The sequence below is a fragment of the Astyanax mexicanus genome, chromosome 1, assembly GCF_023375975.1.
Source record: "Astyanax mexicanus isolate ESR-SI-001 chromosome 1, AstMex3_surface, whole genome shotgun sequence".
Classification (NCBI taxonomy): Eukaryota; Metazoa; Chordata; class Actinopteri; order Characiformes; family Acestrorhamphidae; genus Astyanax; species Astyanax mexicanus.
Window position 1 is genome coordinate 40,264,010 of NC_064408.1, and position 54,803 is coordinate 40,318,812.

General features: G+C 42.1%; 9 protein-coding genes across 9 annotated transcripts; 1 reads left to right on the plus strand and 8 right to left on the minus strand.

The window, feature by feature from the left end:
• Positions 1-8,628: 8,628 nt before the first annotated feature.
• On the minus strand, positions 8,629-9,657 carry LOC103029983 (trace amine-associated receptor 1-like). The gene has a single exon (XM_049478652.1). The coding sequence runs from the start codon at positions 9,649-9,651 to the stop codon at positions 8,629-8,631; it is 1,023 nt and encodes a 340-aa protein (XP_049334609.1). The 5' UTR covers positions 9,652-9,657.
• Positions 9,658-13,961: 4,304 nt separating this feature from the next.
• LOC111196293 (trace amine-associated receptor 1-like) lies at positions 13,962-15,269 on the minus strand. The gene has a single exon (XM_022685492.2). The coding sequence runs from the start codon at positions 15,262-15,264 to the stop codon at positions 14,242-14,244; it is 1,023 nt and encodes a 340-aa protein (XP_022541213.2). The 5' UTR covers positions 15,265-15,269; the 3' UTR covers positions 13,962-14,241.
• Positions 15,270-16,736: 1,467 nt separating this feature from the next.
• Positions 16,737-19,033, minus strand: LOC103034967 (trace amine-associated receptor 1-like). The gene has a single exon (XM_007259841.4). The coding sequence runs from the start codon at positions 18,965-18,967 to the stop codon at positions 17,915-17,917; it is 1,053 nt and encodes a 350-aa protein (XP_007259903.2). The 5' UTR covers positions 18,968-19,033; the 3' UTR covers positions 16,737-17,914.
• Positions 19,034-24,334: 5,301 nt separating this feature from the next.
• LOC103030618 (trace amine-associated receptor 1-like) lies at positions 24,335-26,282 on the minus strand. The gene has a single exon (XM_049478657.1). It carries the CDS (start codon positions 26,168-26,170, stop codon positions 25,340-25,342), a length of 831 nt encoding a protein of 276 aa, XP_049334614.1. The 5' UTR covers positions 26,171-26,282; the 3' UTR covers positions 24,335-25,339.
• Positions 26,283-28,862: 2,580 nt separating this feature from the next.
• LOC125801699 (trace amine-associated receptor 1-like) lies at positions 28,863-29,827 on the minus strand. Its single transcript, XM_049478611.1, has 2 exons — positions 29,489-29,827; positions 28,863-29,416 (listed from the first exon to the last, which is right to left on the minus strand). Exons 1-2 carry the CDS (start codon positions 29,802-29,804, stop codon positions 28,863-28,865), a joined length of 870 nt encoding a protein of 289 aa, XP_049334568.1. The 5' UTR covers positions 29,805-29,827.
• Positions 29,828-32,290: 2,463 nt separating this feature from the next.
• On the minus strand, positions 32,291-33,442 carry LOC111196295 (trace amine-associated receptor 1-like). The gene has a single exon (XM_022685501.2). It carries the CDS (start codon positions 33,311-33,313, stop codon positions 32,291-32,293), a length of 1,023 nt encoding a protein of 340 aa, XP_022541222.2. The 5' UTR covers positions 33,314-33,442.
• A 5,054-nt stretch (positions 33,443-38,496) lies between these two features.
• Positions 38,497-40,050, plus strand: LOC125802291 (chromobox protein homolog 5-like). Its single transcript, XM_049480110.1, has 2 exons — positions 38,497-39,289; positions 39,418-40,050. The coding sequence occupies exons 1-2, from the start codon at positions 39,167-39,169 to the stop codon at positions 40,048-40,050; spliced, it is 756 nt and encodes a 251-aa protein (XP_049336067.1). The 5' UTR covers positions 38,497-39,166.
• A 3,414-nt stretch (positions 40,051-43,464) lies between these two features.
• Positions 43,465-44,732, minus strand: LOC103038524 (trace amine-associated receptor 1-like). The gene has a single exon (XM_022667894.2). The coding sequence runs from the start codon at positions 44,724-44,726 to the stop codon at positions 43,701-43,703; it is 1,026 nt and encodes a 341-aa protein (XP_022523615.2). The 5' UTR covers positions 44,727-44,732; the 3' UTR covers positions 43,465-43,700.
• Positions 44,733-50,800: 6,068 nt separating this feature from the next.
• Positions 50,801-52,587, minus strand: LOC111191847 (trace amine-associated receptor 1-like). Its single transcript, XM_049480542.1, has 3 exons — positions 52,535-52,587; positions 51,511-51,854; positions 50,801-51,438 (listed from the first exon to the last, which is right to left on the minus strand). The coding sequence occupies exons 1-3, from the start codon at positions 52,585-52,587 to the stop codon at positions 50,801-50,803; spliced, it is 1,035 nt and encodes a 344-aa protein (XP_049336499.1).
• Positions 52,588-54,803: the final 2,216 nt, after the last annotated feature.

Sequence of the window (54,803 nt, forward strand, 5' to 3'; positions counted from 1 at the left end):
GTAAAAAACAAATCCTCAAATATGCCTTTGATGATCAAAGATGGGCAGAGGATGTGCAAAAATTATTGAAATGTGTGAAAACAATGTTTCACAAAGAATGGACAGGAATTGATCTTTTCTGCAGTGCATAACATTAAATGTTTTCAAGATTTAGGAATTTCAGTGTGCAAAGGACAATAGTGCAAGCCTAAGCTTGTATTTAACGTTGTTAACATTGCTGTTTTTTCTTCTCTCCCCTGTCTGTTTTTCACCTCCCTATTTCTTCACATGGTTCTGAACCACAGTGTGGGCCCCCAGCTTGGGACTAGTAAACTCACGTTCAAACTCACGCCCAGTAATGTGCAGCCCACACTGCTGGAGAATGTAGGCTTCTGGACCAGGATGCCTACTATTGACCAGTCCAAAAAAAATATATATACAATTTCCCTTTTTTGCGTAACCCTCTTTGAAAAACCACACATTCTCTCTGTTTGCCCCAGGAATCTGCCAGGTCACCCTGGGAGAGGTTATTATAGAGGCATTTCTCATCATCATCAGTCCTTTTCTGACCAGCAAGGCCCAGCTTGCCTATTATTCCCTGCCACCAGGGGGCCAAATGATTACAACACTCTGAAGGCAGAAATTCTGGCATGCGTAGACTTCAGACTGGCAGTGGTCTCTGAGTTCCATCGCTGGACATACTGGCCTCTGCAACCCCCGCACTTAGTGTCAAATTAGGATCAAAAAGAGAGTCAGTCCCTTGCATCCTGGTTATGCTTATGAGGGTAATTTCAAAATAGTAGGGAAAAGAAAGGCCAAAGCAGTCAGTCATTGTTGTCTTACAATCCTCTGAGTTTTCTTCCCCACAGGTCTTGTAAGACAACAATAATTGACCACTTTGGCCTTTCCTACTGGGCAGTCTGGCTTAATGTCCTTTTTGAGCACACACTACACGCCACGTATGATCTGTCTCCTAATGCTAATGCGAAGTAGTACAGCGACTCTTCGCGCTCCTAGTGAACAACCTGTTTTGAGCTCTTTTTATGTTGGTTCTGAACCCAACTTCACGCGCCCCACGCGTGTGAGTTAAAGCAGAACCGATCTTTTGAGGATTAAGGACAGTTTGGTCAGCAAAACAGCAACTATGGACAATAATATCCAAGCTACGCTGGGCAGACTAAAGCTCCTCTCCGATCCGGAGTGGGGGAGCAGATCGCTGCAGACAAAGGGCAGGAGATGGCGGTGCGAGCAGCATCAGAAGAGAGGGAAACGCGCCAGTGTGCTAGCCAGGCTAAAAGCTAATGCTAACCGACCCCCAATTCCGTTGCCTTTTCTGTCCTTTTGAGGATTAAGGACAGTTTGGTCAGCAAAACAGCAACTATGGACAATAATATCCGAGCTACGCTGGGCAGACTACAGCTCCTCCGCGCTCCGGCGTGGGGGAGCACATCGCTGCAGACAAAGGGCAGGAGACGGCGGTACGAGCCGCGTCAGAAGAGAGGGAAATGCGCTGGTGTGCTAGCCAGGCTAAAGGCTAATGCTAACCGACCCCCGATTCCGTCGCTTTTTCTGGCTAACGTCCGCTCTCTGGATAACACGCTAGACCTGATGCGGCTGAGGATGAGTTGTGCCTCTACATAAACAGAGGTTGGTTCACAAACTGCATGTTGGTAAACAGCCACTGCTCTGAGGCATCAGAACAGCTGAATGTGAAGTGTCGCCCTCACTATCTGCCTCGTGAGTTTTCGGCGGTGTTTGTGATTGCTGTTTACATAGCACCGGATGCTAATGCCAAAAATGCGCTGAAGGAGCTTCATGACAACATCAGCTCGCTTCAGAACAAGTATCTGGACGCGTTCTATGTGGTAGCCAGGGATTTTAACCACGTAGTACTGAAGAACACGCTGCCGAGGTTTTTAGGACACTTTTCCTCCCAGGATCCACAGAGCATGTGGAGGGGCATCAAGTGCATCACGAACTACAAATCTAACGTTGCTCAAAGCTCAAAAGACCCATCCCTGCCTGAGGCTCTCAACAATTCTACGCCAGCTTCGAGAATCCTGACACCCCCCCAGTACCAGACTCCCACTTTCACCAGGAGAGGAGCCCCTCTGTGTGACACCAGCAGAAGTAAGGAGGATGCTGAGGAGGATCAACCCCTGGAAAGCTGCTGGCCTGGACAACATCCCCAGAAAGGTGATAAGAGACTGCGCAGATCAACTCTTGGACTTCCTTACGGATATCTTTAATGCTTCCCTCATCCAGGTAGCTGTCCCCACTTGCCTGAAGACTGCCACCATCATCCCAGTCCCCAAGAGCTCTGCAGTGACAGGTCTGAATGACTACCGGCCAGTAGTCCTCACTCCGATAGTCACAAAGTGCTTTGACTGGTTTAGACCCACATCAAAGCCACCATCAACGTCACTGTGGATTCACACCTGGAGCAGAAGAATTCCTATGTCCTTATGCTCTTTGTGGACTTCACGTCTGCTTTCAACACCATGATTCCTCAGACACTGATAACCAAACTCCCCTTACTTGGACTGAGCTCTTCCCTGTGCAACTGGGTCCTAGACTTCCTCAACAACAGGCCGCAGTCTGTGAGGATTCACAACTTTCCTCCTCCACTATAATCCTCAGTACTGGCTCCCCTCAGGGCTGTGTGTTGAGCTGCTCACATATGACTGCTCACCTCTCCAACCAGGCTGTCATACTGTGAAGTTTGCGGACGACACGGCAGTGGTTGGATGCATCACAAATAGAGATGACTCCAGCTTCAGGCAGGAGGTGAAAAACCTGGAGGGTTGGTGCAGATAGAACAACCTCTGCATCAATGTAAAGAAGACGAAGGAGATGATTGTGGATGTCAGAAGGGGCCAGCATGCCCACCTCCCCTGCGGAACATCAAGTACAAAACAGCTTCATTCCAGAAGCTGTAGGACTCTTAAACTCCACCTAACAACACACTGCACTGACACACAAGGACAAACACTGTTTACAAACACTGTCACTTTAAACCGCACTGATACACTTTATCTTGTACCACTATAATTCCATATCATGCTACTATAGCACACTTGGACTCTGGACTACATGTTGCTGCATTTTTTTTTTGGGGGGGGGGGGGGTATTTATCTTTACCTTTTTTTTATATCTTTTTTAACAACAGCTCTTGGGTGTAAACTGGATCGTGAGATTCCAATTTCGTTCCACCTCATGTACCACATGTGATGGGAATGACAATAAAATCTCCTTGAATCCTTGAATCCTAATGTGTGGCAAGACCTTGACTTTAAATTTACTCGGGCAATTGTTTCTGATATCTTACCTAGCTCTCACCACAGGACCAATTGCACCTTTGTATCACTCAGACTTACTTATGGGTTCATCTTCAGGGTGGACTTATAACGAAAACCCCTTGAGCCTTGGTATGCCACTTTGAAGGATTCCACCAGCAGTGCTGCTCTCTGTCCAGTTTGGGGGCTCCCTGAACCTTACTCTGACCTTAGTGGTAGTGGTATAACTCACGTGGGGTATTACTAGGCATCATTTAGGAGTTTCAGAACCTCATTCAATTTTTTTTTGAAAAATTGAATGATGAAAGCATGGCATCTTTTGCCTTGCCATAGTTCATTGACTCTCCCATGTCCAAAGCTACATATACACTCTCTGGCCACTTTATTAGGTACACCTTGCTAGTACCAGGTTGGATGCTCTCCTGTATACCTTGGTTGTAACAAGTGCTTATTTGAGTTACTGTTGCCATTCTATCAGTTCGAACCAGTCTGGCCATTCTCCTCTGACCTCTGGCATCTACAAGGCATTTGTTCCCACAGAACTGGTGCTCACTGGATATTTTCTCTGCACGGACCGGGCAGTGACCAAAAACATATGTAAGGGGGGGCAGGCTGCCTAAACAGCCACGGCTGGAGCAAGATAACAAGCACACCATGGCAAGCCAATAGCCATTCGAGCAGAGCTCCACAAAAGAGCTGCTGCCACCATTCTTTGGCGGTCTGCCTGAAGACGAAGGAACTAACTGTGTGTTTCTATCTTATTCCTTTAAACCTCTCTCTATGTTCTCGTAGGCTACTGAGAGACAGTGTGGGCCACCGGCCGTTGAGAGCAGAGGGATGCTGCCGCTGAAGCTGAGCCCATTCTGTTCAACCTTATTACCATGGACCAGACTGACTAAGAGTAGACACAAAAAAATATATATCTTTTTTCTTGTTTTCCCCTCTCACCACTATTGCTGCCGCACTAACCCGCTCTCTCTCTGGTTTCACCATCCCAGAACCATGGACCAGGTTATCCAGCATCAGCTAGCACAGGTAACACAGGAGCTCGCTCATGGACTGTGCAAACTGACCACAAACCTGGTGGCCACTTGTCAAGCATCCTTAGCCTGGGCGCAGCTGGGAGCCCAACACCATGAAACACTGTCCACACGAGAACCGGCCCCCGAAGCCTTCCCCAAGCCCTTTAGAGGAGCCTCTGCCGACGGAAACAGAACCACCTCCCTGCCGGTCCTCCACCACGAAGGCATGGCTCGTGGGGTGCGGACTCCACAAGAAACCCCAAGGTCCCTTCCACAACGCTTCCGGCTCGATAGTCATGACATCCCTGCTGTGCTCGATTCGGGGAACACCATGACCTTGGCCCCTATCACCAACAGGCGCTGAAGGAGGGGAGCTTCGGCTGAGAACAATGGGAGAATGAGTGGCTACACCACGCATGGGAAAATATACAGGAGATAGACAGAGAACCCTGAGGAGCTACTCTGCCCACCTCACTGTTCTTCATGCAAAAGAATCGTCTCCTGTATCGCGAGGTCGAGGTGAATGGCGAAAGGGTCAAGCAGCTACTCCCGTCCCGCAGTCAGATCGACGTGGTCATGCACCTAGCTCACCAACACCAGCTGCGAGGGCATCTGGCGGCTGAGAATATTTTGGCCCAAATACAATAGCGGTTATACTGGCTGTTGATCCACGCTGAGGTGAAGAACTTCTGCAGGAGATGCTCGACCTGCCAACTGACCAGCCCATACAAACCACCACCTGCGCCGTTCATCTCTCTGCCCATCATCTAAACCTCGTCCCAGCGCCTGGGCATGGACATCATAGGGCCGGTGCCAAAGTCCTCCCAGGGCCATGAATACACCTCGTCACTACGCCACCAGGTTCCCCAATGTGGTCCCGCTGCAAAAAGCCACATCCAAGGTGCTCTTTGCTGTACAGGAGGTGCTCCAGGCGGGACAGCCTGGAAGCCTGGAAAACTCAATCCTCGCCATTCAGGTCAGTGATCAAGTATGTACAGTCCATGCATAAAAAGGTTAACAATGTGCTTCCTCTCGTCAAAGAGCAATGGAGGAGGCCCAGCAGTGTGTGTATAACCGCCCCACCCAGCTGAGGGAATTCCAAGTGGGTGACCGCGTTGATCCCTGATCAATGATGCTGTTCCCCACCACCGCATGTAAGTTCCTCGCGAGCTGGCAGGGACCCTACACTGTGGCGAAGAAGATAAGTTCTGTCAACTACCGCGTGGAGCAGCCAGGTAGACGAAAAACGCAACAGGTATATCACATAAATTTGCTAAAAAAATGGGATGTTGAGCCACCCCCCCTCTCTGCTTTTGCCCAGGTGCTCGAGTCCTGAGCCAGCCAAGAGGTCTCAACAGGGGGAGGAGCGCAACCCCTTGCAGTGCCAAGAACTCTGCGAGTGTGTGGATTGGCACCAGGTAGTCTTCTCCGACCTCCCCGGGCGAACCCAAGTGGTACACCATCGAGGAAGGCAGTGGAGGATGAGGTCAACAAGATGCTCCACCTAGGGGTGATAGAACCCTTCACCAGTCCCTGGTCCAGCCCCATAGTCCTGGTCCCAAAGCCAGATGGATTGCGACGGTTCTAATGACTTCTGCCACAAAAAAGTGTTTTCTCGACTCCTATCCCAATGCCGAGGATGGATGACCTGATAGACCACCTAGGAAAAGCGTGCTTCATCTCCACCCTCGATCTCACCAAGGGATATTGGCAAGTCCCCCTCGCTCTCCAAGATCGCAAAAAATTTGCCATGCCCTCTGGCTTATGGCAGTATATGGTGCTACCATTTGGACTCCACGGGGCACCAGCGATGTTCCAGCTGCTGATGGACATAATTCTCCGCCCCCACCAGTCATATGCCGCCACTTACCTGGATGACATCATCGTACACTCAGAGATGTGGGCGGAGCATATCCTCCACCTAGACTGAGTCCTCACCGCCATCCACCAGGCCAGATTGATGGCAAACCCCAAAAAGTGAAATCTGGGGCTCACCGAGGTGGCTTACCTGGGTTTCCGCATTGGGCGAGGGACACTATGGCCCAAGAAAAAAAAGGTCCGCGCAATGATGCACTGGCATGGAATCCTGAAGCCCAGGCCACGGTTACCACGCTAAAAAACAGACTGACCTCTGAACCAGTGCTGAAAAACCAGACTTTGACAAACCATTAATTCTGCACACAGAGGCATCCAAGACAGGACTGGAAGTAGTGCTTGTGCAGTACTTTGATAAGGAAGAGCACCCCATTCTTTACCTCATCTGAAAACTCCCGGCCGAGACCCGTTATGAAACCTGGAACGAGAGGCCCTGGCGATCAAGTGGGCTGTCGAGGAGCTCCAATTTATCCTCACTGGTAGGACATTGACTTTAGTTACTGACCACGCACCTTTACTGTGGATTTCAAAACACAGAGACTCTAACGGATATGTCACACGCTGGTTTCTGTCCCTCCAAGTATTCTCATTCCAGGTGCGGCATCGGCCTGGCTCAGCCCACGGAGATGCGGATACCCTGTCCTGAAGGCCCCTGCGGAGCACTGGTTCAGAGTCTGCATGCTGGTGCCAGCTGAGGGGGGGGGGGGCACTTTGGTAGAGGCCAGACTGGGGAAAAGCCACTGTTGCTGACACCATCCCGCAGTTCCGCTTCCCACACTGCTGTGATCTGTCAGCAAGCACAACAAGCACACTGTGGTAAGTCAATCGCCTTCCGAGCGGAGCCCCACTAAAGAGCCGCCGCTGCTATTCCTCACCGGGCTGCCCGAGACGAAGGAACAGTGACCAAAAGCAGTGCTGCGAGTGTTTTTACACTTCTCTGTACAAAGACAATAAATACCCCCTTTCGGCACAGTTTCTGTTTAACCTTCGTGTACTCCATGGTCCTTTCTGGCCAGGGCGGCCCAGAGGCCAATCTCTGTAAGCCCTAGAGATCCCAGTAAATCAGCTTTCTGAAATACTCATACCAGCCCGTCTGGCACCAACAACCATGCCACGTTCATAGTTAATTAAATCACATTTCTTCCCCATTCTGATGTTTGAAAGGTAAAAAAATATATCCAAGCTGAATCAGAAATAAATATATTCAGATCTATCCACCTAGAACAATGAAAGGCACAAATAATAGCAATATCATTGATTAAATTTAACTGAAGAACTATCCCATGCACAATGGGAAAACGGCAATATCATTAGAAGGAACCTTCTGCTAAATTTGACTTACTCTGACCTCAGAACCTTCAACAAAGGACCATTAACCCCTTAAACTCCAAGCCAATTACCAGGATTAGCTTACAGACCCCTTCCCACCTCTCTCTCCGCAGAACGAGCCATCTGATTGGCCGTGCATTTGTATATTGTCCCTGCTCTCATTAGCATATGTCCGGCTTACAGGCTGTGAAAACTTGGGTTACTCCGTGGTCGAATTGCACCCAGCCTAATATCCAGAAGTTGCCTTTTGAAAATAGATGCATGAATACTGCTAACATTGTTGCAGAGCTTGAAGAAGTGGGAGGGCAGCGTGCAGTGTCTGGTCCATACGGCACATATTACATCCACTCTGCAGAGTTCCAGTGGTTTAGACATTAGTGACTGTGTGTTGAATTATTTTTAGGGCACAGCAAATTTTCAGAGTTATACAAGCTTTACACTGACTGCTTTATGTACAACATCTCCAGTGTTGTTTCATGAAAAGATTTAATAAAATATTTTTTAAAAATTGAGGGGTGAACTAATTTTTTGTGATATTATAGGATTCCAGAGATTTGATTCTAAAGTGTGTGAACAGTTCTTTTAGGGACTAGATGTATTCAAGCCAGGCACAGAGACATACATCATTGATTCCAATAACTCCTCATCTTTCATAATTGAATGAGGCACTGATATTTTTCAGAACTTCTCTGCATTATGGTATCTTGAATTTATATTTTTGGTCACCTGTACTTGTTGTGTTGCCAGTGGTAGCTGTTATCCAGGTGATGTAACTTTTCAGATATTTTTCTTCCTGACAGTTGCTTTTTATTTACATTCCAAAACAACTGTTGAAGCAACAACAATCAGAAATGCAACACATTTTAATGCCCCACAAAATAACTAAAATATGTGAATTAATATTGGATTTACAAATGTCAAAATACCCAGCACAAATGGAACTAACTAATAAGTTAATGATGATCTGTTGGATAAGTTACATAAATAAAATAAATAATTGTGAAAGAAACTTGCACAAGCAGTTAACTATTTTGTGAGAATTGAATTATTAGCTGATATATATAGCTAATAAAATGTTCATATGTTACAAATGTCTGATTTAGACATTATTTTCATGGGGATAGTTTTCAATGTGAAAACAGATGAATTCTTGAAGACCCTGGCTGAAAAACCTGACCTGACAAAATAATTCTGAATGCTTTTCTAAACCACTTGTAGAAGAAAGCATAAACAATAGGGTTGCAGGTTGAATTCATAAGTCCAATCCATGCAAATGCATCATACAGTACTGGAGGAACTGAGTATGCAATAAAAGGATTTATAACATTGCAGATAAAAAACGGTGTCCAAAGTGACAGAAATACACCCAAAATTACGGCCAAAGTTTTAGTGGCTTTTCTCTCTTCTTTACTTATTTTTTGCACACTGTTTTTAGATTTTGAGTCCTGAATAGATTTTGCTTGCTTTTGAGCAACACGGAATATCTTCAAATATATACTGAGCATCACAATGCCTGGGAAATAAAAGGAAAGCAAAGAGGAAGAAGTGCTTGAGGTTTTGCTTTGAAATAACACACAGCCTCCTTCGCATTCAATATTTTCATAGTAAAAGTCTTCAACCCCCAGAAGGTTGATCTCCAGAAATATTATTACAAAGCCAACTGAAATTGAGACACTCCAGCAGATTAAAATCATTATTAATGTGACAAAAGAGGTGATTGTACTCTGATACATCAGAGGTTTACACACAGCGTAATATCTCTCAATTGATATGAAAGACAAATTAATAATAGAAGCCGTGGCCAACATGATCACAACACTGGCGTGTATTTTACAGAATGCAGTGCCCAAATACCAGCAAGTTTCCACAGTACGTAACATGCAGGGAGGCATCACAAATCCACCCAGCAGCAGATCAGTTACAGCCAGAGACAGAACCAGGAAGTTAGTTGGCATGTGCAGCTGCTTGAAATGAAAAATAGTTATGATGACAAACAAGTTTCCCAATACTGTTAAAATCACCACTAAGCTGAAGAACAAGTAAAGGGCCACCTTCAAAAGTACAGGATAAATATGCTTTGGACAAGATGTGTTTGAAAACTCATAGCAAAGAGGAGTGATATCCATTATCTGATCTTGACTTGAGTTCATTCTGAAGTCCAGTTGAACCAGTGTTTCCTCCTTCAGCAGGAATGTCCTCCAGTGTTTCCTCCTTCAGCAGGAATGAAAGACGAGAATCAAGAAGTTCCCTGCCAGTGAACATCTGTTCCTGCTCGGTGACTTTAATACACAGATTGGGTCAGATCACATCTCCTGGCCCCGATGTATCGGCCACTTTGGTGTTGGCAAACTCAATGAGAACAGGCAAAGACTTGAGCTATGCTCCCTTCATGATCTCTGCATCACAAACACGTTCTATCCCACAAAGCCCAACCACAGAATGTCCTGGCGACACCCCAGATCGCATCACTGGCACCAACTGGATCTCGTCATCACCAGAAGAACATCACTGAACTGTGTCCTCTCTACATTCATTTATCACAGTGCTGACTGCGACACTGATCACTACTTGGTCGCCAGCAAGGTGCGTCTTAAGCCCAAGCGGATCTATCGATCAAAGCAAAAAGGACAATCCAGAATCAACACGGCTAAGACATTAGTCCCTGAACTGCGAGAACATTTTGCAAGCGCCATCCAAGAGGCCCTTAGCAGCTGCCCAACAAGCAGGACCTAAGAGAGATGGAACCATATCCGTGACGCCACTTACAAGTCAGCTGTGGAGTCGTTTGGCAAGAGGGAAAAGAAAAACCCCGACTGGTTTGAAGCCGAAATTGCGGAACTCGAGCCAGTCATCTCGTTCAAAAGAGCTGCTCTACTTGACTACAAACAAGACCCCGGTGAGAGGACACTTGCTGCCCTTAGAAGGGCCAGAAGTGAGGCCCAGCGAATTGCTTGACAGTGCGCTAACAACTACTGGCAGAACTTGTGTCAAAGCCTTCAACTGTCCGCCAACTATGAAAATATTAGAGCCATGTATGAGGGTATGAAGTAGCCCTTTGGCCCTAGTGCCATCAAGATCGCCCCATTAAAATCCACCTCTGGCGATATCATTATCACCGAGTCCATTGTTACAGACACAGCAGTAGAAAATACAAGCCCCCTGCCCACCATGGAAGAGATTGACATTCCACCCGCTGCTGAGGAGCTCAGCAAGGCCATCGACTCACTTGTCAGTGGCAAAGCTCCGGAAAAAAAAGATGGCGTCCCTGCTGAGGTCAGTAAAGCAGGCAAACAGTCCAGCCTCCTTGATCACCTCCACAAACTTTTGCTACAGTGTTGGTAGGAAGGAACCGTGCCTCAGGGTATGCGGGATGGCAATATCACACTATACAAAAAACAAAGATGATGTATTGACTGCAACAATTATCGTGGAATATCCCTCCTAAGCACTGAGGAGGGTATCTACATCCACACCAGAAGCAACGGCAGCCTGTTCAATCTTGCACGCCTCTGCGCGAAGACAAAAGTGCGGAAAGTTCTCATTTGTGAGATGTTGTTTGCCTTGACGGTGCACACCGAGGCTGACCTTCAAGAGCTCATCAACGTTTCTCTGATGCTTGCAAAAAGTTCTGTCTTGCGATCAGCACCAGAAAGACGAAAGTTCTAGGTCAAGATGTCAGCTTGTCACCCAGGATCTCCATTGGTAACTGCACTCTCAACGTGGTGGAGGACTTCATCTACCTTGGCTCCACCATTCCCAGCAGTCTTAACCTAGATACTGAGCTGAATTCCAGAATCGGCAAGGCCTCATCTGAAATGGCCCGCCTGTCCAAGAGAGTGTGGGACAACTCCATACTTACCATCAAGACAAAGATTACTGTATACCATGCCTGTGTGCTGACCATCCTGTTGTATGGTAGCAAGTGCTGGACTTGTACTGCTGCCAATAGGGCAGACTTAATAAATTTCACTTCTGCTGCCTTAGAAGAATCTTAGGCATCTCCTGGCAGGACCACATTTCCAACAAAGAGGTCCTAGTGCGGGCAGGAACCACCAGCATGTTCGCCCTGCTCACAAAGCGCACGACCATGTGACCCGCATGCACGATGGCAGAATACCCAAAGATATGTTTTTTGGCGAGCTTGCCACTGGCTCTAGACCCAGAGGAAGGCCCAAACTTCGCTACAAAGTTATGTGCAAGCAGGATCTCAAAGCGGGTGGCATCATATTATCAGGTATTGAAGCAGTGGCAGCGGCCCGCAGTGCCTGGAAACTCAGCGTTGAGTCAGCTGTTAAGATGTCAGAACAGGGGAGAGAAGAGCGTTGGGAGGAGAAAAAGGCATGCAGAAGAATGAAAGCAAAATCGGCACCTGCAGTACCAGAAACCAACTTCACTTGCAGCACCTGCAATAGGGTCTGTCACTCAAGGATCGGGCTCTACAGTCACAGCCGGAACTGTAATTCAACCACAGACTGATACGCATGGCGCAATTTCCATTGTCTCTCGAGACAGACGGATGCCAACCAACCAACCAACCCAGGCATAGTCCCACTCTGTGGCGTGTGAGCTGGTCCCACCAAAATCTCCATCCTTGACCTGACAAAAAGGTACTGGGAAGTCCTATTGGCCCTGAAAGACAGAGAGAAAATGGCTTTAGCCACTTACTTTGGACTGTGGCACTATACGGTGTTACTTTACGGTATTTAAGGGGCCCTGGACACCTTTCAAGCAGCTGATGGATGTCATCTTGGGCTTACTCTGCAGCGTACATGGTTGACATTGTCATTCACTCAAAGACATGGGCAGAACACCTCCTCCACTTTGAATGCATCCTCACAGCCATCCACTAAGCTGGACTCATGGCCAACACAAAAAATGCCACTATTCAGTCCTGGAGCTAAAAGCCTGTCCATTAAGGTGGAGGTGGAGGAGCTCTGCTACTTCTTCATTGGTAGATCTTTTACATTGGTAACTGATCATGCCCCACTTCAATGGATTTGCCGGCATAGAGACACTAATGCCCATGTGACTAGGTGTTTTCTTGCTATCCAGTAATTCTCGTTTCAGGTGTGGCATTGACCCGGCTCAGCCAACACAGATGCTCTCTCTCGGGTGCCTTCTGAGAACCGTCAGCTGGACTCGGCCCTCTGGTGCCACGAAAGGGGGGGGTACTGTGCCCGGTAGGGGATTTCCCAACACATGATCATCACTGACACCATCATGTTGGACCGCTCTGTGTGTTACCAATGTCTGATCAGCACCGCCATCTGGACAGCTCCCCAAACCATGCAAAAACATTAAAAGGACATCCTCAAACCACCCACGGCTGGGGGCTGCTGAACAGGACACCTGGCTCTTATAAAAGATCGAACTAAGCTCCTTGTCGACCAGTAAGCGCTACTCCACATGTTAATGTTGCTAATGTGTCTGTTTTCCTCCTTCCACTGACTGTCTGTCGCCACCCTTTACCTTTTCATGGTTCTGAGACTCTGAGAGTGTGGTCCGCCAGCTCGGAAACAGCTGTGGGCAAATGGAGCTGGGCTTATTAACAAAAATTTGTACCCGTTACCATATTTCACTGCACCCCAAGACCATTTCACACCAGAATTCTCCTTTAATATGGAATTGGTGTCACTTTTGCAGTTAATGGAAAAATAAAAAAAACTTAAAGCTGTATATGTTTAATTAATTAAAGAAGAGAAAAATTAATAGGAAAAGGCAACTAATATAACAAGTGGCTCAATTTTGCTACAAAATGATGACTGCTGTCTCAGAATAATTAAACTTAACTCCCTGTGTAGAATTCCTGTGAAGAACACATCAAGTACCTGAACTGGCTTTGATTTGTTGACTATAATGTTTGAGTGACAAGAGATTATTGCCTTCTACATACCAATACACTTATTGAAAAAGATAGCAAAGGCAGTAAATGTTCCTAGAGATAATGTTGAAAAATAAGTTGGCTAATTTAAAGTTAAAAGAACACAGGGTACACTAGCAGAATATAGCAGAAGAAGAAGGTATCACCTCTTGCCACCAGATTACTTAGAAGACAGGGGTTTAAAAAGACCTGCAGGATGATTTAGTGACAGAAGTTTGCCAAGTACGCTAAGCTAAGGCCCAGTTTGGGAAAGTGCCCCTTAATTTTTCCATGCCCAAAAATCAAGACATTAAGCATTAGGGTTTTGGTCAACCTTTAAAAAAACAGCCCCATGCTATTATTCTTTGCAATTTTCACTGTTACTTAGTTAAAGCAGCACTAGGTAGGATTTCCTTGATTTTTGATCTTTTTAAAGTAATAAAATTACAGCTTGAAACTCACTGCAGCGCTGCATTGAGGTGTAATAGGAAGAATAGCGGTGCAAATAAAACAATGTTCCAGCCATACTGCATTTGTACTCTTTCTCTAATACCTCTCCTAAGTAAACTTGGTTTATAAAACTAATTACACAGGGCAATATTATTACATCGGGCATGTTTATTGGAAGTTCAGATGAAATCAAAGATTCAGAGACATTCAGAAATGTATACTTTTTGTGCAATTAAAGTTATTAACATCATTACATTATGTCATCACTTTTGTCCAAAGGGCTTAATTACTTCATGAATAGTCTATTTGAATAGAAATCAAAGCGTAGGTCCAGTATACACAATATATATTGAATTTATACTTTAGTTGCTTTTAGGGGCATAACATTTCAATTTTCTTTAAAAAGCAATAACATTTTTCCATTTTGTTTTTAGTGTGAAAATAGATTCATTCTTGAAGAGCCTGGCTGAAATATTTGACCTGACAATATAATCCTGAATGCTTTCCTAAACCACTTGTAGAAGAAAGCATAAACAACAGGGTTAAATGTTGAATTCATATAACCAGTCCAAGCAAGCGCTTCAATCAAAAATGGAGGAATTGAGTAACCTATAAAAGGGAGACTAAAATTACAAATAAAAAACGGCATCCAAAGTGAAAGAAACACCCCCAAAATTACAGCCAATGTTTTGGTTGCTTTTTTCTCTTCTTTCCTGATTTTTGATTCAGTATTTTTACATTTTGAGTCCTGAATAGACTTTGCTTGTTTTTGTGCAACATGGAATATTTTCATGTATATACCGAGCATCACAACACCTGGGATGTAGAAGGAGAGTAAAGAGGAAGAAGTGCTCGATGCTGCACTTTGAATCAACACACAGCCTCCTTCACATGCAACATTCTCATAGTAAAACTCCTCAATGCCTAAAATATTGAGTTCCAAAAATATTATAACAAACCCAACTACTGTTGAGACAGCCCAGCAGATAAAAATCATGATAAATGTGACAAACGGAGTGATTTTACTGTGGTACTGCAGAGGTTTACATACAGCATAATATCTATCAATAGATATAAAAGCTAAATTTATAATTGAAGCAGTACATAACATAATTACAACACTGTTGTATATTTTACAAAATAAAATGCCCAAGTACCAGCAAGTCTCTATGAATTGTACCATGCAAAGAGGCATCACAAATCCACCCAGCAGCAGATCAGTTACAGCCAGAGACAGAACAAGGAAGTTGGTTGGCATGTGAAGTTGCTTAAAATGAACAATAGTTAGAATAACAAAAAGATTTCCAAATACTGTTAAAATCACCACTAAGCTAAGGAACAAGTAAAGTGACACCCTCAAAGGGACAGGATATGTAAATTTTGGACAAGACCCATTTAAAAATTCATAGCAAACTGGAGAAATGTTCACTATTTGAACTTCGCTGAAGTTCATTCTGACGTTTGACATGTAAGACAACTTGAAAATATGAAAATAAAAAGGATTTCAAGTTTTCCATGAACAGCTTATCCTCAAAACCCGACATCACACAGTGTTTGAGATTTATACTACTCCTCCTAGACTACAAGACACTGCCCTTTTAATCACATGTTCAGTTATCCAATGGGAACACAACTAAACATTAACAATGTATATTTCTACAGCCATTTATTTCATTTCATGGGTGGGTTAGTGCTTTGTTTTGGACTTGAAATGAGTTTGGGTCTCAATGGCACCAGGGTTTTGGCTAGTGGGGTATCAGTGCAGGTTGGGCATACAAAGGGGTACAGGTTCAACCAATTATTTTTTTTTGTGGATCATAAACTGACCTTGCAGACACTAGTGAGTATCAGCACCGCAGCCTAAGGCCTAGTTTATAAAGGGTCCGTACGCATAAAAAAAGGCCTGACAGGTGCATGCACAAAATCTCACTCAAAAACTGTGATTTATAAAAAATATTTGGCCTGAGAGAGCGTAAATAAGTGACATCATGTGGTGTAGAATGGAATTGCAAGCAAATGCGCAAACCATCCTAAAGCATGGTAGTTCATATTGCATAAATCAAGATTAAGAATGGAAGATTAAGGACGTTTAACCCTTTTTTAAAATACACACATATATATATATATATATATTGCTGGATGTTTCTCCTTGCACCAGGCAGTGGTGCGTTAATGGGAGAGCGAGAGGTCTTCCATGACCTCTTTCAGCCCATGAGCCAGCTCCTGTATGCATTACTTCCTGCTGTCTCAGATTGCATTCCAACAACAAAAAAATGTGTAAAAATAGTTGACATATTTGAGACTGATAAGAGTTTCTAGAGCTGACTGTCTCTATGCATTCTCTCAGCACTGGGTCTCAAAAATGGAGACAAAACAAGTAATAAACGGAAAAAGGAGAGAAGGAAAATGATAAAATTGCATAGGACCTTGTTTATTTATATTTATTCTATTACCCCAGAGGTGTCAAAGCATTATAAACTGGCATATTCCACCACTGCAACACCCAGGAAAAAAGAATGTAAAACCAAGGTCTGTAAAAGATTATTGCCTGTTTGCTGTTTAAAAATGTCCACTGTATAGTGACTAGCAGGTGCAGGTGAGCTAGTGATTATTTATTGATTGTTATTCAGTTTATGTTGTTATTGCAGATTTGATATACTATTAAAGCTTAAAGCCCTTTGAATGCCACTGTGGTAGATGGTACAGTGATATTGTGATTTTAAAAGCTTGTTTTTTTTAGTTCCATGTTCTTTGTAAAAAAAAATCCCCAAAACATCAATTACACATTTGGAGGAGATTTGAAGTGTATTCAGTGCACAAGAAAATTGCAGTGTTGAGAGTGCAACAAAGGAAAGAGCAATCTATTGTCTTCCTAAATAAGCCTTCTGTATAATGCAGAAAAATCCTGTTGCTCCAATATATCTACAGTGTCAGTACATCTGAAGGCCTTGTCCTTGAGCTCCGTAACACTAAACCAGCAAGAAAGGTCTGCACTCTGAAAAAAAAGCGTCAGTACACTTAGTTCTGAGTACTCATGGAGTGTCTCTGGGCCACCCACATCACATTTATTTGAAATTTGTTAACAGCAAACAGATTTTGGGCTTAATTTTAACATTCACTAAATATGACCTTTTTTTTTATATAAGTGATTACCCAGCAATATTTTTGAATAGTTGTTTAACTAAAATGTCTCACCAGTTTTATTGCATACAATTCTAGCCAGATTAATTACAAGTTACACTTTATAATGAATTCATACCATGTTTTAGTCCAGAATATCGAGTGGATTATATTTTTTCTTAAATTTTTAATGTTGATTGTTTAAACAATCATGATGTTTTAATTTTCAGAATATAAAAGTTTCCCCAATTTTTAAGGTACACCATCAAAAGGAGAAATTTTAACTATAGATTCTACAGTGACACTGCTGTAAGTTGAGAGCATGTTAATAAGAGATGTAGTAATGGTAAAATTTTTCATTTCGGCCAGAGTACCTCTTTAAAAGAACAACTGATGTGACATATCAGTTACTGTGTCCTGCGTTCAGGATTCCATTCCTGGTGAGGTATAGCTTGGCAACACTGCAAAAGGCTTAAAAATGTTTGTTTTGTATAGTTCAAATTAAAACAAACCATTTAAAAATAGATTTGAATGATGTGGTCCATTTCAAACTACATAAAAAAAAACAATATTTTTCATGTCCAGTAATGCCACAAGAAATAAATATTGCTAAACAAAGTTCCATTATTTGTTGGAACTAATGATTTTTAACATAAAGCCAGTTCCAATAAGTTCAGCATAATTAAAACTGATAATTCTTTAAGATCCTTTACCAGGCAAAATTACATATCCAAGACAAGGGTAGATTGATTCAGAGACTGTTACACACTGAATAACATAACAGAATCATTAAAAATGCATTTTTATTTTTTATGCTTTTTGTTGTGTCTTACTACTTCATTATTCCTGAATTTAACTGAGCATATTTGCTAAAGCAACAAACATAGCTGATCAGTGAACTAAAAAAAGGAACAGGTCGGAACATTTTTCTATTGTAAGCACTTGTTTAATTTTAGACATTTCTTTCATGGGCTTCATTATTTTCAATGTGAAAACAGATTTGTTCTTGAAGAACCTGGCTGAAATATTTGGCCTGACAACATCATTCGGAATGCTTTTCTAAACCACTTGTAGAAGAAGGCATAAACAATAGGATTAAAAGTTGAGTTCATATAACCAACCCAAACAAGGGCATCAATCAATACTGGTGGTACTGAATAACCAATGAACGGATTAATGACATTGCAGAAAAAAAAAGGCAACCACAGTGACAGAAACACGCCTAAAACCACGGCCAGGGTTTTTGTGGCTTTTTTCTCCTCTTTGCTTAAACTTGATTGCATATTTTTGGACTTCGAGTCCTGAATAGACTTCGCTTGCTTTTGTGCAACACGGAATATTTTCATATATATACAGAGCATCACAATGCCTGGCAAATAGAAGGAAAGAAAGGATGAGGCAGTACTAGAGACTGCACTTTGTAACAACACACAGGCTCCTTCACACACAAAATTATCATAATAAAACTCTTCAATGCCAAGAATGTTTAGCTCCAGAAATATTATTCCAAACCCAACTATGATAGAAACACTCCAGCAGATGGAGATCATGATTAGTGTGACAAACGGGGTGATTTTAGTTTGATACAGGAGAGGTTGGCACACAGCAAAATATCTATCAATAGATATGAAAGACAAATTTAAAATAGAAGCAGTGCACAACATAATGGAAACACTGTTATATATTTTGCAAAATAAACTTCCAAAATACCAGCAAGTCTCCACAGATTGCACCAGTCCTGGAGGCATCAAAAAGCCCCCGAGCAGCAGATCAGTTACAGCCAGAGAAAGAACGAAGTAATTAGTTGGCATGTGCAGCTGCTTGAAATGAAAAATGGTAATGATGACAAACAGGTTTCCCAACACTGTTAAAATCACCACAAAGCCGAAGATTATGTAAAGTGGCACCTTTAAAAACAGAGGATAGTCAAGCTTAGGACAAGATCCATTAAAAAATTCATAGCAGAGAGGAGCATTGTCCATTGTCTGAGCAAGGCTTGAGTTCATTCTGAAATCCAACTGCTGATCATATGTCATGATTCTTTCTGTAATGCAAACAAGAAAAGATTACACATTTTCCATTAAACAATGAATTCGTCCTCCTCACTCCTCAAAGCCACACAGTGATCCAGGTTTATACCCTCCCTTTCAGTCACGTGTTCATAGTTATCCCATGATACTGCTTGATGGCTTGTGTGAATAAAAAAAAAAATCTTTTTAGTCTCAAATAATTTTAGAATTAGGATTTAAAAAATAATAAAATAAGTACTTTAACTGTCATTTTTTTATTGACTGATGTACAAAATGTACAAAAGTATAAGACAGAGGGATGGTAAAACAAAGTAAAGACGATACCAGTAAACAGCAGTAGCAATGATATAGCATACCAGATCTGGGAAACAGTCCCCAGATCATACACAGGCAGGGCAACATCAGAGGGCAGGCAAAAACGCTAGTTACAAATGTAACTGTGGTTCTATGAATGCTGGATGACTTCCAGAGAGTGGCTTAGCCTAGTGGATATTCCCTTGGACACAGCAATGGACCGAGCAATTATACAAAAAAAAAAGCATGTGACCCACCCCTACAAAGGGCCGTCACACCCACCTATCTTCTTCAGAACAACTTTGCGCGCAACCCATGGACTGACTGAGTGACGACAGATTCTGGCGGTCATCCAGCATTCATAGAACCACAGTTACATTCGTAACTAGCGTTCTATTTCATGCCTTCTGATTGCCAGAGGGCGGCTTAGCCTAGTGGATGACACCATACCAACCTTGTCATGAGGGCAGCACATCCAAAGGCAGATTGTAGCACGGATGAGGCCAGATCCATTGGCGCAGCCACTTTCAGCCGGTAGCACCTCAAAAAAGTGCAAGGAGATGACCAGGTCGCAGCTGAGCACACCTCTGACAGGGGGACACCACAAAGTACCGCCCAGGATGTGGAAACCCCACAAGTGGAGTGACTTGTCACAGATGCTGGCAATGTGATACCAGCTGCATCATATGCCATCCTGTTGATTTTGACCACCCAGTGTGAGAGACCCTGTTTGGAGAGCGAAACACACAAAAAGTTGATCAGTGGAACGAATGGATCTAAAACATATTGCCTAAGTGCACAAACAGGTGTCAGAAAAACAGGATTAGGTCACAATGTAACACCGGAACAATAAGGCCACCAGTGTAAACAAGTAGCACTAAATGCTCACTGACACGCTCAATGCATGCAGCTCACTGACACGTCTTGCTGAGGCAACAGCTAACAGAAAAGCAGTTTTGAGTGATTCGCATTTAACACTGGCCTGTGATAGAGGTTTGAAGGGAGCACCCTTTAAGAAACTTAAAATGCAAAGCAAATCCCACTGAGGGCAGTGTGGGGTCCTGACAGGCCTGAAGTGCCTAGTGCCCCTAAGAAAGCTACAGATCAGCTTGTGAGAACCCAAGAATGATCCATTAATGTCCACATGACGAGCTGATATGGCAGCGACATATACAGTACTTTTAATGTGGAAGGTGCCTTACCCGCATCAAACAGATGCTAGAGGAACTCCAGCCGAACATGAATATGACGGTGCACAGGAGAAACCCTGAACTTAGTGCACCAATCTGAAAACATCTTCCAACGGTTGACATATAAGAGACGGGTAGACTGAGCTCTGGCATTTTCCACAGTGTATTTTAAAGGAGCAGAACAAGTCATTAGAAGATCTGGGGGTCCAGAGGCCACACCCAGAGCTAGAGGTATTCCAGCCATGAGTTCCCCAGTCGCTAGCCCACCCCCAGCGGCCAGGGCTCACTGCTGAGTAGGGAGTGAAGCAGAGGAAACCAGGGTCTGGCAGGCCACAGTGAAGCTATCAGCAGGACACTGTGTCCGCACTGGCGAACCCAGAGCAGGATGCTCAAAAGAAGCGGAATTGGAGAAAAGGCATATAAAAGACAGTGAGGCCATTCTTGTGCCAACGCGCCTGCCCCATGGCTCCCTGTTCATCCATGCGACACAGCATAAGGATCCCAGATCTGATGCACCATGTCCAGGTGTAAGCACCACTCGCCCGGGTCCAACCTCTGTCTTGAGTGAAAATCTGCAGTCGAATTGAGGGTCCCAGCAAGATGAATCTTCCAGTCTGTGATACGCCCAGGTGAGGATGCTGCATGCCAGACGCAGAGCAGGCAGGGAACGAGTACAACATTGGTGATTTATAATGTATACAACTGTCATATTGTCTGAACGAACAAGAACATGATGACCCTGGAGTTGTGGCAGAAAATGCTGAAGTGCCAAAAAAAACGCTCTCAGCTTGAGTAGTTTTATGTGGTCCTGGGCTTGGTGAACACACCAAGAACCCTGCACAGTGCTGCATTGCCATACAGCACCCCAACTTGGAGAGATGCAGTGGTTGTGGTTATCTCTTGATGTGATGCCACAAGCCCCAGTGGTACCCACGGTGTGAGAAAGGAGCAGCGCCTCCACAGGTCGAGAGCCTCCTCACACCCCTGATCGATCAGCATCAGCCTGTGTTTGTGACAAATCTGATCAAACCTCAAATGATTAATCCAAATCTACAACGGTTGCAGTTCCAGCAAACTGAGCGGCAAAATGCACACAGCTGCTGTGAAAATTCCCAGCAGACGTAACAGGTGACTGTAGCGGATGCGGCGGCGGGTATGAATGGGAGGTCCAGGAGCGAGGTTCTGCACACATCAGACAACGCCACTTGAGAAAGCCACAAATGACAGTGTAATCTCACCAGACTGTCCATAAGACTGCCTAACTCCTGTGTCAGGAATCCCATTCCATGTAGAACAGTCTGCAAAGTACTAAAGGTACAAGGCATATCTACCAGCTCAGGCAAAGACCCATTTCCAAAAGAAGATGAGAACTTGTATTATCTGGGATTGGGAGCTGGGATTAGGTTGTGCTGAAGTGGAGCAAAGCCAAGCTAGAGTAGCGCAAACCATAGTCGGGAGGGGAAAAGCGTCTTCAAATGCACTTTCATTATCCACAACCGAACCGGAGCTGAGAGTAGAGCTCGCCACAGAGAGGGGCAAAAGTGTGAGGGGAAACAGCCCATCCAGTGTAATCAGTGTAGGCAGCGGGCAGCTGGTGACTCTGAAGCAACCTTGGAAGAAGAAACCTTGGAAGGAACCAAGACTTAGTCAGAGGAAACCATTCTACTTGGGTCGACCCACTCATTAAAAACACATAACAAACAAATAGCAGAACAAAACAACCGTACAGAGAGATAGTGTGAGCTAAAGCTAATGTAACAGGTACTAATTTATGAATATAAAAATGTAATGGGCACAAACTATAGAGCTATGGCTAATATAGAAATAGAATCTGAGTGTGTTAACCTTGATCAGTGCAGGGTTGCACCTGCCTTACTTATCGGTGCTGGCTCTGACGCAGGCCACAAAGAAGTGCGCTTAGTTTCTGTTTTCACTGGTGAGGAACCAGAGGAGAGCATGGTGTCGTCGTTAACGAAGATGGACACAAGCCGGTGTTAGCGTAAGGCAAAAAAGGTTTGTCGCACAATGAACGCAAAGGTCAGACAGAGCTTCACGGAGGTAAGAGACCCCGAGGCAGGAGGGGCACAGGGTGTGCGGGTCATCTGGCTGCAGCGGCCCGATAGCACACTCAGCAGGAAAAATAGGAAGGTGCGATGGATTCTTGTTGGGGTGGGTCACATGCTTTTGTTTGGCATAATTTCTCGGTCCATTGCTGTTCCTAAGGGACTATTCACTAGGCTATGAACTCAGGAGGCATGAAATAGAATCAAGGTTGGAAAAAATACAAAGCAGGGTCAAAAACGATAGATCAAAAATACAGGCAGGAAAAAATGCTGAACGAGGATAAACCGTAAATACTCTAGGACAGGTAGAACTGAGCCCCTTAAATAAGGCCTAACACAGCTGATTGTAATTCCGGTTATTTGTGTGATGTCAGTGTGTGGTGCATCCTGGGCAATGTATTCCGGAGATTGGAGATCGCAGACAGAGCTGAGTGTGGGAGATATAGAAGCGCTTTCAGTGCCAGGCATGACAATACAAGATACACTTGCATTTGCATAAGAAAATAGCTATAGGACACAGCTTAGAAGGAGAACCTCTGTGCTGGGAAAGAACAGCCTTGGACTACACCGGACTCGGACGCATCTCAACCACGAAAAGCAGGTCTGGATTAGGATGTTTGAGAATGGGTGCAGAGACGAAGGCTGCTTTAAATGTGTTGAAGGTTAGTTGTGCAGCAGGAGACCACCTCAGTGTTTTAGTCGCTGTAAATGAACATCCGATACTACTAAAATTGTAAATGAACATCTGTAAAAATTAGCCTAGGCCTAGGAAACATTGTAGGTTCTTAATGGACTGCAGGACAGGCCAACTCTTGATGGCCTCTACTTTCTCATCATTTATAGTGACCCCGTTAGCTGGAAAACACAAAGCAGGGTCTAAAATGAGAGATCAAAAAACAGGCAGGAAAATGGAGGTAATTAGAGTCCAGAGCAGGCAGAGTGACAGCGTCAGGACTAACAGTACCCCTGAAGGTACTGGGGTGGGATGAAAGCCAGGACACCCCCAACAACGACCAGCCAGAGGACCGGAGGAGGGAGCAGGAGCCATAACAGGACCAGCGGAGGAACCAGACGGATGCAAACCAAAGGAAACGCAACCCCAGTGCAAATGGACAGAACCGGGGAGAGAGCTCCAAAGGTGACCTCTTGGCCTGGGCGTCGGCAGATCAGGACGGCATGCGTGAAAGTCCGCCAGGAGACCAGGATTTAGTACGTTCTTGGCATCGACCCAGCAATGCTACGCAGGCCTGTACCCCTCCCAGACGATTAGTTACTGCAGTGCCCCACCACGTTTAAATGAGTCCAGGATCTCCCACATCGGATACGTTCCTCTCAGTCACAGACAACAATATGGGATAGCATAGTTGCGGAGTACATGTTTATACAGGGCTTGGGCTGTTCGAAATGCTGTGGGCAGGGAGCTGAAGAGGATAAACTTGACCCCTCCGGCAAAACCCACTATGGTGAGTACAGTGGTATAACACTAGATGGTGGAAGACGATGAAAAAAATCAAGAGCTATGTGAGACCAGGGGCATTCAGGAACAGGGAGTGTAATGAAAAGAGGAAATGAAGCTATGTACATCACTTCTTATGGTATCCCACAGTTAACAGTTGACTATGATCTGTAATGTATGAGCTTTACCCGGGTGACCTGATGTCAGTGACGCATGAGCCCAGGTAATTAAGCAAGTACCAAATTGAGGGAGCGAAAAGTTTACCCGGAGGAGTACCCTCAGGTGGAGTTTGATGAACATTAGCCTGTTGTATCTGGCACCAACGGGCCTGATAGGAGTTTAGACTTTAACTTTAACTTTTTTTAGTCAGTAACATAAAGGCAGCATAAACAAACAACAGAAGAAAGCAGGGTCGCTACACAAAGTCAGGAAAAAAGCAAAAAAATAGTCTAAATAACAAGCTAGGTCGGCAACAGAGAGAAACAAACAATAAACTGGGCAAGGCAAAAAGGGTAAATGGTAATACAGAAATAGGTAAATAAGCGATAAGGCAGAGAACAAAAAGAAACGCGTCGTAGAAGAGCTAGGGAACCTAGATTCAATACTCAGCAACTCAGAGCTGAAACTGAGCAGTATTTATACTCAAAAGTTCAAGTGAGAAACCGGGCGTACTGGAACACCGTAGTGTCACATGCTCATTATAGTCCTGAGAGTGAGGATGCTGGGAAATTTCTGGGACTTTCTGAGTCCAGAGCAGGCAGACTGACAGCGTCAGGACTGACAGATATCTTTGTTTTTTCTTTTTTGCTAAACTTATTTTTCCAAATATCAAACAAACTTTATTATAAGACAAAGATAGCCTAAATTAATATAAAAAGCATTTTTTACATGATAATTTCATTTATCAAAGGAAAAAACTATCTTAACCGATTTGGCCATACATAGAAAAGTATTTGCCCCCTTAACCTAATAACTTGGTTGTGCCACCCTTGTGCCACTGTTTAAGATCATGCCACATCATGTCAATCAGACAAGGTCACTCAGAAACCTTCATTTAGTTTTTTAAGTCATTCAGAGGTTGACTTGTTTGTGTGCTTTGGATCATTGTCCTGCTGCAGAACCCAAGTAAGCCTGAGCTGAGCCTGAGTCACAAACTGATATGGCCGGACATTCTTAACGGCAGTTTGTGCAGGACTAGACTGAGACCTGCCTAAACGAATTGCAAAAAGGGTGAAAACCATCTGACCCAGAGTCAGTTTAACTGGTGTAATAAGTGCAGGTGTGTAAAGGCCTTAGGTCACAATACTTTTGTCTCTGGTGTTAAAATAAATTTTTTAATTTCTGTTTTTTTCCTTATCATGGGCATGTTTATTTTTTAATGTGAAAACAGATTTGTTCTTGAAGAGCCTGGTTGAAATATTTTACCAGATAAAACCATTCCGAATGCTTTTCTAAACCACTTGTAGAAAAAGGCATACACAATGGGATTACAGGTTGAATTAAAATATCCAATCCAAATAAGCATATCAATCAAAACTGGAGGAGCTACGTAACCAATAAATGGATCAATAACATTGCAGATAAAAAATGGAGTCCACAATGACAGGAATACCCCCATGATCACTGCCAGAGTTTTGGTGGCCTTTCTCTCTTCTTTGCTTAAAAGTGAATTCATATTATTTTTACATTTTGAGTCCTGAATAGACTTTGCTTGCTTTTGTGCAACGCAGAATATTTTCATATATATACTGAGCATTACAACACCTGGGACATAAAATGAAAGAACAGAGGAAGCAGTGCTCGATGCTGCACTTTGAAAAAACACACAACGCCCCTCACATGCGATATTCTCATAATAAAACTCTTCAATACCCAGAATATTCAGCTCTAGAAATATGATCACAAACCCAACTACAGTTGAGGCACTCCAGCAGATGAAAATCATAACTATTGTAACAACAGGGGTGATTTTACTGGGATACAACAGGGGATGACACACAGCGTAATATCTGTCAATGGATATGAAAGACAAATTAATGATAGAAGATGTACATAACATGATACCAACACTGCTGTGTATTTTACAGAATAAAGGGCCCAAGTACCAGCAAGTCTCTACAGAGCGAAGCATTCCAGGAGGCATTACAATGCTTCCCAGCAGCAGATCAGTTACAGCCAGAGACAGAACAAGGAAGTTAGTTGGCATGTGAAGCTGCTTGAAATGAAGAATGGTTATTATGACAAATAAGTTTCCCAATACTGTTAAAATCACCACTGAACCAAAGAACAAGTAAAGTGCCACCCTCAAAAGCAGAGGATACTCAAAAAAAGCAGAGACTTTTTTTCTGAAATTCAACCTGCAAAACAAACAAACAAACAAACAAACAAAAAAAGATTACACAACTAAAAATGACATGCTTTCAGCCAGGAATTTTCATGTACATTTCAACTCACTGTATAATGAGCTTAAATGTTTACAAAAGCATTGATAGAACATTATTTATCTGGCAATATATTGGGTACTGAGTCACAATAAGATACAGAAGGCAAGAGGAGAACCCTCCAACAGACCTAACCTGTGATGTTATAATTTTTCTAGTATGTCCCACACCCTTGAAGCTGGAATGGGGTGCAAAGTTGTTTGGAACTGAGGAACTGAGTTTATATAGGGTTGAGTAGGAGGAGCGAAGGGCGTGGATCAATCTCCCAAAGTTAAGTTCTATTCATAAATCCACTTGTCATAGTGGAAAAAGCCACGCAGTTGTCCTTTAAAGCCTTCTACCTCTCCTTTTCAGTCATAAGTTCATGATCACACAATTAACCAGAGGTGTCAAATAACGAAGTACAACTAAAATTACTTATTTTCCTGTTACTTCCTGAGACCTCATTTTCTCAAACGTATTTAGATGTGGACAACCTGTTAATTTATTGAACAACCATGAATTAAAATGAAACCCAGGTGGACTAATAAGTAGTGTATCAGGCCCTCCCTCAATACATTGGTGATGCAACTGTTAAAGTGCAATCATCAAGGTAAAGGACATGTTTTGATGAAAGCCATTCTTCATTTATCTGTTTTTTGAATATGTCACATGTTGTGGGGATTAACATCATAAGGGGTAACAGCACACTGTCTTTTCTAGGGCAAAGGCCATTCTTTCATCTAAAAAAAAAAAACCCAATAAACTCTACGGCTATGGCCTGCTGGGTATTATCCTCTGTGGCTCTGTGGACGAGTAGTGTCTGGAGGAGCACACATTGTAGTAAGCATTATTGGGTAAAATAAAGTAAAATAATCAGACAATTTCATTGGCTTACTGAAATAATCATTCAACGAGTTTTCACTTAGCCTAGATTATATAAACATGCATAAAAGTTTGCGCTGGAGTTGTTGGAGGTGGCAACGTTTGCATTATTGGAAAATATTGCTAATGGCCAAATTCATTGAGAGCTCATTTTCCGTGACCATTATGGTTTTTTTTGCCCATGATGATGACTGGCTTATAAGCCGTTTTAGATTTCCAAAGCATAAGAGAATAAGAAAACAAGCTTGAGTGCGTGACGTGTGGCTTCTTGGTAAGCAACTTATTTAAAGCATTTAAATGAAAGCATTTATTATCCATCTTAGAATAATACAATTTAAAACATGGGTAATTATACGCTACGCATATATCATATTAATAATAATAATATTATTATTATTATTATTATTAGTAGTAGTATTATTATTATTATATATTAATTATTATTATTATTAGTATTATTGTTGTTATTATTATTAATATTATTATTAGTATTATAACATTATACTCTGCGTAATTGAGGGAGGAGACATGGCAGGTGTGATGTTTTCGTGCATTTGCTTTTGCATTTGCATTTGATTTCAAGTTGATTGTGATGTACTAAGAGAAAGTACTTGGAATTCTGCCTACGCACGGTTTGATAAATCCGGATTTTTTTGTGCGTACGGAACTTTTCAGGTCTGAGCGTACGGAACATTTTAGTAGGAAGTCCACACAAGTCTTAGTACATGAGGCCCCTGGTCTTCAGCCTGCCAAAATGGTCAGCAAGCACTTACTCTCGTAACATCTCTAACAAACTAACAATTTCTAACCTCATTTCCTCCTCCCCCTCCTTTCTTCCTCTATCCCACTGTTCCCCTTTGGCCTCCTTTAGGCCATGTCTTAATTTTTTTTTTTTTTTTTTTTTTACCTTGAACTTCTACACCCTCTATTGCTAAATGTACATCATTACTGTACGTTGCTTTGGATAAAAGCATCTACTGAATTTAATGTAATGCAATGTAACATGCAGTTTGTTATACTGTAAATTAGGGGTTTTACACAATGGGATACAAAGTAATTACACCAGGAAGCTTTATCTCAGGGCTCTGGATTTCAGCTGTGTCATATTATAGTATTTATAGTATGTGCTCTTTGTTTTGGATTTTTTGCTCATAATAAACTTTGGAGTGTGCACTATATATATATATATATATATATATATATTTGTAGCAATATACTTAGCTTTTAGTTATATACAGTACATGCCTAATATACTAAGACAGAAAAGCAGAAACATTACATGCAGGTGCACCACATGTGTTATAAATTCACAGTTTATATGGTTTACTTTTTTATTTGGTGACTTCAACATTCAAGAGAATAATATTTTATGTTTAAATTTTCTGTAAAAATTACCCCTCATAGCCTCAAAAACGTAAAAATACAGCTTTATAAACTGAGTCATTCTAATGTTTTAGCACATTGTATACATCCTATATTCTCTTTAAAAAACATTTATTATGGCTTTGATTTTCAGTGTAAAAACAGATTTGTTCGTGAAGACCCCGGCTGAAATATTTTGCCTGTTAAAATAATCCTAAATGCTTTTCTAAACTACATATAAAAGAAAGCATTCACAATAGGGTTGCAGGTTGAATTCATAAGTCCACTCCAAGCCAGCATATCAAAAAATATGGGTGGAATTAAGTAGCCAGTAAAAGGATTGAGGATGTTGCAGATAAAAAACGGCATCCAAAGTGACAGAAACACGCCTAAAATCACAGCTAGAGTTTTGGTGGCTTTTTTCTCCTCTTTGCTCAACACTGATTCTGTATTTTTACATTTTGAGTCCTGAATAGATTTTGCTTGCTTTTGAGCAACACGAAAAATCTTTATATATATACTGAGCATCACAATACCTGGGATATAAAAGGAAAACAAGGAGGAAGAAGTGCTCGAAGTTGTGCTTTGAAACATCACACAACCTCCTTCACATGCAACATGCTCATGATAAAACTTTTCAACACCCAGAAGGTTGATCTCCAGAAATATTATTCCAAACCCAACTACAGTTGCGACACTCCAGCAGATGATAATCATGATAAATGTGACAAAGGAGGTGATTTTATTGTGATACAGTAAAGGGTGACACACAGCATAATATCTGTCAATGGAAATGAAAGACAGATTTAAAATGGAAGCAGTGGACAACATGATACCACTACTGTTATAAATTTTACAGAATAGATGACCCAAATACCAGCAGGTTTCCACAGATTGTACCATACATGGAGGCATATAAATGACACCCAGCAGCAGATCAGTTACAGCCAGAGACAGAACAAGGTAATTAGTTGGCATGTGAAGCTGCTTAAAATGAAAAATGGTTATGATAACAAACAGGTTTCCCAACACTGTTAAAATCACCACTGAGCTGAAGAACAAGTAAAGTGGCACTCTCAGAAACAGAGGATAGACAAGCTTTGGACAAGATCTGTTTAAGAATTCATAGCAAAGAGGGGTATTATCCACTATCTGAGCTTGGCTTGAGTTCATTCTGAAATCCAGTTAAGAGGAGTTTTCTTTTCACCTGTAAAACAACCACCAAATATATACATTAAAAATGACATAAAACCATAATAACATGCAGAAATGTTGAATGTAACTCAGTCCCTTCATCAAATCTTACCTTTATTTCCACAGTGGACAAAATGACACAGCAGTTGAGATTTATACTTTTCCAACACCACACATAAAAAGGCCAATGAATAAATTACATGTTATCCTAGGGTAATACACTTGACTGAAAAACATTGCTATATTTAAGTTATACAAAAACAGAACCATTATGTCTTGGGAATATAATTTTCATTACTAAGAAGACATTAAAGCGCCATCCCAAGAGATCCCAAAGCATTTTTTCAAGAGAGATTAAGAAATACATCTACTAACTAATGTTATTGTTACTTTTGGGGTAGGTGATCAATCCAAGTGCAGAGCAGATTGGATGATTTTATTTGAATTATATATGATTATATTTACTACATTTTATATGTATATTAATTATTTAAATTATTAACTTATATGGATATGATTTAAATGTCCCCTTCCACTAAAGGGAGTTGTATATTCATGCTGCACATGAAACTCTTCCTGAACCTCTATTGTGTGCAGTAGCTAAGAAAAGAAAATACCAAGTTGATCAAAACATGAGTTGATCAGGAAAAACACTGTTTCTACATCAACTCGTGAGTTCATGGCCTCGCCCACCTTGGCTTGGGACTGCCCACAGGCAGCGCTAAAGCCAGGTTGCCGCAGAGCCGACACTGTCAGCTAAAGAGCTTACAGCTCTCGTATCTACCGGCTCCCCTTCGGGCAGTCCAAGGTGTAATACTGCTCATCATCAGCCCGATCACATTGGAACTTCTTAAAGTCCCAAATAATTCGAGGGTCCAAAATTTGGTACAAATTACAGTTGACTAAATACTGGGTGCTGCCACTAACACAATGGTTGTCCTAGATGTGAAGGACAGTATATGCTGGAGCACCGTCTATAAGGCATAGGCAGGGATGGGCACCTGGATCCAGAGCACCACAACCAAATAGTGGGTGTATCAATATATGAAAGATAGAATGGACTCCTGTGAGGGAGTAGGGAGCAAGCAGGTGGTAAGAAACAGGGTTTTCAAGCCATGCCACCTTAAAAGGACAGATGAAGCTGGGTGCCAGCTGTTTGTGGAGTGGAAGGTCCTGTGTTGAGAGCCAGACCTGTTATCAAACACCCCTTCAGTTGTTGGGAGTCTGTGAATGCCTGGAGAGATGCATGTGCTTTCTGCCAGAAAGCGCAGACCATACTGGTCAGCAGTGGGGATCCCTACTGCCCTCTCCTGTTCTGCAAAAAAACTGGTAAAGGATAACTGAACTAGAACTCAAAGAGTTTAGGGCCCCTCTTATGGCATCTTCAATGCCCCAGTGGAGAGGAGACAGAATTAGTACAGCTTCAAATATGGGATCAGATCATTACTGGGAGATTACCACTAGCTGCAAAGGACATCTGGCTTAGTATTTGTAAACCTGGCCTACATAACAGCAAGAAGTGAAAATAGCCGAAAAACAAGACCCATGGGGCCTGTCGGGGGTTGAGCCGCTTTGTCTATGTATATAAGTTTTGGTGGTGAGGCCAAGCAATAAATGGGTGTGTAGCCCCCTCTAGCTAGCGCCTCCACTCTTTCAGTGTAAGCAGCATGGCAAGGTGCCCCTGTCCGCAATGTTGTAATTATGTTTAGCCAGGGACACCTTTCACCTTTGATGTCTTTAAAGGCCTTTTGCCTCTCCGTGGGCCAACGAAAAGATCCTGAGGTCTTTTGCGTAAGGGCAGTGAGGGGTGCTGCCACAGCGAAACTAACAAAATAAGTTGTCAAATTTCAGGAATGATTGTACCTACCAGAGGTAGGCAGGCCGATGGCAGTCCCTTGTGTCCTTTATTTTGGCTGGATTCATCTGGAGGGTGCTTTTGGAGACAACAATAGGTAAAACGAGACATCTCGGTATGAATTTCAGACTTCTAGAGTTTGAGGTAGAGTCTATTCTTGCCTGACATGCCTGATATGTTACTCTTGAGATGTACACATACTGGTCCAGGGAATCTCTTACACATTGTTAATGAACCATTGGAAGACTGCTGAGGCATTCATTAAACCAAAGGGCAAGGAGACGTTATTGTCATTCACATCATATGTGGTACACAAGGTAGAACAAATTTGTATTCACATTGTCCAGTAAAAATAAATAAATATATGATAAAAAATAGATATCAAGATAGATACAAAAAAGCAAGTAGCAGCAAGTATAAATTATTTATTTAGTTGTTTAAATACAAGTTCAACATGTCAGAGCATAATGTCATTATTCTTATATATAAAATAAAGACAATGTGTCTATTGACATAATAAATGAAACTTAAGGTTCTATAAAAATCTTGCCAAAGCAGACTTCACTTTAAAATTTATTCATTTCATACAATTTCACTATTGCTTTAGATTTCAGTGTGAAAAGAGGTTAATTCGTGAAGACCCTGGCTGAAATATTTTACCTGTTAAAATAATCCTAAATGCTTTTCTAAACCACTTATAGAAGAAAGCATACACAATAGGATTACAAGTTGAATTCATAAGTCCAATCCAAGCCAGCATATCAAAAAATATTGGTGGAATTAAGTAGCCAGTAAAAGGATTGAGGATGTTGCAGATAAAAAACGGCATCCAAAGTGACAGGAACACGCCTAAAATCACAGCTAGAGTTTTGGTGGCTTTTTTCTCCTCTTTGCTCAACACTGATTCTGCATTTTTACATTTTGAGTCCTGAATAGATTTTGCTTGCTTTTGAGCAACACGAAAAATCTTTATATATATACTGAGCATCACAACACCTGGGATATAAAAAGAAAGCAAGGAGGAAGAAGTGCTCGAAGTTGTGCTTTGAAACAACACACAACCTCCTTCACATGCAACATGCTCATGATAAAACTCTTCAACGCCCAGAAGGTTGATCTCCAGAAATATTATTCCAAACCCAACTACAGTTGAAACAGTCCAGCAGATGATAATCATGATAAATGTGACAAAGGAGGTGATTTTATTGTGATACAGTAAAGGGTGACACACAGCATAATATCTGTCAATGGAAATGAAAGACAGATTTAAAATGGAAGCAGTACACAACATGATACCACTACTGTTATAAATTTTACAGAATAGATGACCCAAATACCAGCAGGTTTCCACAGATTGTACCATACATGGAGGCATATAAATGACACCCAGCAGCAGATCAGTTACAGCCAGAGACAGAACAAGGTAATTAGTTGGCATGTGCAGCTGCTTAAAATGAAAAATGGTTATGATAACAAACAGGTTTCCCAACACTGTTAAAATCACCACTGAGCTGAAGAACAAGTAAAGTGGCACTCTCAGAAACAGAGGATAGACAAGCTTTGGACAAGATCTGTTTAAGAATTCATAGCAAAGAGGGGTATTATCCACTATCTGAGCTTGGCTTGAGTTCATTCTGAAATCCAGTTAAGAGGAGTTTTTTCTTCACCTGTAAAGCAACCACCAAATACATCTAGAAGTGTATTACATATAATCAGATTAAATATAACCCATTAAATAACTTTGCAGCTGATGTTAAATGAATAATTGGTTAAATGCATACACAAGTTGTAAATGTACATTTTATCTTATTATATGTTCCATGAAGAACCACAATCAATGTTAACCAAAACATCCATTAAATCTTACCTTTATTACCACAGAGGTCAAAGACACACAGTGGCTGACATTTATACAAAAACAGCCATGGAATAAATTACGTGTTCATAGATATCCCAGGGTAATACCCTTGACTGGAAAACATTGCTGTATTTAAATCATAGTAAAACAGTGATCCCTATGTATTGGGGGTGTGAATTTACCTACTAAGAACTTTTTATGTTTGTGTGTGTGTGTGTTTGTGTGTGTGTTTGATTTTTCCACAAATCTTAAACTAATTATCTATATATATATATATATATATATATATATATATATATATATATATATATATATATATATATATATATATATATATATATATTTAAGTAAAATGTTCTGTCATTATATAGCTGTTGGTTTATTTTCAACTGTTTATTTTAATTTTTATTATTAATGAAATTTTGACTTGTATAAATGTATGTTTGGCATTAATAAAATAAATATATTGAAAAATAAATAAATATGAAATATATTAAAAATTTTTATTTTACAATATATTAAATAACCCAACTACATATGTTAAACTAAAAGCACATTTCTTACACAATCTTGTTGTAGGTAAATGCCAAGAAATGAGAAGAAAATAGACATGCTACACAATGCTTACTTGCACAAAGATTAGATTATATTTAACTTTATTGTCATTGTGCAGAGTACAGATACAGAGCCAATAAAAGGAAATGCAATATACAATGCTATTTACATATTTAAAGATCTGTAGTAACCATGAAAAATATATATGCAGCAGAATTAATATCAAAGAACATTACTGTGCAAAATCAGTTGTAGTAATCGGTTTGACAAATATTAACGTAGCAATTGTGCCTCTAGTAACTAGTGTTTTGCCTCATGTTGTGACTGGGCATTGGCTGATTGTGCCAGTTTTTTTAGATGTGCAGATATATGGATGTGTTGGGTCCTAGTAAGCAACAGAGAAAGCCGCTGCTCCACATCGTGTAGTAGGAGTGACCAAGGAAGTTAGACAGGGTGCCCATGACGGTCCAACTTGACCTGGGGAAGTAAAGTGAAGTAGGTTGATGATGGTGAGGAGGATGAAGATCATGGCGATGATTGTGATGATGACGATGATGAAGGCAACGATGATAGCAATGATGATTGGTAGATGACGGCAATGGTTATTATTGCGTTGATGAAGGTGATGATGATGGTGATGACAATGGAAATGAAGGCAATGATGTTTATGATGATGACTGCAATGACAGTGGTGACAAAGGCAATGATGATGGCAAAGAGGACAATGGCAAACATGAGGATGGTGATAAATGTCACGTCTGCCAAGTCTCTGTTTATGTCCTCTGCCTCCTCCACGGAGCCTGGGAGCGCTCCGGCGCTAAAAGACTACAATCCCCAGAACCTTATGGACTACAAACGCGATGACGTCACGGCACACATGCCGCGACGCCGTGACGTTCCCCCGGAAGTGTAATTTGTCTCCGGTGTATTTATAGACGCCGCTGCCCTTTGTTCTCTGCCGCGTATTGCCTTTTCGTGCATACAAAGCGTTACTCTGTGTTTATTCCTGATCTCCTGTGTTTTTTGACCTTGCTCTCGTTTTTTGACTACCCCTTTTTGGATTTGCCTATTATATTGCTGTTACTGGTTTCTGAACTCTGCCCTGGACTTTATACTTCTCTTTTGTCTCACCTCTGATACTGTTGCTGCCTGGATTCGACCCTGGACTGTTTGGTATGTGCTTAGCTTGTCTTTATACTGTTAGGTTTAGCTCATTGTATATAGTTGTTGTAAAATAAAACTTGTACAGTACCACGTCTGCGTTTGTCTCTGATCTGCCTGGCTTGCCTGACATAATACGCGGCCATTATGCAGACAGCAGACGTGGAAGCTGCCATCCCAGGTTTAGCTGAACATGCCCAGTGCCTCCGGGAGCACCAACATCAGTTGGAGAGCTTGTCCCAAGGTTTAGGTACTCTACAGAATGTAGTTAGTGGCCATATGTAATCCATGCAGCAATTTCAGAATACTGTGCAGCAGTTAGCTGCAGGGCCTAGCCAACCACAGGGTGCTTCACCATCAGCTCCTGTCTTTCCCATCTGTAAACCTGAGGTTTTTGATGGTACTCCTGGTAAATGTGGTGGATTTCTTTTGCAATGCTCTCTATATTTTGCTAATTCTCAGGCTTCCTCTGATCAAGCTAGAATAGCGTTTTTGGTGTCTTGTTTGTCTGGTAAAGCTCTAGATTGGGCCACAGCTAGTTGGGAAAACATCTGTAACAAAAGCTACTCTGATTTTGTTAAGACTTTCCGTGAAGTATTTGATCACTCCCAGTATGGTGTGTCTTCTGGAGATCAGTTGTTTGCCCTTAAGCAAGGTTCTCGTAGTGTTGCTGCTTACGCTCTTGAGTTTCGCACTATCGCGGCGAGTAGTGGATGGAATGACCGTGCACTCCTCACTGTTTTTCGGAGGGGTTTGAACGAAGATATACAGACTGAACTAGCTTGTAGAGATGATCAACTTACTCTTGATCAGTTGATTTCTATGTCTATATGTTTGGATAACTTACTATCCCGTAAGCCCAAGATTTCCAGACCTCCTCGTATCCGTCATTTGGAACCTCTTCAATCCAGGTGCTGAGCGGACCACAGAAACTATGGACTGTGACTACACCCGTCTCACCCCCGCCGAACGCCAGCGCCGTTTACACCAACGCCTTTGCCTGTATTGTGGTGAGCCAGGTCACGTCAAGCTCAATTGCGGGCTGAGGCCCCAAAATTCTGCATCAACACCAGGAAAGCACGTGGGGATCCCTCCACGTGCTAATGTGGTGAGTATTCCCACTCCTGGTTTGACTTCTAAGTCCATGGTTATTGAGGTGATTGTTTACTGCTGTTCTGTCTCTGTTACCGTTCCAGCCCTGATTGACTCCGGAGCAGAGGGGAACTTCATGAAGGAGAGCCTGGTCCAGGAACTCCAACTACGTATGGAGCCCTTGCCTCACCAACTCAGCGCCCGGGCTCTGGATGGTTCCCCTATTGGCTGTGCACCCATTACTCACCAAACAAGTCCTGTCATCCTCCAAACAAGTTTTCTCCATAAGGAAAGACTGTCGTTTTTTGTTTTGCCAGTTACTGATTACGCGATTGTGCTAGGTCTGCCCTGGTTAGAAAAACACGACCCAATAATTTCCTGGTCTTCCAAAGAAATAGTCTGTTGGTCTCCTTATTGTTTAGAAAACTGTGTAACCTCATGTCCCTTAGCTCTTGGTTCTACGTCTGTAGAGAGTCCTGATAATCTGTCCTCTTTCCATGTCCCACATGAGTACTCTGATCTGGCCCTAGTGTTTAGCAAGAAAAATGCCACTAAACTCCCTCCTCACCGTCCTTATGACTGTGCTATAGATTTAATTGAGGGTGCTACCCTACCTAAAGCTCGCATCTACCCCCTTACTCGTGAAGAGGAGAAAGCTATGGACGATTATATCACTGAGGCACTCGCACAGGGTTTCATACGTCCGTCCAAGTCCCCGGTAGGATCAGGTTTCTTTTTTGTTAAAAAGAAAGATGGTGGTCTTCGTCCGTGTATTGATTATCGCGGTCTTAATGACATCACGGTCAAATTTGCGTACCCCTTACCACTCATTCCCACAGCACTCGAACAATTTAGGGGAGCTTCGTTTTTCACTAAACTTGATCTTAGAAGCGCTTACAATCTTGTTCGTGTTAGAGAGGGAGATGAGTGGAAAACGGCCTTTTCCACCACCAAGGGGCACTATGAGTACCTTGTCATGAGCTATGGTCTAGCTAACGCACCTTCAGTCTTCCAATGTTTTATGAACGATGTGTTCCGCGACATGATAGGCCAGTTTGTAGTCGTATTTATAGACGACATTTTGGTATACTCCCCAGACCTTAACACTCACATACGTCATGTGCGTCTCGTCCTGCAACGCCTCCTTGAGTATGAACTCTTTGTCAAGGGGGAGAAGTGTGAATTTCACCTCCAACGCGTGGAGTTCCTAGGTTATGTTATCAGTTCATCTGGCGTCGTAATGAATGATGACAAAGTTAACGCAGTGTCCAATTGGCCCACTCCCACTACCGTTAAGGAACTTCAGAGGTTCCTAGGCTTTGCGAATTTCTATAGGCGCTTTATTAGAAACTTTAGTGCTATTGCCGCACCTATGACAGCCTTGCTAAAAAACTCTCCAAAAACACTCACATGGTCCAATCAGGCCCAAGCCTCGTTTGATACTCTGAAAACCGCTTTCGTCTCAGCTCCCATTTTAGTTCACCCTGATCCCGAGTCCCCATTTACCGTTGAAGTAGACGCCTCAGAAACAGGGGTGGGAGCTGTGCTCTCACAACGTCGAGGTGATCCTGCCAAACTCCATCCCATAGCTTTCTACTCTCACAAACTGTCCTCAGCTGAACGTAACTACGGCATAGGAGACCGGGAATTACTAGCTGTTAAACTCGCGCTTGAGGAGTGGCGTCATTGGTTAGAGGGTGCTTTGCATCCTTTCGTCGTTCTCACAGATCATAAAAATTTGGAATATTTGCGCACAGCTAAACGACTCAATTCACGGCAGGCGCGATGGTCCTTGTTCTTCTCGCGATTTAATTTTTCCATTACATTCCGACCAGGCAGCCGTAATACTAAAGCCGATGCTCTCTCCCGCATGTATGCTACAGAACCTTCTCCCGTCACATCTAGTCCTGAACGTATACTCCCTGACTCTGTTGCCGTCGCCGTAATTCAGTGGGAATTTGATGAGCAAATTTGTCGTGCTAACACTCAACTATTGCCTCAGGAGGGTATACCTCCTGGTAAGTTGTACGTACCTCCTGAATTCCGTGAGAGACTTATAACCTGGGCCCACAGTTCTCTGTCCTCAGGACACCCTGGTGAGAATCGCACACTTCAGCTTATCGCAGCACGATACTGGTGGGACACTGCGTCAAGATATCCATTTTTTCGTTTCTTCTTGCTCTACTTGTGCTAAATGTAAAACACCTAAGACTCTTCTGGCTGGTAAGCTTATGCCTTTGGCCACTCCTGAACGCCCCTGGTCTCATATAGCCGTAGATTACGTCACTGACTTGCCTCCTTCTAATGGTTACACCACTATCCTCACTATTGTGGATCGTTTTTCTAGAGGAGTTAAATTTGTACCATTTGCTACCATTCCCACAGCCTTTCAAACTGCTCAGGCCATTTACGAGGTTGTGTTTCGCCATTTCGGTATACCTGAAGATATATTGTCTGATCGGGGTCCTCAGTTTACATCACGTGTCTGGAGGGCTTTTTTTGAACATCTAGGTGTCACCGTAAGTCTCACATCTGGCTTTCACCCAACCAGTAATGGCATGTGTGAGCGTGTTAATCAGGAGATAGGTAAATTCTTAAGATTATATTGCCACAAGAACCCCTCTGATTGGTCCCAGTATCTAGTATGGGCAGAAATTGCCCAAAACTCCCTTATCAATGCCACCACTGGACTTACTCCGTTTCAATGCTTTCCGGGTTTTCAACCTCCCCTTGCTCCCTGGACAGCAGTCTCTTCTGAGGTACCGGCTGTAGACGACTGGATGCGTCGCAGCGAACAAGTGTGGGAACAAACCCATCAACATGTGGCTACCTTGTTGGCCAGATACAAACAACAGGCTGACAAGCATCGTGGTAACACACCTGTCTACAACCCTGGTGATCGTGTATGGTTGTCTACGCGGGACTTCCGTTTCCAAGCCCCATGTAAGAAATTGTTACCTAAGTATATAGGTCCCTTCCGGGTCCTTTGTAAGATTAACGATGTCACCTATAAAATTGAATTACCTGTTCAATACAAGGTTCACAACTCATTCCATGTATCTCTGCTCAAGCCCGTTGTCACAGGTCCCTTGAATGAGGATGTGCCCGAGGTCGTCCCACCGGAGCCGTTGGAGATTGGGGATTCTTCCACATATGCTGTCCGGGAAGTCTTGGACTCCAGACGACGCGGGGGCAGCCTCCAGTACCTCATCGACTGGGAGGGTTATGGACCAGAGGAGCGTTGCTGGGTGGACGCTAAGGACGTGTTGGATCCTATGCTTCTGGCTGATTTCCACTCCCGGTTTCCGGAGAAGCCGGCTCCTCGTCCCAGAGGGCGTCCACGACGCTCCCTGTCCAGTACTGCTTCCGTGCGTGGTGCCGCACGTTCCTGTTCCCCGTGTCCATCTGGTTCAGCTTCTGGTCAGCCGGTGGTCGGCTCCTGTCCCTCGGTTGTTCCACGTGGGCGTCCTCGCGGTCGTCCTCGTCTTCGACCTGTGGCTGCCCCTTTGGGTGGGGGTACTGTCACGTCTGCCAAGTCTCTGTTTATGTCCTCTGCCTCCTCCACGGAGCCTGGGAGCGCTCCGGCGCTAAAAGACTACAATCCCCAGAACCTTATGGACTACAAACGCGATGACGTCACGACACACATGCCGCGACGCCGTGACGTTCCCCCGAAGTGTAATTTGTCTCCGGTGTATTTATAGACGCCGCTGCCCTTTGTTCTCTGCCGCGTATTGCCTTTGCGTGCATACAAAGCGTTACTCTGTGTTTATTCCTGATCTCCTGTGTTTTTTGACCTTGCTCTCGTTTTTTGACTACCCCTTTTTGGATTTGCCTATTATATTGCTGTTACTGGTTTCTGAACTCTGCCCTGGACTTTATACTTCTCTTTTGTCTCACCTCTGATACTGTTGCTGCCTGGATTCGACCCTGGACTGTTTGGTATGTGCTTAGCTTGTCTTTATACTGTTAGGTTTAGCTCATTGTATATAGTTGTTGTAAAATAAAACTTGTACAGTACCACGTCTGCGTTTGTCTCTGATCTGCCTGGCTTGCCTGACAATAAAGATGACAATGGCAAGATGATAATTGTAAGGATGGTGGCGAGGAAGGAGAAGGCGAGGATGATGATGAGGAAGGCAAGGATGATGATGACAGGGGCAGGAGCTTCTGTGAGGCATGGCGTGGGAGACAGGAAGCCAGACAGGAAGCTGTTGACAGGGCAGCAGGGGCCAGGGGTGTGGCTTAGGAAGTAGGAAGAAAGCAGAGGCTTAGCCGAGGGAGGCTGGTGGGCAGATGGCAGATGAGGAGGGATAATGGGGGATGATGGTGGGATGATGGGAGGTGGGTTGAGAAGATGGACAGACTGATGCAGGGATGATGGGGAAGATGGGATTATGGGTAGGGAGGACGGACAGACAGACTGATGTATGGATGATTAAGGATGGGTAGTGTGGACGGACAGACTGATGTAGTGATGATGGGGAAGGAGGCAAAGACAATGGCAGCAACGGCGATGGCAATGATAAAGGTGAGTATGGTGAGGATGATCGCAAGGACAGATGGAAAAGATCATGGTGAAGGAGATGAAGGCGGGGGAAGTGCAGGTGCTGAAGATGCAAGCAAGAAGATGGCAGCGATGGTGATGATAAAAGCGGCAAAGATGATGATGAAGGCGATGATGATGATGAAGGCGATGATGATGATAGTGGTGATGTAGGGAAAGATGATGGAGATGGCAGTGATGAAGGTGATGACGGTTATGATGACAATGATGATAACAGTGATGATGGCGACAATAAGGCGAGGATGATGACAGCGCTAATGGTGGCAATGATGGCAATGATGTGGCAGCGATAATTACAATGACAATGATGACGATGGCGAGGACTGTGGGAATAATGATGGCAAAGAGAATGGCAAAGGTGATGATGGCGGCGATGATGATTTTGGCGAGGAGGACAATGGTGGTGGGTGGAGGGTGATAATGATGACGATGATGGAGATATTGGCGTTGATGGCATGGGAAAACTGTGGTGATGGCTTGGGAAGACTGGCAATGGCATGGGAAGACTGTGGCGATGGCGTGGGAAGACTATGGCGATGGCGTGGGAAGACAATGGTGACTGCGGGAAAAGACGGTGGCGATGACGGGGGAAGATGGTGGAAATAGCGTGAGAAGACACGGGCAACAGCGCGAAAAGATGGGGGTGACAGTGTGTGAAGACAGGGATGACAACGTGCGAAGACGTTGGCGACAGCGGGGGAAGACGGTGGAGAAGGCATGGGAAGATGGCGGGGGAAGATGGTGGCGATGGCGGGGGAAGACAGTGGCAGAGGTGGCAGAAGGCAGACGAGGAGGGATAACGGGGGATGATGGGTGGTGGGTTGAGAAGATGGACAGACTGATGCAGTCTGTAAGTAGGATGAGTAGGATGGACGGGTGGCTGGTGTGGTGAAGGGGGGAGAGAGAGAGAGAGAGAGAGGAGGACTGGCCATGCTCAAGTACCATCCTTTGAGGCTGCAGGGAGGCGGAGCCACAGCAGACCGGGTGGAAAGAATGTCAGTTGGATGGGCAAACAGGGAAAAATGGGCCGCGGGTGTTGGCGGTCTGGGCGAAAGAACGCTGTGGAACCAAAGTTCAGACTGCAAACGGGAGACAGCCCAGGAGACAGCAAGCCACTGGAGCAGGAAGAATGGCAGCAGCAGGGGTAGCGGGAGGGGAGAGGCAGCAGTGGGAGCGGTCGTGAGAGAGAGGCTGCTGGGTCTGGCGAGGACGCAAATATCAGGTGGAGGCCTCGCAGGGGTATTGGGAGGGGAGAGGCAGCAGGGAGGGCGCCAGGAGGGGAGGGGCAGCAGCGCGGGCGCCGGGAGGGGCAGCAGCGGGGGCGCCGGGAGGGGCAGCAGCTGGGGGCGCCGGGAGGGGCAGCAGCGGGGGCGCCGGGAGAGGCAGCAGCGGGCACAGTGGGAGAGGCAGCAGGAGCCAACACCACATGCGAGGTTGTTCGACACACAGGTAGAGAGAAAGTGGCGGTTTTTATAGGTCGAAGAGTGGGAGGAGTAAAGGCGTGGATCAACCCCCAAAATAAAGTTATGTTTATAACTCCACTATGTGCACAAAGATGAAATTATTATGCATGTCATCATACACCAGCATAATACATCAGACATACATTTATCTTGTGTAATTGTATTTTCTAACAAAAATAAAGACACACTCGTTCATTAGGGGTGAAGAGAATAGATATTCCTTTATTTAAATACAGAATTGCTAGGAATTGTGATAATATTATCTACTAATCATAGGAAAAGAAGTTACAGAGTCAAAAAACAGACAAAGTACACATGTAAAATATATGCCTGTGCTTTTATTTAAATGTTAATGGTTTTTAAAATAAGAAATTACAAGACAAAATGTAAAATAAATAGGACAGCACGGAAAGCGCCAAAAAATGTAAAGTTTTTTACATTTACTTTTGACTTTGAAATTGATTTTAGACAGTATGAACACAATATATGTTATGTTTAAAACACACTGAACATTTAATTTAGCAATATAAATGCAACCCATTTCAGAAAAGTTGGGACAGTAATACAGTATTTCCAACTTTGTAACCTTGTTCTGGAATACTGGTTCCTCTGATGATAATATACATTTTCATTGTGTAATAGACCACCCCAGATATCTTCAGGCCCAGAAAAGATCACACCACTTCTGGACATGGTTAACATAAGGCTTCAATTTAAATAAATAAAAATAATTATTATTTTGTTAGAGTTTGTTAGAGATGTGTGATTAAATGTGACAAAGACTAGAGTAAGGGTTGCAATTTATACAATACACAATCAATATGTAATTTATTTACTAAAATAACAGACCAAGGTTTTTTTTAGAAGTTAGAATCTAATTTAGTTATGTAAATATGTGTGTAAGTGTGCCCATGTACAAATTACATTATTAGCAAATCATAGAAATAACTTTTTTACTTTCATTGTCCCATCCTGAACAACCAACAGAACTAAACAGAAAACATCCAGTTAGTAGAAAAAAATGCCAAGAGTGACTTTTCTATGTATAATTGTTAGCTTTGATTTTAAATCCATAAATTATAAGCCAAATTTATTTCTGAGCTATTCATCATTTAAAAAAAACATAATACATTGTAAAGTTACAAGCATATAATAAACGTTTTAAATATTAACCAGGAAAAAAATTCTACAGCAGTCTTTGCTCGGGTAATGTTCTTCTATCTGTGCTTTAACAGTAAACTGGTGTAAGTAACAATGTTTTAAGATGCATACAATGAACATAAACATTTTTTTTTCATACAATTTCATCATGGAGTTCCTTTTTTCAGTTTGAAAACAGTTTCATTCTTGAGGACCCTGGCTGAAAAATTTGACCTGATAAAACCACTCTGAATGCTTTTCGAAACCATGTGTAAAAAAAAGCATAAACAATAGGGTTACATGTTGAATTCATAAGTCCAATCCAAGCAAACATTTCAATCAATACTGGAGGAACTGAGTAACTGATAAAAGGATTCATAAAAAAACAGACAAAAAATGGTGTCCAAAGTGCCAGGAACACGCCCAAAACCACAGCCAAGGTCTTGGTGGCTTTTCTTTGCTCTTTGTTTAACATTGATTTTATATTGTTTTTCCATTTTGAGTCCTGAATAGACTTTGCTTGCTTTTGTGCAACACGGAATATCTTTATATATATGATAAGCATCACAAGACCAGGTAAATAAAAGGAAAGTAAAGAGGAAGCAGTGCTTGCAGCTGCACTTTCAAACAACACACAGCCTCCTTCACACACAACATTCTCATAGTAAAACTCTTCAACACCCAGAATATTCAGCTCTAGAAATATTGTTCCAAATCCAACTAAAGTGGAGACACTCCAGCAGATAAAAATCATGATTAATGTTGTAAAGGGGGTGATTTTACTGTGATACAGCAGAGGATGACACACAGCATAATATCTGTCAATAGATATAAAACACAAATTCAAAATAGAAGCAGTGCACAAAGTAATGTCAACACTGCTGTGTATTTTACAGAACAAAGGACCCAAATACCAGCAAGTTTCTACAGAGCGTACCATACTAGGAGGCATCAGAATCCCCCCCAGCAGCAGATCAGTTATAGCTAAAGACAATACAAGGTAGTTAGTTGGCATGTGCAGCTGCTTAAAATGAATAATTATTATGATTACAAAAAGGTTTCCAAAAACAGTTAAAATCACCACTGAACTGAGAAACAAGTAAAGTGGCACTTTCAAAAACAGAGGATAGACAATCTTCGGACAAGATCCATTTAAAAAATCATAACAAACAGGAGTAATGTCTACTAATTCACCCTGGCTTAAGTTCATTCTGAAGTCCAACTGTTGGGATTATATTTTTTTGTAATGCAACCTGCAAAAAATAAATATCACAAATGAAGATGAGATTACAATAAAATGTGAACATGTTTTGTGAGCTGAAATTACAACAGCACGGAAAGCACATAATGCGTCATGTTTTCTAGTTTAAATATTTATATGCTAGCATTTATTGTATCATAGGAACCCTCTGTCAGTTCTTACCTCTAATTTCCTGTGAAAAAAAGTCCCACACTGGTCCAGATTTAAACTCCTCCACTGCATGTTAAATAAACACCGCCCTTTTCACATTTTCCTTATTTTCCCATGGCAATACTTCGGACTGGAAGGCATTAGTATCCTCACATGATGCAAATATTTAAAACACAGCACACTGGGGATACAGGGTGGCTTAATGTCTAGTTTCAAGCAGCTCCTGGCCACTGTAGCAGCTGGCTACCTCTCCTGCTTACCTAAAGACTGATTTTGTGTGTTTTTTGTGTGTTTGTAGATGCAAGCCAAATATTGTCTATGAAAAATCAAGGTTGCCACACATTGGTAAGCAGTCTGTGAACCCAACTTCCTGCCTAGCAGGCCACATGCTTCCCATTAGGCTGAAATAATAACAACAGGTTCCTACCATTGTTTAAACATATTGATTGTTGTGTATGTTTTTTTTTCTTATAGGTTCCTGGTTGATTCAGTCTGTATGTTATAGGATCCAGTTTATGGGTGCTTAAGACCCCTGTCAGGTCACAATTATCCTACAGCTAGAAGTTGGGGATGAGGACCATGGGCCCTATTGTGCACCCTCTTTGCTACCTTAAGCCAGATGGGCACGGTTCGTTGTGGAGAGCTCACACTGCACGTTTGAATAGTTTGTCATGTACTAACACCTGCAATACACATGCTCACAATATATGGTACAAATGACATGCTGCGACATAGGAGCTCACGCTGCACATAAAACGCAGCCCATAGGAAAAACTCTTTCTGTGTAAAAGCGCTCATTCAGCAGAACCAGGGCCATTTCAAGGCATTTTGGGGCCCAAAGAAAAATTATAAATTATTAACTGAACAGTAAGGCATTACTAAGCAGCAGTAGAACTAGACTGAGCCCAAAAATCCAGCGCAAACTGAGCCCGTGGACGTTCTGCCCGAGCCCGACCTGACCCACTTCATAAACTGTTTTTCTGAGCCTGATTTAAACAAGACATTTTATAGTAAGTAGAGCATTAAAACTGATCTTTTATTCTGACTTCAAACACTTTTGGACTGTTTAAATGAGCGAAATCCATTCAGAATGATGTTAATTAACACTGCAACCTGTGGAAGAATAGACCTGTTATTTAATAACAATGTTTATTAAGAACCAATCTCCCCGTCTACTCAAAAATAATGAACAATGTTTAAGAATATAAAACACTTTCTGAACAAACTTTTTTATTTTAAACATATAGCCTACATGCAAAACACAAAACAATGATAAGGCTACCCATTGCACACTCATTAAACCAAAATATACCAAGAACAATAACATAATAAAACAATGACTTTCGTTGTTTCGTCATTGTTTCGTCACTTTAATATAATGTTTTTCTAGGAATATACAGAAGTGCCATTGAGGTAAGTGTGTAATGGTTTGACTGTGTTGTAGCATGGGAAAAATAGTTTTTGTGGTATTGAAAGTAAAGAAGTAAATAAAAGGTGCGATACCTCCCTCCTGGTTGATATGTCAATGTGACAAACAATTTATATAGATAAATTCATATAGATACGATAATTTACATTAATTGTCAGATCAGCTTCAAGAGTGTTGCTGTCTCCAACTTAGAGCAGCTAATGGACTAAAAGTTCCTTATTTAGGGTATTTAAGTTATATATCCACGTTATATGTAGGATGTTACCAAGAAAGGGTGCTTTAGTTGTTTGGAATTCTAGTGAAACCTATACTAGGGCTCAGAAGTCAAAGGTACCAGGTTTATTGGGCATGAACATGATAAGTCCATGCTATATATATATATTTTTTCTCCTCTATTTACATAGCCAAGTACCCAACCCACTCATTAGGACTTCCCTTTCACTAGTAATGCCCCAACACACCAGGAGGGTGAAGACTAACAGATGCTTCCTCCGATACATGTGAATTCAGCCAACGCTTCTTTTTGAGCTGCTGCTGATGCAGCATTGACGAGTTGGGGGATAGTGCAGCGTCTCGATCCCGATACATCAGCTCACAGACGCCCTGTGCTGCGTACATCAACCTAGGAGTAAGAGTAAGAAAGTGCCATCTACCCACCCAAGAAAGCAGGGCCAATTGTGGTCCCTCTGAGTGCCGGCAAAGCAGCATGAGCAGGGTTTGAACCTCTCACTCATAGTGGCAGCGCTTTAGACCGCTGAACCACTCAGCACCCCATATTGAATTGTTTCAGTAGCATGAATCTTTCTTGTTTTAGATCCCTTCGCTGCAGTCAGTGGGGAAGGCCTGGAGACAAGCACAGTGTTATCAACTAGACTTCTTGCCACCAATAGGTTGTCTAAGAAAGGTGAAAGTCGCTGAGCGTACATCGTTGCAAGTTCCTGCAGGGTCAATGAAAATTTTGGAGGCAATAGGAAATCAGCACTTAGGGTCATCTCTCTATTCTTTGCTTCTTGAACCAGTAAGTGGTAAGTTCCCTCCAGGCATTCCTTTATCTAGGGCTTTTCTTTTATTTCATTGAGGGCAGCTTTTTGGACCAGTGGTTAATGTAGATACGAGGGATGTTGGATCCCCCCTTCCACAATTATTGGATCCTTATTTTGGGTGGAGTAGCAGACAAGTGGTCAGAAGGTGACCTTCAAAGAGCAGGCGGAGGGCGTGTTGACATAAAATTATCATTAAGTGTAGAGCATGGCTCATCGGATTTCTCTGGTTTTTCTTGGTCCACATAGTCTGCAGAACAAGAACAGTAGGCAAAATCTCTTCTTCAGACATTTAGTAAGGTATTCAGTCAGAGCAAGGGTGATGTTGGTTGCGCCCGCTCGTTTTTTGCTCTTGATTTAACAAGTTCCCATGGCAGAGAAAGACTGAAAAAGACTGCTTTTTGTACCCCGTTTGGACTATTTGAGTTCAATCGCATGCCGTTTGGGCTTTGTAATGCCCCTAGCACCTTCCAGTGGGTGATGGAGTGCATCTTTGGGGACGAGAGATTCCATTCGTTGTTACTTTACCCAGATTGTTGTTTTCTTTCCTTCATTCAATACTCATTTATAGCATCTGGAACTGCCGTTGGTAAGACTCCAGCAGCACAACTTAAAGTTGAAGCTGGAGAAGTGTAATTTCTTTCAATAGGAAGTCCATAATTTAGGTCATGTTATTTCTCCTTGTGAGATGCCAACTGACCCAGAGAAGATTCAAAAGGTCTCCTGTGACTGTAAAGGAGCTTTGATCAAAACATGCTAGTGGCAGTCATGCCTGGTAGTAAGCACAAGTCAAAGGTCAGCTCATTGGAGGGGATGTGAAATGATTCTTGTGAAAGGACCTTTTATACAATGAATGATAAACTAGTGACTGCACTAGTGCTTGTGCATGCTGACTTTTCAAAAGCCTTCTTTTCTAGAAATTGATGCATGCCATAGTGTGCTGGGTGGAATTATTTCCCAAGAACTTGGGATGGGAAGAAGAGGCCAGTCGCATATGCTAGTAAAGGCTCCATCCAACAGAGAAGAACATGTCTAACTAAATCTCCATGAAATTGGAACTCCTTGGGTTAAAATGGGCAGTCACAGAGAAATTTCAGGAGTGACACCAAACAGGGACAGCTACAGTACTAAATTCAGGATGTCTTGGACAGCATTAGGTACTAGGTGGTGAAATGCTTAGATGAGAGTGGGCGAGTGTACACCATTCGCCCAGTAGAAGGTCATGGTCTGGTCAAGGTTCTAGGACAGGTAGTCATTGATTCTCCTGATGCTTTGAATGACAGTAGAAGCAGAACAATTAGAGCTGGGCCAGAGCATGTATATGTACCACTTAGATGATCAACACAGCAGACTGGTTGGACTGCTCTTTAGTGAAGTCTAGTATGTGTAGCTAAGAAGAGTAACGTAAGAATGAGCCCTGTAAGTTTTAGCTTTGTCAAGGCTAGCTTAAAGTGGTTTTTAAAGTTTATGGTTATTTGCATTATAGGTGGAGCCAGATTTGGGTGAGTAGCAGGGGTGAGGAACCATGTGGGCTAACGCTACCGTGACACAGGTACAGGCTGGTCTAGCCAAAACAGACACTGTCTTTTAAGCCTAGGTTCATTTGAATAATTCTGTCTCTGTGTATACATTGCAGGGTGCTGATAGCTGTGGGACAATAGTCACTGTTTTCTTTTGTTTCTTTTTTTATATATTTGGTTTTCTTTTCTTTGTGTCCTGTAAAACCATCCAGTATATATTTAGACTGAACATCTGTGGTAACAATAGCTTAGGGCAACTTTAATTCCACTGGGTACCTGTAAATTTTAACTCTATAGCAAAGCTAGAACACACTATAAGTTTTATAAGTTTTCTATAAGTTCTCACCTTTTAGTATACTGTGGCTGTATTTTCAGTTCACCTAAGTAGACGACATGTATCCAGCCCTACTTAGTGGGTTTATTTTGCTGTGGTCTGTGAGTCAAACAACAGACAAACTACACATGTAAAATGTGTATGTGCCTTAATTTTAATGTGACACATATTCAAAATAAGAACTTGCAAACAAAATATGAACCTAAATGGGACAGCATGGAAAGTGCCAAAAAATACATTACAACACATTACAGAAAGGTTGGGACAGTAACGCAGTATTTACAGCTTTGAAATGTTGTTCCAGAAAACTGATTTCTCTGATGACAATGTACATTTCCATTGTGTAATGTCACTTGGCCCAGAAAAAAATAACACAACTTTTGGACATGGTTAACATAAGGCTTAAATTTTACAAAGTAAATTTTGCAAATGTACTTGCATATTGTAGTGTTTTACCAAGTTTTACCAACGTAATCCTTCCTATTATCTATGGTTAAATAATGGATCTTAAATTGGTGCAAACTAAGGACTAACAGCTGTGTAACCTTAAGAAAATAAGGCTGATGAGAGTGTGAATGAGAATAAAGATTGGACTCTGGATAAATGGAAGAAGATCATGTAGTCCTACATGTGATCAAACATAAACTGTTTTGTTTTATGGACTGGATAAGTGAAATATGTAGTATTTTTAGAATAGTGACAGTTAATACAATACACACATTTTTCCTGTAAAATTACATTACAAATGACAAAAATATATCTATACTTATATCTTTAGATTTAGGCGTGTATGTAGTGCAGTAAAAGCTCACAGCTATATATTTTAGGCCTGTAGTTTTCTTATTGGTTGACTCTGTTATTTCTGCTTTTTTAACAAAAAAGTATTAAATATGGTTACTAGAACCATTATTTTTAACCCACTTATAAATTAGCTGAAATTAGTTTAATAAAAACTGTGTTGAATTCACTTGTAAATAAGTTTTGTCAAATATTTTTTCAAGCACATTGTTGGACAGTGATGTTGGACAGTGATGTTGCACCAGCTTAATTTTCCTAAACAGAGTTTGTTTGAGATAAAGTGCGACTAAGACTAGGGTGGGAGTTGCAATTTACACAAAATACAATCAATATGCAATTTTATTTTCTAAAATCAAAATAACAAACAAATGTTTATTTGAAAGTTAGAATCTAATTCAGTCTATGTGTAGGTTTGTCCCTTTACAATTTACATTATTAGCAAATCATGGAAAATAACATTGTTCTTTGATTGTTCCAATATGTAAAGTCCTTTTATTTTAAATGCATGTATTATAGGCACTCAACCAAGTTTAGTTCTGAGCTTTTCAATATCTATAAAAACAGTAATAAATTATAAAGCCACAAGCATATAATAACATTTTTAAATATTAACTAGGAAAAAATCTACAGCAGTCTTTGATCAGGTGATGTTCTTCTATCTGTGCTTTTACAGTAGTGTCACTAGTATAACTGTCAAAATATATAAGATGCATAGCATCTTTTCATACAATTTCATCATGCAGTTTCTTTTTTCAGTTTGAAAACAGTTTCATTCTTGAGGACCCTGGCTGAAAAATTTGACCTGATAAAGCCACTCTGAATGCTTTTCGAAACCATGTGTAGAAGAAAGCATAAACAATAGGGTTACATGTTGAATTCATAAGTCCAATCCAAGCAAACATTTCAATGAATACTGGAGGAACTGAGTAACTGATAAAAGGATTCATAATATAACAGACAAAAAATGGTGTCCAAAGTGCCAGGAACACGCCCAAAACCACAGCCAAGGTCTTGGTGGCTTTTCTTTGCTCTTTGTTTAACATTGATTTTAAATTGTTTTTACATTTTGATTCTTGAATAGATTTTGCTTGCTTTTGTGCAACACGGAATATTTTCATGTATATACTGAGCATCACAACACCTGGGAAATAAAAGGCGAGTAAGGAGGAAGCAGTGCTTGCAGCTGCACTTTCAAACAACACACAGCCTCCTTCACACACAACATTCTCATAGTAAAACTCTTCAACTCCCAGAATATTCAGCTCTAGAAATATTGTTCCAAATCCAGCTAAAGCGGAGACACTCCAGCAGATAAAAATCATGATTAATGTTGTAAAGGGGGTGATTTTGCTGTGATACAGCAGAGGATGACACACAGCATAATATCTGTCAATAGATATAAAACACAAATTCAAAATAGAAGCAGTGCACAAAGTAATGTCAACACTGCTGTGTATTTTACAGAACAAAGGACCCAAATACCAGCAAGTTTCTACAGAGCGTACCATACTAGGAGGCATCAGAATCCCCCCCAGCAGCAGATCAGTTACAGCTAAAGACAATACAAGGTAGTTAGTTGGCATGTGCAGCTGCTTAAAATGAATAATTATTATGATTACAAAAAGGTTTCCAAAAACAGTTAAAATCACCACTGAACTGAGAAACAAGTAAAGTGGCACTTTCAAAAACAGAGGATAGACAATCTTCGGACAAGATCCATTTAAAAAATCATAACAAACAGGAGTAATGTCTACTAATTCACCCTGGCTTAAGTTCATTCTGAAGTCCAACTGTTTGTAATGCAACCTGCAAATGTAAAAATCAAAAATGCAGATGAGATTACAGTAAAATGTGATAATGTTTTGTTAGCTGAAATTACAACAGCAGAATTGAAAGCACATAGTGTGTTTTGTTTTTTAGTTTTAATATTTACGTGCAAGAATTTACTGTATTATAGGAGCCCTATACCAGTTCTTACCTCTAATTTTCACTGTGAAAAAGTCACACAGTGGTCCAGATTTATACTCCTCCACTGCATATAATAAAACACCACCCTTTTCACAGTTTACTTTTATTTTCCCATGGCAATACTTTGGACTGGAATGCATTAGTATCCTCACATGATGCTAATATTTGAAACTCAGCACACTGAGGCAGGCAGCTCCTGTAGCAGCTGGCTACCTCACCTGCTTAAGACTGATTTTGTATGTTTTAAAGCACTGTCAGTACAGTAGGTGCAAACCAAGCATTGTCTATAAAAGAAAATTGCTACACATTGGTAAGCACTCTAGGTACTCAACTTTCTGCCTAGCAGACTGCCTGCTTTCCCTAGGCTGAACCAATAGGGACAGGTTCTTACCATTGTTTCAACAAATTAATGGGGTATATTTGATCATTCTTAAACATTCCTGGTTGATTTAGTCTGTATGTTATAGGACCCAGTTCTTCAGGTGTGTAGGATCCCTTTCAGGTCACAAGTAACCTACAGGTGGAAGTGGGGATCACGACCATAACCATGAACTTGTGGGGCTTCTTTCATGTGTTCTATTACAGTGGGCATTGCATTATTATGAAAGCCTAGGTTACTTTGATACTGACCCTCATCTCTTCTGCATTGTTGGGTCTGGTGTCTCTCATCTCTCTCTTGACATTATCCCAGAGATTCAAGTTTGCTGGCCAGTCAAGTACAGGGACACTGTGATTATTTAACCAGGTATTGATACTTTTGGCAGCTTAAGCACGTGCCAAGTCCTGCTGAAATTCCACATCTTCATAAAGCTTTCAGCAAAAGGAATTATGAAGTGATGTTCAATTTCCTGGTAGGTGGCTGCACTGACATTGAACTTGATACAACACAGTGGACCAACTCCAGCAGGGATTGTCCTGATTGTCAGTCTATTGCAGTGTGATGGTCCTCTTAGACAGTCTAAGCTATTCTTTTTTTATTTTGACAATCAACATAAATCTATGTAGACTCTAGAATGGCTCCACCAAATGCAACAGGAGGCCAGCACAGAGCACCTGCAGCAATGCAGAATGGGGCTGTCTGCCATGACACCACGAGACAGACTGCACCTACATTATCCCAGACTATTGCTGCATCTTCCCAGATGAAGAACACATGCTTTGCAGCTTCCATAAGAGCACTAACATTGATGACTTCAGTGTGGTCTCTGGCGAGTTCTCTCCTTAATGGTAGGAGTCATATCCCACACCTCTGACACCAGTGTTGCACCCATAGGACAACTTTAAGGAACCTTAAAGAAAGCACAAAAATAACTGCAAATTAACATGGCAGCTCAGCTAGTGGGGCTCCCATTTACCCGCTACCACAATACTGGAAGGGTAAATAACACTCTAGCAGTGCAACTGCCACAACTAAACTCAAAACACACACAACTAAATGTCACCGGGGAAAGGACGCACACCAAATGACAAAATACTTTTTCGGGTATTTTATTCTGATAGATCCCACTCTAGGGATTTTTATGAAATATTGAATATAAAATGTATATGAATTATAAAACAATAGGAAATAAACAAACAAAAATATGTCACTGGCTTCTTACAGACAATGAGCCTCAAATATGAAATAAAAGCAAAATACAGACTATCAGCACTTTCACTGGCTGAGCAGAAATATTATTCTCAGTGCACAACAACACTGCACCACCTATCTTTGACTTACTGCAACTGCAGTGTACAGATTTATAGACTTTTATCAGAGCTTGTACTCAATTGTACTCAAAATAACAAAAATAAAATGAATACACTGTAAAACCCTAGCTTAGAACACAGTACAGTATTTGGTAGTGGCACTAATTACAGAAAAATAGATAAATAACATTAATACCACATTAATACCATTAACAAAGCTCTGTTATTATTTGTTTTTAAGCTCACCTCGATTTACTCAGCTTTACTCAACAAGATTTGAGCATTGCTTTAAGAGAACTTGGATAAACAGCTTCTTATATTTCATAAGGATGGCTCTGGATGAATCCTAAAATGGAGCACCACCATACACTGCAGCTTGAGCCCCCTTCTCTACCATGCTCTTAGCTCCTCCCTTTCCTCTCTCAGGGTGACAACACTTCTGATTGTGTTTCTTAAAGTTACAGACACACATTTTAAAGGTGTATACTCAATTCACCACCTGGCTACATAAACATAAAACCTTCTGATTACCAGCTTCTAAGCATGCTGGGAGCTCTGAATTGAGCTGCTAAGCACTTCCACACTCTTTGCCATTTCACTATTAACAAATTAAATGAAATCGAATAGGCACAACCTGAATACTGTCTGTAATTTAATAAAAGTCAAAGTAAATGCAAGAAACACTGCAAGAACTTTCCATACTGCGCTCACCTTTTCTGATTTGGGATTGCACAATCTAATTTCAAGTGTTCTGGCTCCACAGCCTCTACTTTTGCTAAAGAATTTGGGTGGCCAGAGGGGGCTGGCCCACTCTATTTTGCTGCCAACAGTCTGTATAACCCCGTCAGAGACGTTTTTGTTCAGCAACTCCATGTTCTGTGTCTTGTTTGGTCTTGCCCATCCCATGTGGTTCCCAATGGACTGAACTGACCACTGCCAGACCTAACCAAAAAAAATAATTATTGTACAACGCAACATTACGGGCTACTGCCAAAGTCCTGGTTGACTACGTCAGCCTGGAAACCCTGAAGAAATCCCCATCCAAAAACCACATTGAAGGTGATGACTCAAAATTGGTCCTCCGAATGAGCTTAAAGT

Excerpts from the sequence above, each read along its gene's own strand:
- LOC103029983 (XM_049478652.1), bottom strand. The coding sequence starts at position 9,651 with ATGAACTCAAGTCAAGATCAGATAATGGATATCACTCCTCTTTGCTAT.
- LOC111196293 (XM_022685492.2), bottom strand. The coding sequence starts at position 15,264 with ATGAACTTCAGCGAAGTTCAAATAGTGAACATTTCTCCAGTTTGCTAT.
- LOC103034967 (XM_007259841.4), bottom strand. The coding sequence starts at position 18,967 with ATGACATATGATCAGCAGTTGGATTTCAGAATGAACTCAAGCCTTGCT.
- LOC103030618 (XM_049478657.1), bottom strand. The coding sequence starts at position 26,170 with ATGCCAACTAACTTCCTTGTTCTGTCTCTGGCTGTAACTGATCTGCTG.
- LOC125801699 (XM_049478611.1), bottom strand. The coding sequence starts at position 29,804 with ATGAACTCAAGCCAAGCTCAGATAGTGGATAATACCCCTCTTTGCTAT. Across the intron at positions 29,417-29,488 it reads GTATTTGGGTCATCTATTCT|ACAGATATTATGCTGTGTGT; the intron begins GTAAAATTTATA and ends TCATTTCCATTG.
- LOC111196295 (XM_022685501.2), bottom strand. The coding sequence starts at position 33,313 with ATGAACTCAAGCCAAGCTCAGATAGTGGATAATACCCCTCTTTGCTAT.
- LOC125802291 (XM_049480110.1), top strand. The coding sequence starts at position 39,167 with ATGTGGCTACCTTGTTGGCCAGATACAAACAACAGGCTGACAAGCATC. Across the intron at positions 39,290-39,417 it reads CTTCCGTTTCCAAGCCCCAT|CCCGTTGTCACAGGTCCCTT; the intron begins GTAAGAAATTGT and ends TCTCTGCTCAAG.
- LOC103038524 (XM_022667894.2), bottom strand. The coding sequence starts at position 44,726 with ATGAACTTAAGCCAGGGTGAATTAGTAGACATTACTCCTGTTTGTTAT.
- LOC111191847 (XM_049480542.1), bottom strand. The coding sequence starts at position 52,587 with ATGAAAGAAGCCCCACAAGTTCATGGTTATGGTCGTGATCCCCACTTC. Across the intron at positions 51,855-52,534 it reads CGTGATCCCCACTTCCACCT|GTTGCATTACAAACAGTTGG; the intron begins GTAGGTTACTTG and ends TTACATTTGCAG. Across the intron at positions 51,439-51,510 it reads GTATTTGGGTCCTTTGTTCT|ACAGATATTATGCTGTGTGT; the intron begins GTAAAATACACA and ends TTATATCTATTG.